Here is a 72089-nt window from a genome sequence, read left to right on the forward strand (position 1 = left end):
AGCTCGGCATTCAATACCATAGTACCCTCCAAGCTCGTCATCAAGCTCGAGACCCTGGGTCTCGACCCGCCCTGTGCAACTGGGTACTGACTTCCTGACGGCCGCCCACAGGTGGTGAGGGTAGGCAACAACATCTCCTCCCGCTGATCCTCAACACGGGGGCCCCACAAGGGTGCGTTCTGAGCCCTCTCCTGTACTCCCTGTTCACCCACGACTGCGTGGCCATGCACGCCTCCAACTCAATCATCAAGTTTGCGGACGACACAACAGTGGTAGGCTTGATTACCAACAACGACGAGACGGCCTACAGGGAGGAGGTGAGGGCCCTCGGAGTGTGGTGTCAGGAAAATAACCTCACACTCAACGTCAACAAAACTAAGGAGATGATTGTGGACTTCAGGAAACAGCAGAGGGAACACCCCCTATCCACATCGATGGATCAGTAGTGGAGAGGGTAGCAAGTTTTAAGTTCCTCGGCATACACATCACAGACAAACTGAATTGGTCCACTCACACTGACAGCGTCGTGAAGAAGGCGCAGCAGCGCCTCTTCAACCTCAGGAGGCTGAAGAAATTCAGCTTGTCACCAAAAGCACTCACAAACTTCTACAGATGCACAATCGAGAGCATCCTGGCGGGCTGTATCACCGCCTGGTACGGCAACTGCTCCGCCCTCAACCGTAAGGCTCTCCAGAGGGTAGTGAGGTCTGCACAACGCATCACCGGGGGCAAACTACCTGCCCTCCAGGACACCTACACCACCCGATGTTACAGGAAGGCCATAAAGATCATCAAGGACATCAACCACCCGAACCACTGCCTGTTCACCCCGCTATCATCCAGAAGGCGAGGTCAGTACAGGTGCATCAAAGCTGGGACCGAGAGACTGAAAAACAGCTTCTATCTCAAGGCCATCAGACTGTTAAACAGCCACCACTAACATTGAGTGGCTGCTGCCAACACACTGTCATTGACACTGACCCAACTCCAGCCACTTTAATAATGGGAATTGATGGGAAATGATGTAAATATATCACTAGCCACTTTAAACAATGCTACCTTATATAATGTTACCCTACATTATTCATCTCATATGCATATGTATATACTGTACTCTAGATCATCGACTGCATTCTTATGTCACTAGCCACTTTAACTATGCCACTTTGTTTACTTTGTCTACATACTCATCTCATATGTATATACTGTACTCGATACCATCTACTGTATGCTGCTCTGTACCATCACTCATTCATATATCCTTATGTACATATTCCTTATCCCCTTACACTGTGTATAAGACAGTAGTTTTGGAATTGTTAGTTAGATTACTTGTTGGTTATCACTGCATTGTCGGAACTAGAAGCACAAGCATTTCGCTACACTCGCATTAACATCTGCTAACCATGTGTATGTGACAAATAAAATTTGATTTGATTTGATTTGACCCCTTCAAATTGGTGGATTCGGCTATTTCAGCCACATCCATTTCTGACAGATGTATAAAATCGAACACACAGCCATGCAATGTCCATAGACAAACATTGGCAGTAGAATGGCCTTCCTGAAGAGCTCAGTGACTTTCAACGTGGCACCGTCATAGGATGCCACCTTTCCAACAAGTCAGTTGGTCAAATGTCTGCCTTGCTAGAGCTGCCCCAGTCAACTGTAAGTGCTGTTATTGTGAAGTGGAAATGTCTAGGAGCCACAACGGCTCAGCCACGAAGTGGTAGGCCACACAAGCTCACAGGACAGGAGTGCTGAACGCATAGCGCATAAAAATCATCTTTCCTCGGTTGTAACACTCACTACTGAGTTCTAAACTGCCTCTAGAAGCATCATCAGCAAAAGAGCTGTTCGTCAGGAGCTTCATGAAATGGGTTTCCACGGCCGAGCAGCCACACACAAGCCTAAGATCACCATGCTCAATGCCAAGCATCGGCTGGAGTGGTGTAAATCTCGCGCCATGGGATTGTGGAAATGCATTCTCTGGAGTTATGAATCACGCTTCACCATCTGGCAGTCCGACGGACGAATCTGGGTTTGGCGGATGCCAGGAGAACGCTGCCTGCCCCAATGCATAATGCCCGAATGCAAAAATTGGCAAAAGTTTGGGGAAGGTCCTTTCCTGTTTCAGCATGACAATGCCCCCGTGCACAAAGCGAGGTCCATACAGAAATGGTTTATCGAGATCGTTATGGAAGAACTTCGGGGCGGCAGCGTGTTGGACTAGTAACCGAAATCCCCGAGCTGACAAGGTACAAATCTGTCGTTCTGCCCCTGAACAAGGCTCTTAACCCACTGTTCGTAGGCCATCATTGAAAATAAGAATTTGTTCTTAACTGACTTGCCTAGTTAAATAAAGGTTAAAAAATATATAAAAAAATAAAAACCTTAACTGGCCTGCACAGAGCCCTGACCTCAACCCCATCGAATACCTTTGGGATGAATTGGAACGCCTACTGCGAACCAGGCCTAAGTGCCCAACCACACTAATGCTCTTGTGGCTGAATGGATGCAAGTCCACACAGAAATGTTCCAATATCTAGTGGAAAGCCCTCCCAAAAGAGTGGAGGCTGTTATAGGGGACCAACTCCATATTAATGCCCATGATTTTTGAATGAGATGTTCGACAAGCAAGTGTCCACATACTCCACAGACTCCACAGACAACCTTCGTCTCTCCCGAGCCCGTACGGGAGTTGTAGCGATGAGACAAGATAGTAGCTACTAACAATTGGATACCACGAAATTGGGGAGAAAAAGGGGTACAAATTTTAAAAGGAGAAAAAAATTAAAAAAGAAATGTAAGCCTCCAAACACTTTGTCATATCTCTCTAACCCACCACTATGAATGTGCTCCCCCATTCCAATGCTCACCTATTGATACCTTCCTCTGTCTCCCTGTGTCTGACCCAGTCAAAGTGGGCAATGAGGGTAATAAAACAGCCATCAGCGGGAAGCTGGCCACCATGTCCTGCTGGTACGGCCTCCCAGACAGGGTACGCCAGGTCCTGTGGAGAAAGACTGCAGAGCAGGGCGACACCACCACGTTGGCCTCCTTTGCCAAGCGAGGCCAACCCAGCATTGAGGAACCTTATCGGGACGCATGACCCTGAACCCCTCCCTGGGAGACACCCAGCTCTCCATCAGGCCGGTGAAGACGGAGGACGAGGGCTGCTACACCTGCGAGTTCCACACTTACCCAGAAGGCACCAGGAGCGCCACGGCCTGCCTCTTTGTATATGGTGTGTATGGATGGGGGTTATTAGGGGTCATTTGGAAGGTTGTATTGTTGTATTATATCTCAGGGAGTATATCCACTCAGGCTATTGCTGTAAGGAAGGTTTTAATTGATTATGGTTTTTGCTGGAATTTCCTGCTGATAAAGATGTGGCTCAAAACCAGTAGCAGTCATCTACTGCCCAGCCATTCTAGTATATTTTATATTTAGTTTGTTGGAAAACGTATCCATGTGCCCCAAGGTAGTCAGTTGTTGTGCTCATTGAAGGCCAAACAGTCCCATTGAGACTGGATGAGAGGATGTCTGTTTATGTCTATACACTCCAGGTCATTAAAGGGCCATGTGTAAATCACACTGTAATCACACTGTAATCACACTGTAATCACACGGTAAACATGTGGTGATTTCCCGGATGATGTTGTCATAGTAGACATTCTAATAGTAGATTGGAAGGAATAGTAGATAGGAAGGAAGTCGTATTATAAGATGATACACTTCTCCCTGTGTGTGTGTGTGTGTGTGTGTGTGTGTGTGTGTGTGTGTGTGTGTGTGTGTGTGTGTGTGTGTGTGTGTGTGTGTGTGTGTGTGTGTGTGTGTGTGTGTGTGTGTGTGTGTGTTTCCCAGATATAGCACAGGAAAGGGAAGAGCTTTATGTAGCCGATGGGAGGAGCCAGAATGGGTCACAATGCTACTGTTTAGACCTGCTGTGGAGACACTCTATTGTACAGTTACTAAACCCAGGGCCCTTTAGGGTGGAAGGCTACCCTTTAGTTCAGGACTGCCCAACCCTGTTCCTGGAAAGCGACCCTCCTGTAGGTTTATACTCCAACCCTGTTCCTGGAGAGATACCCTCCTGTAGGTTTATACTCCAACCCTGTTCCTGGAGAGAGACCCTCCTGTAGGTGTATACTCCAATCCTGGAGGATGGAGTATCTCTCCAATCTCTCCAGGAACAGGTATAAACCTACAGGAGGGTATCTCTCCAGGAACAGGGTTGGAGTATAAACCTACAGGAGGGTATCTCTCCAGGAACAGGGTTGGAGTATAAACCTACAGGAGGGTATCTCTCCAGGAACAGGGTTGGAGTATAAACCTACAGGAGGGTATCTCTCCAGGAACAGGGTTGGAGTATAAACCTACAGGAGGTATCTCTCCAGGAACAGGGTTGGAGTATAAACCTACAGGAGGGTCTCTCCAGGAACAGGGTTGGAGTATAAACCTACAGGAGGGTATCTCTCCAGGAACAGGGTTGGAGTATAAACCTACAGGAGGGTATCTCTCCAGGAACAGGGTTGGAGTTTAAACCTACAGGAGGGTCTCTCCAGGAACAGGGTTGAGCTGTTTTAGTGCATTCTGCCCACTGAAATATAAGAACCACAAATGTTATGCCCCTTTGTGGCATACTGAGATAGATACGAGTATTTCACACTGGAGACTCAACATGGCCTATTGTAATTTCACACTGGAGACTCAACATGGCCTATTGTAATTTCACACTGGAGACTCAACATGGCCTATTGTAATTTCACACTGGAGACTCAACATGGCCTATTGTAATTTCACAGTTATGGAATGGAAGTTATAGAATTTGACTTTGACAGAATGCCTCTTAGATGCTGTGTGGCTGACTATGGACTGATTACAGTCCTCGTAGATGCTGTGTGGCTGTCTATGGACTGATTACAGTCCTCTTAGATGCTGTGTGGCTGTCTATGGATTGATTACAGTCCTCTTAGATGCTGTGTGGCTGTCTATGGACTGATTACAGTCCTCTTAGATGCTGTGTGGCTGTCTATGGTCTGATTACAGTCCTCTTAGATGCTGTGTGGCTGTCTATGGACTGTCCTCTTAGATGCTGTGTGGCTGTCTTACAGTCCTCTTAGATGCTGTGTGGCTGTCTATGGATTGATTACAGTCCTCTTAGATGCTGTGTGGCTGTCTATGGATTGATGCTTAGATGCTGTGTGGCTGTCTATGGACTGATTACAGTCCTCTTAGATGCTGTGTGGCTGTCTATGGACTGATTACAGTCCTCTTAGATGCTGTGTGGCTGTCTATGGACTGATTACAGTCCTCTTAGATGCTGTGTGGCTGTCTATGGACTGATTACAGTCCTCTTAGATGCTGTGTGGCTGTCTATGGACTGATTACAGTCCTCTTAGATGCTGTGTGGCTGTCTATGGACTGATTACAGTCCTCTTAGATGCTGTGTGGCTGTCTATGGTCTGATTACAGTCCTCTTAGATGCTGTGTGGCTGTCTATGGACTGATTACAGTCCTCTTAGATGCTGTGGCTGTCTATGGACTGATTACAGTCCTCTTAGATGCTGTGTGGCTGTCTATGGACTGATTACAGTCCTCTTAGATGCTGTGTGGCTGTCTATGGACTGATTACAGTCCTCTTAGATGCTGTGTGGCTGTCTATGGACTGATTACAGTCCTCTTAGATGCTGTGTGGCTGTCTATGGACTGATTACAGTCCTCTTAGATGCTGTGTGGCTGTCTATGGACTGATTACAGTCCTCTTAGATGCTGTGTGGCTGTCTATGGACTGATTACAGTCCTCTTAGATTACAGTCCTCTTAGATGTTGTGTGGCTGTCTATGGACTGATTACAGTCCTCTTAGATGCTGTGTGGCTGTCTATGGACTGATTACAGTCCTCTTAGATGCTGTGTGGCTGTCTATGGACTGATTACAGTCCTCTTAGAGGCTGTGTGGCTGTCCTCTTAGATGTTGTGTGGCTGTCTATGGACTGATTACAGTCCTCTTAGATGCTGTGTGGCTGTCTATGGACTGATTACAGAATGTGAGTGTTGGGACTTGGGAGTGATAAAGTTGTTAGACGGGTGATGATTCTGGAGACAGGAAAGAGGTGATTTAAATGGGCTGAGACCCAAGGAATGACTGGGTCACTGTTTTCCCTAGACACAGGCCCTCTGTGTGTGTGTATGGTACTCTAATCAGTATGTCTCTGTGTGAGTCCCTCTGCTCCAATCTCATCCGGACAGCCCTGCTTTTGTCCACTGTAAAAACATCAGTAAACCCAGGCACCGATGCCCATCTGTCGATCCGTCTTGTTTCCATGTTGTGCAGTCTGATATAGTGAGGTCTCATTGTGTCAGATGGAGACTGGTTGGAGGCCATGTTCTGTGCAGTCTGATATAGTGAGGTCTCATTGTGTCAGATGGGACTGGAGGGGTTGGAGGCCATGTTCTGTTTCCATGTTGTGCAGTCTGATATAGTGAGGTCTCATTGTGTCAGATGGAGACTGGAGGGTTGGAGGCCATGTCCTGTTTCCATGTTGTGCAGTCTGATATAGTGAGGTCTCATTGTGTCAGATGGAGACTGGAGGGTTGGAGGCCATGTCCTGTTTCCATGTTGTGCAGTCTAGTGAGGTCTCATTGTGTCAGATGGAGTGAGGTCTGTTTCATTGTGTCAGTCTGATGGAGTCTCACAGATGGAGACTGGAGGGTTGGAGGCCATGTCCTGTTTCCATGTTGTGCAGTCTGATATAGTGAGGTCTCATTGTGTCAGATGGAGACTGGAGGGTTGGAGGCCATGTCCTGTTTCCATGTTGTGCAGTCTGATATAGTGAGGTCTCATTGTGTCAGATGGAGACTGGAGGGTTGGAGGCCATGTCCTGTTTCCATGTCAGTCTGATATAGTGAGGTCTCATTGTGTCAGATGGAGACTGGAGGGTTGGAGGCCATGTCCTGTTTCCATGTTGTGCAGTCTGATATAGTGAGGTCTCATTGTGTCAGATGGAGACTGGAGGGTTGGAGGCCATGTCCTGTTTCCATGTTGTGCAGTCTGATATAGTGAGGTCTCATTGTGTCAGATGGAGACTGGAGGGTTGGAGGCCATGTCCTGTTTCCATGTTGTGCAGACAAGATACACCAGACAAGATAACACCAGATGGATAACAGGTTGGAGGCCATGTCCTGTTTCCATGTTGTGCACCAGACAAGACCAGACAAGATAACACCAGACAGGATAACATCAGTCAAGACCACACCAGACAGGATAACACCAGACAAGACCACACCAGACAGGATAACACCAGGCAAGACCACACCAGACAAGATAACATCAGTCAGACCACACCAGACAGGATAACATCATCAGACCACACCAGACAAGATAACATCAGTCAGACCACACCAGACAGGATAACAGGATAACACCAGACAGGTCAGACCACACCAGACAAGATAACACCAGACAGGATAACATCAGTCAGACCACACCAGACAAGATAACACCAGACAGGATAACATCAGTCAGACCACACCAGACAAGATAACATCAGTCAGACCACACCAGACAGACAAGATAACACCAGACAAGATAACATCAGTCAGACCACACCAGACAGGATAACACCAGACAGGATAACATCCGTCAGACCACACCAGACAGGATAACATCAGTCAGACCACACCAGACAAGATAACATCAAGACCACACCAGACAGAAGGATAACATCAGTCAGACCACACCAGATAACACAGGATAACATCAGTCAGACCACACCAACATAACACCAGACAGATAACATCAGTCAGACCACACAGACAAGACCAGACAAGATAACACATCAGATCAGACCACACAGACAAGATAACACCAGACAGGATAACATCAGTCAGACCACACCAGACAAGATAACACCAGACAGGATAACATCAGTCAGACAACACCAGACAAGATCAGACCACACCAGACAAGATAACATCATCAGAACACCAGACAAGATAACATCAGTCAGACAGACAAGATAACACCAGACAAGATAACATCAGACCACACCAGACAAGTCAGACCACACCAGACAGGATAACATCAGTCAGACAAGATAACATCAGTCAGACCACACCAGACAAGATAACACCAGACAGACAGGATAACATCATCAGTCAGACCACACCAGACAAGATAACACCAGACAAGATAACATCAGTCAGACCCACCAGACAAGATAACACCAGACAGGATAACATCATTCAGACCACACAGACAGACAAGATAACACCAGACAAGATAACATCAGTCAGACCACACCAGACAAGACCACACCAGACAAGATAACACCAGACAAGATAACATCAGTCAGACCACACCAGACAAGATAACACCAGAAGATAACATCAGTCAGACCACACAGACAAGATAACACCAGACAAGATAACATCAGACCACACCAGACAAGATAACATCAGTCAGACCACATCAGACAAGATAACACCAGACAAGATAACATCAGTCAGACCACACCAGACAGATAACACCAGACAAGATAACATCAGTCAGACCACACCAGACAAGATAACATCAGTCAGAACACCAGACAAGATAACATCAGTCAGACCACACCAGACAAGATAACACCAGACAAGATAACATCAGTCAGACCACATCAGATAACACCAGACCACATCAGATAACACAAGATAACACCAGACAGACAAGATAACATCAGTCAGACCACACCAGACAAGATAACACCAGACAGGATAACATCATTCAGACCACACCAGACAAGATAACACCAGACAGAATAACATCAGTCAGACCACACCAGACAAGACCACACCAGACAAGATAACACCAGACAGGATAACATCAGTCAGACCACACCAGACAAGACCACACCAGACAAGATAACATCAGTCAGACCACACCAGACAGGATAACATCAGTCAGACCACATCAGACAAGATAACACCAGACAGGATAACATCAGTCAGACCACATCAGACAAGATAACACCAGACAAGATAACATCAGTCAGACAACACCAGACAAGATAACAGACCAGACAGGATAACACCAGACCAGACAAGATAACATCAGTCAGACCACACCAGACAAGATAACACCAGACAGGATAACATCAGTCAGACCACACCAGACAAGATAACATCAGTCAGACCACACCAGACAGACCAGATAACACCAGTCAGATAACACCAGACAAGATAACATCAGTCAGACCACACCAGACAGACAGATAACATCAGTCAGACCACACCAGACAAGACCAAGATAACATCAAGATAACACCAGACAGATAACATCAGTCAGACCACACCAGACAAGATAACACACCAGACAGGATAACATCAGTCAGACCACATCAGACAAGATAACACCAGACAAGATAACATCAGTCAGACCACACCAGACAAGATAACACCAGACAGGATAACATCATTCAGACCACACCAGACAAGATAACACCAGACAGGATAACATAACATCAGATAACATCAGTCAGACCACACCAGACAAGATAACACCAGACAGATAACATCATCAGACCACACCAGACAAGACCACACCAGACAAGATACACACCAGACAAGATAACACCAGACAGGATAACATCAGTCAGACCACACCAGCACCAAGATAACACCAGACAAGATAACATCAGTCAGACCACACAGACAAGACAAGACCACACCAGACAAGATAACATCAGTCAGACCACACCAGACAGGAGTAACACCAGACAAGATAACACCAGACAGGATAACATCAGTCAGACCACATCAGACAAGATAACACCAGACAAGATAACATCAGTCAGACAACACCAGACAAGATAACATCAGTCAGACCACACAGACAGATAACACCAGGATAACATCAGATAACACCAGACAGATAACATCACACAGACAAGACAAGATAACATCAGTCAGACCACACCAGACAAGATAACACCAACATCAGTACACCAGACAAGATAACAATAACACCAGACAAGATAACATCAGTCAGACCACACCAGACAAGATAACATCAGTCAGACCACACCAGACAAGATAACACCAGACAGGATAACATCAGTCAGACCACATCAGACAAGATAACACCAGACAAGATAACATCAGTCAGACCACACCAGACAAGATAACACCAGACAGGATAACATCATTCAGACCACACCAGACAAGATAACACCAGACAGGATAACATCAGTCAGACCACACCAGACAAGATAACACCAGACAAGATAACATCAGTCAGACCACACCAGACAAGATAACACCAGACAAGATAACATCAGTCAGACCACACCAGACAGGATAACATCAGTCAGACCACATCAGACAAGATAACACCAGACAGGATAACATCAGTCAGACCACATCAGACAAGATAACACCAGACAAGATAACATCAGTCAGACCACACCAGACAGGATAACATCAGTCAGACCACACCAGACAAGATAACACCAGACAAGATAACACCAGACAAGATAACCACAGATAACCAGACAAGATAACACCAGACAAGATAACATCAGTCAGACCACACCAGACAGGATAACATCAGTCAGACCACACCAGACAAGATAACACCAGACAGGATAAACATCAGATCAGACCACACCAGACAAGATAACACCAGACAGGATAACATCAGTCAGACCACACCAGACAAGATAACACCAGACAGGATAACATCATTCAGACCACACCAGACAAGATACCATCAGTCAGACCACACCAGACTAGATAACACCAGACAAGATAACATCAGTCAGACTACATCAGACAGGATAGCATCAGTCAGACCACACCAGACAGGATAACATCAGTCAGACCACACCAGACAAGATAACACCAGACAGGATAACATCAGTCAGACCACACCAGACAAGATAACACCAGACAAGATAACATCAGACAAGACCACACCAGACAAGATAACATCAGTCAGACCACACCAGACAAGATAACATCAGTCAGACCACACACCAGACAAGATAACACCAGACAGGATAACATCAGTCAGACCACACCAGACAAGACCACACCAGACAAGATAACACCAGACAAGATAACATCATTCAGACCACACCAGACAAGATACCATCAGTCAGACCACACCAGACAAGATAACACCAGACAAGATAACATCAGTCAGACCACATCAGACAGGATAACATCAGTCAGACCACACCAGACAGGATAACATCAGTCAGACCACACCAGACAAGATAACACCAGACAAGATAACATCAGTCAGACCACACCAGACAAGACCACACCAGACAAGATAACATCAGTCAGACCACACCAGACAAGACCACACCAGACAAGATAACACCAGACAGGATAACATCATTCAGACCACACCAGACAAGATAACACCAGACAAGATAACATCAGTCAGACCACACCTGACAAGATAACATCAGTCAGACCACACCAGACAAGATAACATCAGTCAGACACCACTGGAGGACTGGAGTTGAGAACCACAGTCTTACACTGTATATATATACTGTCATTCACCATAAACATGATCTCTCATCCATTGTGTGTGATGTCTCCCTCAGTGCTGCCCAACCCAGAGATCACCCACGTGACCTCCAGCGGGGTCATCGAGGCCAACTGCACGGCCGCAGCCCGTCCTGCAGCCCAGATGGTATGGAATGTGGAGGGGCACAACCGGACGCTGGGGCCGTCCGTGTCCTCGTCCTACGACCAGGGGGACGGCACCACCCTGGTAACCAGCACCCTCCTCCTCCAGGAGGCCCTGCCCCACGACCAATCCGTCAAATGCATGGTGCACCACCGAGGCCTGGACTCGCCCATGTCCGTCAACCTCAATGGTGAGCATCTCAGAGAATCACATTGGCTCAATAAAGATGTATATATTAGCAGTAAAAAATTAACACATGTCTTATAAAAGATCTAATAAAGGTGTGTTAGTTATACTTTTTTTTAAAATAAAGTGTCACCCAGATTCTTTCTGCTTATGAAGACAAGTCTGCTTTAACAGCCCTCGCAATGTGACAGTGCTGGGTTTAAATAGTTTTTTTTTTCAAATGCCATACATGGAGTTGCTATTCTAGTTATGTACAATTATGGCTCGTTTGATAGACCATTAAGTGCTCCAGTTTCCAGGAAGTGGAAAACCAAAATAAGCGTCAAGCCTTTTCCACAGTACATCTATCTCTCTTGTTGTGGAGCTCATATCATGAGTTATGGTCAAAATGAAGCATAGTTTAATGTCCTTGAAGTCAATATTGTGGTCCTGTCTGGCTCAGTTGGTCATGACGCTAGCAACGCCAGGGTCCTGGCTTCGATTCCCAGGGGGTCAGATTTGTTTACCAAAATGTATGCGCTCACTGTACTGTGAGTCATTTTGGATAAAAGCGCCTGCTAAATGGTATATGCTATCAAATTTTATTTGTCACATGTGCTGAATACAACAGCTGTAGACCTTACAGTGAAATGCTGAATACAACAGCTGTAGACCTTACAGTGAAATGCTGAATACAACAGCTGTAGACCTTACAGTGAAATGCTGAATACAACAGCTGTAGACCTTACAGTGAAATGCTGAATACAACAGCTGTAGACCTTACAGTGAAATGCTGAATACAACAGCTGTAGACCTTACAGTGAAATGCTGAATACAACAGCAACAGTGAAATGCTGAATACAACAGCTGTAGACCTTACAGTGAAATGCTGAATACAACAGCTGTAGACCTTACAGTGAAATGCTGAATACAACAGCTGTAGACCTGAATACAACAGTGAAATGCTGAATAGCTGTAGAACAGTGAAAGAATACAACTGTAGACCTTACAGTGAAATGCTGAATACAAATGACCTTACAGTGAAATGCTGAATACAACAGCTGTAGACCTTACAGTGAAATGCTGAATACAACAGCTGTAGACCTTACAGTGAAATGCTGAATACAACAGCTGTAGACCTTACAGTGAAATGCTGAATGCTGTAGACCTTACAGTGAAATGCTGAATACAACAGCTGTAGAACAGTGAAATGCTGAATACAACAGTTTTACAGTGAAATGCTGAATACAACAGCTGTAGACCTTACAGTGAAATGCTGAAAAAAAGTAAGTGAAATGCTGAATAAGAATAAGTGAAATAATTGTAGACCTTACAGTGAAATGCTGAATACAACAGCTGTAATACAGTGAAATGCTGAATACAACAGCTGTAGACCTTACAGTGAAATGCTGAATACAGCTGTAGACCTTACAGGGCTGAATACAACAGCTAGACCTTACAGTGAAATGCTGAATACAACATGACCTTACAGTGAAATGCTGAATACAACAGCTGTAGATATACAGTGAAAGGGAATACAACAGCTGTAGACAGTGAAAGAATCCATGTGGAGTGAAATGCTGAATACAACAGCTGTAGACCTTACAGTGAAATGCTGAATACAACAGCTGTAGACCTTACAGTGAAAGTCTGAATACAACAGCTGTAGAGAAATGCTGAATACAACAGCTGTAGACCTTACAGTGAAATGCTGAATACAACAGCTGTAGACCTTACAGTGAAATGCTGAATACAACAGCTGTAGACCTTACAGTGAAATGCTGAATACAACAGCTGTAGACCTTACAGTGAAACCTGAATACAACAGCTGAGTCAAGTGAAATGCTGAATACAACAGCTGTAGATACAGTGAAATGCTGAATACACAGCAGCTGAAATACTGAAACAACAGCTGTAGACCTTACAGAGTCCATGTGGCTGAATACAACAGCTGTAGACCTTACAGTGAAATGCTGAATACAACAGCTGTAGACCTTACAGTGAAATGCTGGCTATATACAGTGAAATGCTGAATACAACAGCTGTAGACCTTACAGTGAAATGCTGAATACAACAGCTGTAGACCTTACAGTGAAATGCTGTAGACCTTACAGTGAAACCAATGCAGTTTTAAGAAAATACAAAAAAAAACAAAAAAAAGTAAGAGATAAGAATAACAAATAATTATAGAGCATAAGTAAATAACAATAGAGGGGCTTTATATACAGGGGGTACCTGTACAGAGTCAATGTGGAGGCTATATACAGGGGGTACCTGTACAGAGTCCATGTGGAGGCTATATACAGGGGGTACCTGTACAGAGTCAATGTGGAGGCTATATACAGGGGGTACCTGTACAGAGTCAATGTGGAGGCTATATACAGGGGGTACCTGTACAGAGTCAATGTGGAGGCTATATACAGGGGGTACCTGTACAGAGTCAATGTGGAGGCTATATACAGGGGGTACCTGTACAGAGTCCATGTGGAGGCTATATACAGAGAGTACCTGTACAGAGTCAATGTGGAGGCTATATACAGGGGGTACCGGTACAGAGTCAATGTGGAGGCTATATACAGGGGGTACCGGTACAGAGTCAATGTGGAGGCTATATAGAGGGGGTACCGGTACAGAGTCAATGTGGAGGCTATATAGAGGGGGTACCGGTACAGAGTCAATGTGGAGGCTATATACAGGGGGCACCGGTGTCGAGATAATTGAGGTAATATGTACATGTAGGTAGAGTTATTAAAGTGACTATGCATAGATAATAACAGAGTAGCAGCAGCGTAGAAGGGGGGGGGACGGGGGGTTGACAATGCAAATAGTCTGGGTAGCCATTTGATTAGCTGTTCAGGAGTCTTGTGGCTTGAGGGTAGAAGCTGTTTAGAAGCCTCTTGGACCTAGACTTGGTGCTCCGGTACCGCTTGCCGTGCAGTAGCAGAGAGAACAGTCTATGTCTAGGGTGGCTGGAGTCTCTGACAATTTTTAGGGCCTTTCTCTGATACCGGCTGGTATAGAGGCACTGGATGCTAGGACGCTTGGCCCCAGTGATGGACTGGGCCGTACACACTACCCTCTGTAGTGCCTTGCGGTCGGAGGTCGAACAGTTGCCATACCAGGCAGTAATGCAACCCGTCAGGATGCTCTCGATGGTGCAGCTGTAAAACTTTTTGAGGATCTGAAGACCCATGCCAAATCTTTTCAGTTTCCTGGGGGGGAATAGGTTGATGTGAGCCATGACCAGCCTTTCAAAGCATTTCATGGCTACAGACGTGAGTGCTACGGTTCGGTAGTCATTTAGGCAGGTTACCTTAGTGTTCTTGGCCAATGGGACTATGGTGGCCTGCTTGAAACATGTTGGTATTACAGACTCGGACAGGGAGAGGTTGAAAATGTCAGTGAAGTCACCTGCCAGTTGGTCAGCGCATGCTCGCAGTACACATCCTGGTAGTCCGTCTGGGCCTGCGGCCTTGTGAATGTTGACCTGTTTAAAGGTCTTACTCACATCGGCTGCGGAGAGCGTGATCACACAGTCGTCCGGAACAGCTGATGCTCTCATGCATGTTTCAGTGTTACTTGCCTCGAAGCGAGCATAGAAGTTGTTTAGTTCGTCTGGTAGGCTCGTGTCACTGGGAAGCTCTGTGCTTTCCTTTGTTGTCTGTAATGGTTTGCAAGCCCTGCCACATCCAAAGAGCGCCGAAGCCGGTGTAGTACGATTCGTTCCAAGTCCTGTATTAACGCTTTGCCTGTTTGATGGTTCGTCGGAGGGCATAGCGGGATTTCTTAGAAGCTTCCGGGTTAGAGTCCCGCTCCTTGAAAGCGGCAGCTCTACCCTTTAGCCCAGTGCGAATGTTGCCTGTAATCCATGACTTCTGGTTGGGCTATGTACGTACAGTCACTGCGGGGACGACGTCCTCGATGCACTTATTGATAAAGCCAGTGACTGTGGTGTATTCCTCAATGCCATCGGAAGAATCGTGGAACATATTTCAGTCTGTGCTAGCAAAACAGTCCTGTAGTTTAGCATCTGCTTCATCTGACCACTTTCTTTATAGACTGAGTCACTGGTGCTATCTGCAGATTGTAAGTAGGAATCAGGAGGATAGAAATACGGTCAGATTTGCCAAATTGAGGGCAAGGGAGAGCTTTGTACGCATCTCTGTGTGTGGAGTAAAGGTGGTCTAGAATCTCTAGGTAGACAGTGTGGGCTACAGCTTATCATGAGATACCTCAGGTGAGCAAAACCTCAAGACTTCCTTAGATATCGTGCACCAGCTGTTGTTTACATATATGCATAGGCCCCCGTCCCGTGTCATACCAGAGGCTGCTGTTCTATCCCAACAATAGTGTATAACCCGCCAGCTGTATGTTCTTAATGTCGTCGTTCAGCCATGACTCTGTGAAACATAAGATATTACAGTTTTTAATGTCCCTTTGGTAGGATATACATGCTTTCAGTTCGTCTCATTTATTTTCCAGCGATTGAACGTTAGCTAGCAGGCAAAGGCAGAAGGCGAAGGCAGATTAGCCACTCGTCGCCTGATCTTTTTCCGTGAAATCTCAGTTTTCTTTTCCAGCCAATGACGGGGATCTGGGCATGTTTGCATGTCTGTATTATATCCCTCCCGTCCGACTCATTGAAGAAAAACTCTTCTGATGTGAGTAATCGCAGTTCTGATGTCCAGAAGCTCTTTTAGGTCATAAGAGACGGTAGCAGCAACATTATGTACAAAATAAGTTATGAACAACACGAAAAAAGAAAAACAAATTGCATGGTTGGTTGAGAGCCGATAAGACGGCAGCCATCCCTCCAGCGCCAGTCACATCTCATGGGTTGTCATATATCTGTTGGTAAACATCGTGTGTGTGTGTTGCAGTTGGTTCGGCCCTCACTGCTATCATCTCAGTATCCTGTGTGGCAGCCCTGCTCCTGTGCTGTCTGTGTGTGTGCCTCTGCAAGTGCTTCCTGTGTCGAGACGGTGAGTAGCCAATCAGCTTCTGATCCTTCTTGAGTCCATTTTCCTGGTCGAAGAGGTGACACTCCATGGGCTTATTTAGTGGGAAGCAACATTGTCATGTAACCTGAACATATAGAGTGGACACGATTCTCTCATTCAGAATAGAGGACCCTGTCCATTCAATATACATTGTAATGATATCTGCAATGTTTCAAATGTTGTGTCCTACTCAATACACTCCCTAGGTGTTTTGTAAACAGTCACAAAAAGGGCATTACTGCTATTTTTGTGTCGTCTCCAACACCATGGATGTGTTGTTGCCATGATATCAGTGTCCTTCTGAATCCTGGGAACAAGCCTCTTCAGAGCTGACACAGCAGACACAGTTTGACCGGGTTATGTTTGCCAAGTTATGAGTGCTTCTCATAACCCGGGTCATCTGTCTTCTACTGTGGTTGTTTCATGTGTTCAAGATATAGAGGAGACATTTCGTTGGCATCGGAATGTGACGTCACTTTCCCTGAGATCTACGATCTCTAAAAGCCAATTGTCAATCTCAGAGTGAAAAGTTAACATCTTGCTCCATGAGTTTGCACGGTTGGACCATGTCATATAAACACAATGTAGAAGGCAGCTCAAATGTTTCATTGATTGCGACTCCATCTTGATTGCAACTCCCACTGGTTAGCATGGGAGGGGTGGTTTTGGGCCAATCAAAAAACAGAACCTTAATTGAACAAATTTCCCCTCTGAGATGAATAAAGTATTTATGATATGGGGTCAAGGCCTTGTCATCATATCTCTCTGTGACTTCAGTGGACTCTCAGGATCTCCACTAGGGCTTAGTAGAGAGTAGTAATAACAGTTGATAAAACTCATTGTTTTATCTCTTTGGTAATAAGTATCTCAAACTTCTGCAACTACCAGTGTTGTTAAAGAACACTCAGTAACAGCTGGCACAAAGCTTGATACAAAAACACAACAGTATGACCTTCAAAATGTTCACTGATGGAAAGTTACCATTCCCCTAAATCACAAAACCAACATCACAAAGGTCAGGAAACATGACTCAAAAGGATAACTCTTTGAGACCGATGACATATTTTAACATGGAGGTGGGAGGTCCACAGGAAAGTGAAGGGGGATACGCCAGTCCTCTGTCATCGTCGCTCCCTTGACCCTTGACCTCTGATACCTTTTCCCATGACCTCTTCAGGGTAGGGTGAAATGGCGATAATAATAGGACTTCCCAGTTCCCAGGTAGATGCAGGAAACAGAACAGATCACGCTACCGACAACAGTTGCCGTCAAAGAGATTTCAGGAAAGGTCCATTTTCTTTGTTCCATTTCCGATTGTGAAATCCTGTGGGCACAGTTTCTGGCAGCACTAGTTTACATTGGTATTTACCTGGCATTAAAAATGAAATTGTATGAGTACTTTCAGGTAGTTCCTTCAAGGAATTCAACACAACAGTATTACTCAAGTTTCCTACTGAGAAATCCTCCTGCCACTTCAACATGTTTACGTCTCAACATGTTCAAACTGAAGAGGCTCATTACGCTAAACATATCATTAGTGATAATAATATGATTTAGCCAATGAGAGGGACGTGGCTCTGGGGTTAGTGTGGTCTATGATAAGCAGTGATGGGAGGGGTGAGCGGTACGTCAACTTATTCTGAAAGAGGTGTAGTCTGCAAAACACTACTGCTGAGTCTGGCACTGAGGTGTCAATATAAGCCAGGCAGGGTTGTGGAGGAATTATAATCACAGTCCAGTAGAGTTGACTCTGTTGACTCATGGCTATATCTTAGAAGTGGTGTAGCATTTAGCAATAGGGACAATTTGATTTCTCAATTCTTACAGAAAGGCCAAGACGTTTTAGAAGTTGATCGTGTTCGTCGGATCTCTTTTGTACTCTTGTAAAGTTCAAGGGTCATTGAACAGACCGTCCATGGTTTGCGTACTGCGTAGGTTTAGTAATTATTTTAGTTTCCATAGCTGATGAAAGTGTCCGACTTGACTCACTGGCCCACTGGTCGGTCAGAGCTTTCATCACGATGTTGCTCTTCCTCATTGCTGTGTTCTTGCGTGATAAGAAAGGCTGGAACTGATGAGGAAGACCTCTGCCATGTGGGTAGATGTGTTGAGGAGACAGATTCACGGGTACTCATCTACTCCAAAATACTCCAAACTCTTTCCTGTTGAGTTACTTTTCTCAGACTTTCAGCAAAGGCTCCAAAATCAACATCCTGGAGGGCAGACATAGACATGTCCTTGTTGGTTCACCCCCTCAATCATGATGTGGATTCAAGACCACAGATGCGTCCCAAATGGCACCCAATTCCCTATGGGTCCTGGTCTAAAGTAGTGCCCTATGGGTCCTGGTCTAAAGTAGTGCACTATGCCCTATGGGTCCTGGTCTAAAGTAGTGCCCTATGGGTCCTGGTCTAAAGTAGTGCACTATGCCCTATGGGTCCTGGTCTAAAGTAGTACACTATGGGTCCTGGTCTAAAGTAGTGCCCTATGGGTCCTGGTCTGAAGTAGTGCCCTATGGGTCCTGGTCTGAAGTAGTGCCCTATGGGTCCTGGTCTGAAGTAGTGCCCTATGGGTCCTGGTCTAAAGTAGTGCCCTATGGGTCCTGGTCTGAAGTAGTGCCCTATGGGTCCTGGTCTGAAGTAGTGCCCTATGGGTCCTGTTCTGAAGTAGTGCCCTATGGGTCCTGGTCTGAAGTAGTGCCCTATGGGTCCTGGTCTAAAGTAGTGCCCTATGGGTCCTGGTCTGAAGTAGTGCCCTATGGGTCCTGGTCTGAAGTAGTGCCCTATGGGTCCTGGTCTGAAGTAGTGCCCTATGGGTCCTGGTCTGAAGTAGTGCCCTATGGGTCCTGGTCTGAAGTAGTGCCCTATGGGTCCTGGTCTAAAGTAGTACACTATGGGTCCTGGTCTAAAGTAGTGCCCTATGGGTCCTGGTCTAAAGTAGTGCCCTATGGGTCCTGTTATGAAGTAGTGCCCTATGGGTCCTGGTCTGAAGTAGTGCACTACCTTCAATTACCTGTGGAGGTAATAATTTACTTGCATAGCTGTTTCTCATAAAGTCATTATGATAAATATTCCGATTGGTAAATAGAATATGTGTGATTAAATGTAACTTGCTATGATTTAATGTGTGTAACTTAGAGGTGACAGACACACTGTCACCGCTGCCAAAAAACACCACAGAGGTAATTTAGATATGTTTACTAATTCAGTTTGTTTTAAGTGTTGTCTCTGGTTTGTGCTCCTCTCCTCTCCCCCCAGAATAACAAGTGATTGTGCTGGCTGTCCAGTGCTAGTTTCTCAGTAGAAAGGACTTTCTCTAATCTGCTACTTGGAGCCAGATTCACACAAGGGGCCAGGAGGAGGGAAGAGGGGGCAGAAAGAACCCAAAAATCTGACAAACTGCCCAGTGGCTAACAACGCCTCTCTTTTTCTCAAACTGTTCCTGCCGCATGCTAGCCCGGCCCTCACTCATTGCTGTGCCCTCAGTGACATCAAACTGTTCCTGCCGCATGCTAGCCCGGCCCTCACTCATTGCTGTGCCCTCAGTGACATCAAACTGTTCCTGCCGCATGCTAGCCCGGCCCTCACTCATTGCTGTGCCCTCAATGACATTGTGCAGAGTGCCGTGATTAATTACTTGATGGGGTCAGAAGATGGTTTTGATTATGACGTTGCTGTGAGGTTGTTGTATCAAGAGAGGCACCTGCATCTCTGATTTCAGATGTATCTCCCACTGTGTTGTATTATAGGTCAAACAACTATATGTCAGCAGCTGAAATTACACCAACACTTGCGATGGAATGAGAGATGGCTTCTCTAATTGATCTAATATAATCTCATATTTGACAATTACCTTTGTGCATTTTGAAAATATGATATTTGTGTGTCTAACTTTCTCACTCATCATTATTCACGATTCGTTCAGGATGATCTGTAACCATGGTAACATCCACATGAATGTAGAAGTGTTAGGAAACATTCTATCCTTATTTCCAATAAAAGTGACTCAATCTATTATTTACCATTCATTTCTATTGGGCGCAAAATAATCTGAAACACAACCAAAACAAACAGCAAGTGCATCCAAACCAGTTTGACTACTTTAATACAAATACAAGTCAATTTGTCCCAGTACTTTTGGTCCCCTAAAATAGGTGGACTATGTACAAAAAAGTGCTGTAATTTCTAACGGTTCAAAAGAAATAGATAAATACCCTGAAATGAAAGCTGACATTCTGCACTTTAACCTCATAGTCATTGTATCATTTCAAATCCCAAACAACAAAACATTTGGAGCTCAGAGATGTGGCTAGTCTGGATGGTGGAGTAGATTATTGACGTGTGGGGAGAGACTGGGAGCAGCATGGAACCACAAGTGGGTTTCTGTGGTTCTACTGTGGTTCTACTAAATCAATGGGCCATAGTGGTGTCTGTCTGCTTCAATGACAGCTGGGAAATGGAACCCAACCCAGAACTGAAGGTATTCCAGTCAAATTCAGCAGTTGTATTTATGTCTACACAGAGTTAGCGTTTGTATGATAACATAGTCGTGGCACACAGGAGACCCAGTCGTCAGACATACTGTTAAAAAGCTTCATGTGTATCTTGTAGGATATGAGCTTCAGCCAGTCATGCAGAAAGTCAAGTCCAGATAAGAACTTCTGTTATTTGATGAAAGGGGATGTTTGCATGGGGCACTTTTAATCTGCAACACAGGAGGAAGTGCGGGGAGTAACCATATCCTGTCCGGCACACAAACATGCTCAACCGACCTTACCTCGCCATGAGTGTGGCACTGTTGGCAAAACTCTGATTGGTTGTGGGGAAGTAGGGAAGACAGTTTCAGAAACAGTCTAAGAGAAGAAGGGAAATAACAGTTTCAGTTTTATCACCTTTACGTTATCTTGACCGTTAAGCATGGTCATCTATCACCAATCTGGCAACCTGGTTAGAGATCCTCTGATTGGATGGTTAGGAGACACCTGCTGGTGGTTGCCTGTACATGTTCATTTACTTTTCAAGGCAAAGAAAGTTTTTTTTAAAGTTGATGCCTATTTTTACTGATAAACCACCACTGACTATCCCAAACTCACAAACGCACACTACTATGGAATATCAGCCATGCTTTACTTAAAAAAAAAATATATATTTAACCTTTATTTAACCAGGTAGGCTAGTTGAGAACAAGTTCGCATTTGCAACAGCGACTTGGCCAAGATAAAGCAAAGCAGTTCGACACATACAACACAACAGAGTTACACATGGAATAAACAAACATACAATCAATAATACAGTAGAAAAATATATATACCGTATGTGCAAATGAGGTAGGATAAGAGAGGTAAGGCAATAAATAGACCGTGGTGGCGAAGTAATTACAATATAGCAATTAAACACTGGAATGGTAGAATGTGCAGAAGATGAATGTGCAAGTAGAGATACTGGGGTGCAAAGGAGCAAAATAAATCAAATAAATAACAGTATGGGGGATGAGGTAGTTGGATGGGCTATTTACAGATGGGCTATGTACAGGTGCCGTGATCTGTGAGCTACTCTGACAGCTCGTGCTTAAAGTTAGTGAGGGAGATATGAGTCTCCCGTTTCAGTGATTTTTGCAGTTCGTTCCTGTCATTGGCAGCAGAGAACTGGAAGGAGAGGCGGACGAAGGAAGAATTGGCTTTGGGGGTGACCAGAGAGATATACCTGCTGGAGCGCGTGCTACGGGTGGGTGCTGCTATGGTGACCAGTGAGCTGAAATAAAGTGGGGCTTTACCTAGCAGAGACTTGTAGATGACCTGGAGCCAGTGGGTTTGGCGATGAGTATGAAGCGAGGGCCAGCCAACGAAAGCATACAGGTCGCAGTGGTGGGTAGTATATGAGGCTTTGGTGACAAAATAGATGGCACTGTGGTAGACTGCATCCAATTTGTTGAGTAGAGTGTTGGAGGCTATTTTGTAAATGACATCGCCGAAGTCGAGGATCAGTAGGCTAGTCAGTTTTACGAGGGTCTGTTTGGCAGCATGAGTGAAAGATGCTTTGTTGCGGAATAGGAAGCCGATTCTAGATTTAATTTTGGATTGGAGATGTTTAATGTGAGCCTGGAAGGAGAGTTTGCAGTCTAACCAGACACCTAGGTATTTGTAGTTGTCCACATATTCTAAGTCCGAACCGTCCAGAGTAGTGATGCTGGACGGGCAGGCAGGTGCGGGCAGCGATCGGTTGAAGAGCATGCATTTAGTTTTACTTGCATTTAAGAGAAGTTGGAGGCCACGGAAGGAGAGTTGTATGGCATTGAAGCTCATCTGGAGGTTAGTTAACACAGTGTCCAAAGAAGGGCCAGAGGTATACAGAATGGTGTCATCTGTGTAGAGGTGGATCAAAGAATCACCAGCAGCAAGAGTGACATCATTGATGTATACAGGAAAAGAGTCGGCCCGAGAATTGAACCCTGTGGCACCCCCATAGAGACTGCCAGAGGTCCGGACAACAGGCGCTCCGATTTGACACACTGAACCCTATCAGAGAAGTAGTTGGTGAGTTCTAAGTGTGCATGTGGCCTTTCAGGGCTGGTTGTGTGTTAAGGGGTTTCCTCTGTTCCTGGAAACGGGTGGAATGCATGTACTGTAGACACCCTCTATAACACAGGAGGTTGGTGGCACCTTAATTGGGGAGGACGGACTCGGGGTAATGATTGGAGCGAAATGAGTGTAATGATATCGATACATCAAACACGTGGTTGCCAGGTGTTTGTTGCTATCCCAGCCTCCACTGTTTGATTCCATCCCAGCCTCCACTGTTTGATTCCATTCCAGCCTCCACTGTTTGATTCCATTCCAGCCTCCACTGTTTGATTCCATTCCAACCTCCACTGTTTGATTCCATTCCAGCCTCCACTGTTTGATTCCATCCCAGCCTCCACTGTTTGATTCCATTCCAGCCTCCACTGTTTGATTCCATTCCAGCCTCCACTGTTTGATTCCATTCCAGCCTCCACTGTTTGATTCCATTCCAGCCTCCACTGCTCTATAATGTGTCTGGATGAGTGTAACGCTTGGCCAGGATGTTATGATGTTTTTGGCAGGGAACATTGCATGATTGAATCACTTTCAGGAAGAGGAATAAGACAAGGTTTGGTCCTGCTCCTTAAGCAAACCAGAGGAAGTCTCTACTCCGATGTAGGCCTTTGTTCTTTCAAAGACAAAGGTGTTGATATCTCGCCCTGCACCAGACTTCTCGCCCTGCGGCAGACTGATCTGTCTCCACATGATGCTGGCTGCCTGTTTGTGTAATGAGGACATTAGAGGGTCAGGAAGAGGGAGTGACTGACTGACAGGGGACTGTTGTTTTGAGTTGAAACTGTGGAGTAGATGATGGTACAACTAACACAATAACACCTCGTTTTTGGATATGATGAGGAATTAAATATCTCTCTCTCTGCCCCCCCTACTCTCTCACACTCTCACTCTCACTCACTCACTCACTCACTCACTCACTCACTCACTCACTCACTCACTCACTCACTCACTCACTCACTCACTCACCACACACTCTCTCTCTCTCTCTCTCTCTCTCTCTCTCTCTCTCTCTCTCTCTCACTCACTCACTCACTCACTCACTCACTCACTCACTCACTCACTCTGTCTCTCTCACTCTGTCTCTCTCACTCTGTCTCTCTCACTCTGTCTCTCTCACCCTGTCTCTCTCACTCTCTGTCTCTCTCACTCTCTGTCTCTCTCACTCTCTGTCTCTCTCACTCTCTGTCTCTCTCACTCTCTGTCTCTCTCTCTCTCTGTCTGTCTCTCTCTCACTGTCTCTCTCCCGCCTCTCTCAATTAAATTCAATTCAAGGAGCTTTATTGGCATGGGAAACATATGTTAACATTGCCAGTGCAAGTGAGGTAGATAATATACAAAAGTGAAATAAACAATAAAAATGAACAGTAAACATTACACTCACAGAAGTTCCAAAAGAATAAAGACATTTCAAATGTCATATTATGTCTATATACAGTGTTGTAACGATGTGCAAATAGTTAGTACAAAAGGGAAAATAAATAAACATAAATATGGGTTGTATTTACAATGGTGTTTGTTCTTCACTGGTTGCCCTTTTCTTGTGGCAACAGGTTACAAATCTTGCTGATGTGATGTCACACTATGGTATTTCACCCAATAGATATGGGAGTTTATCAAAATCGGGTTTGTTTTTTAATTATTTGTGGATCTGTGTAATCTGAGGGAAATATGTCTCTCTAATATGGTCATACATTGGGCAGGAGGTTAGGAAGTGCAGCTCAGTTTCCACCTCATTTTGTGGGCAGTGAGCACATAGCCTGTCTTCTCTTGAGAGCCAGGTCTGCCTACAGCAGCCTTTCTCAATAGCAAGGCTATGCTCAATGAGTCTGTACATAGTCAATGCTTTCCTTAGGTTTGGGTCAGTCACAGTGGTCAGGTATTCTGCCACTGTGTACTCTCTGTTTAGGACCAAATAGCATTCTAGTTTTTTCAGTTTTTGTTAATTCTTTCCAATGTGTAAAGTAATTATCTTTTTGTTTTCTCATGATTTGGTTTGGTCTAATTGTCTCTCTCTATCTCGCTGTGTCTCTCCCCCCTCCTCTCTCTCGCTGTGCCTCTCGCTGTGTCTCTCCCCCTCTCTCTGCCCCCCTCCTCCCACCCTCTCTCTCTCCCACCATCCAGATTGAGATTTGACCTGGAATGGTAGAAGAAGGACTGTTTTGATGAGAAGCCAGAGTTCTGGTCATCCAGCTAGACCTATCAGCTCCTCAGCTCCATACGCCCCATGTCTGTTTAGAAGGAACAACTCACTACAGTACTACACATCACCAACAGCTGTTTCCCCAGGCCCCACTGGGTGAACTGGACATAAACCTTCATCCCACCAGTGACAACAACAACACTAAAGCCATGTTTCTATTAACAGTAGATATAAAGACACTTATCAAAATGTGGCTTTGAAGTTTAGTTTGTCTGGTCCCAGATCAGTTTGTAATGACTTGCCAACTCCTATAGTCATTGTTACGTCAATGGCTCAACAGATCTGGGATCAGGCTATAACCGGTCCACTTGATGAAGATAGGACAAAGGCCCTTAATAGAAAGTGCTTTAAAAGTAGGTTTTAAATTATACGTTTGCAAAAACGTTCTAATTACACACTGTGATGTTTAACAGTAACAGTGTGTTTAAGGACCAGGCTGCTTTTTTGTGTAGGAGTTCCTGTTATTTGTTTGTGTGATTTTGCTGCTGTTATAAGGGGGGGGCGAGGGGGGGGGGGGGGTTACACATATCTTTATTTTATGACTCAAAAACACAAACACACAAGTTGACTTCATGGGAGTTCCAGTATTAAAATGCAATTTGCCATGTATTAGTTAGCTATATGACATTTAGAATACAAACAATATCATATATATTTCTCATGCTCAATATTTAACTGACATATTTACAACAGGGAATGACAAAATGTCTGTTGGCCTTTCCTGTTGAAGTGTATTCCTACCATCTGACCATTTGAACTGAAGGTATAATTACAGCAGGAAAATGGCCTCCAACTTTTCAGCCTGTTTAAACCTCACAACAGATGTATGTATACAAATGAACTACTACTGTTTATTAGCAATAAACTCTTCAGCATCTTCCTATAGTTTAACATCACACCAAATCAGCCTACCCAAAATAGTCTAGACAACGATTGAAGTTGACGTGATTGTGTCAATGAAATATACTTATGACATTGGATGTCAGATTGTGTATATCAGGATAGCTTTTTAGGCTACTGTCCCTTACGTCACTGTGAATATTCCTGTTGCAATGTCAAACAGCACTAATAGTGAGCTTAGCTGTGTGTTTCTAAGTGCTGCCTGAGGATTACTGGTGAACAGATCTACAGCGGCTTCAGAAACTATTCACCCGTTGTCTTTCTCCACATGTTGTGTTACAGTCGGAATTTTAAATGGATTCAATTGAGATTTTGTGTCACTGGCCTATTACAAAGTAATTAAAAATGAAACTCTGAAATGTCTTGAGTCAATTTAGTATTCAACCCCTTTGTTATGGCAAGTCAAAATAAGTTCAGGAGTAAAAATGTGCTTAACAAGTCGCGTAATAAGTTGCATGGATTTTTGAATGACTACCTCATCTCTGTACCTCACACATACAATTATCTCCACTAATCCAGCACCATTTCAACATCTAATCACCTACATTTACTGTGATCCTGTGACTACCGTAAAGTATTATGTTTATCCTTAACCACTGATTCCTGGTCTGGTCTCTTCTCTGCACCTGGGTCCAACCTCACCACGTCACAAAGACTTGAAAATGGCTGTCTAGCAATGATCAACCACCAACTTGACAAAGCTTGAATAAAGCTCAGGCGGGTAGCAGGGAACCAGGAACTGAGGCTGAGGCAAGGGGAGTAGGGGCAGGGTAAGCAGGACTGACGAGGGACTGGAGACAGGGACCAGAGTCAGAGCGGACGGAACTGTAGCGGAAAGCAGAGTCAGGCTAGGGAAAACCAGGCACAAGAGGATAACACGATCTATGCAGGAACAAACAGCTTAAACCGCAGACTGACTGAGCAGAGGCTACGAACTAGCAGTGTGGAAGTGGCAGGGCTGATTATTTGTAAAGGCCTTGATTATGGAACATGTTGCAGCTGGTGGGGATCTGCTCCGCCTCCAGCACACCTGTCTCCACCACACACACACACACACACACACACACACACAGACAGAGGGAGAGCGCACTGGGGAAGTGGCAGCAGGTTAGGGAGACACAGGATGAGAAGTAGATGGCAGGAGCAGATGTAGCAGAGAGAAATAATCTATTCAATACCTTTTTGAATTCAGGCTGTAACACAACAAAATGTGGATTAAGTCAAGGGGTGTGAATCCTTCCTGAAGGCGCTCTATGTACAGTATGTAATGCACTATTACAGGACCTACATGGACAATTAAACCACCCAGAGAGGCTCTTTATTTCACTCTGTTGATCTTCATTATCAAATGAATTGTTGCAGATGACTCTGTTGATCTTCATTATCAAATGAATTGTTGCAGATGACTCTGTTGATCTTCATTATCAAATGAATTGTTGCAGATGACTCTGTTGATCTTCATTATCAAATGAATTGTTGCAGATGACTCTGTTGATCTTCATTATCAAATGAATTGTTGCAGATGACTCTGTTGCCTTTAGAAACTATGCTTTTTAAAGTATGTGTTCTGTGTTCATGATAATTAGTGGACCTCACCATTGGAAGTGCTCCTCCTTGTACCAGGATCGGAAAGTCTTGCTTTGACTCCAGAGATGTTTGTGTGCCCCTTGCATCCTGCAGACGATACAAGCGTGGCACCAAGCGTGGCACCAGCCAGGCTTATTTCATTAGGTGACAGATTTATCAGACCTATGCTTTTTGAAGATGCTTCAACTTTGAAGGGCTTTGTGAGCCACAACATACTTTTTGAGTGTGGGTGTGTTTATGGGTGTGTGTACCTGTATGAATTAGTGTGTGTTGTTCTTGAAGATTATTCATCAGGGTTTAACCACAAGAGTCCCGTTGGAAACAGATGGTCAGAATAGATTGTGGGAGGTAAGCTAACAGAAAGCCCATTCAGTCTCTTGTGCCCAGTTTGGACTCAATGCTGTTTCTCTTGGACCGTCTGACTGGCACTGCTTTTTAAACATATCTACTCTTAAATGTTCTGTGACTATTGTGGCACAGTGAAAGTTCTGAAATAGCCTCAAAACAAATACACACCCAGTCTCACACCAGTTTCAGGTAGTCATATGAGTCAGGGAAACTGGGCCTACACATAAAACACACACACACACTCATCCTGCCTACAATTGTGATTATCTTCAGCATGTCTGTCATGTCTTGACTTGACCTGTCTTGGTCTATCTTGTCCATTTGCTGTCTTGGTCTGTCTTGTCCTGTCTTGTCTTTGCCTGTCCAGCCTTGTCTGTCTTGTCTTGTTTTGGTCTGTCTTGTCCGGGTCTGTCTTAATAGAACAGTGTCTAAACAGTGTGATCCTAAACAGTGTGATCCTAACAGAACAGTGTTTAAACAGTGTGATCCTAACAGAACAGTGTTTAAACAGTGTGTTCCTAACAGAACAGTGTTTAAACAGTGTGATCCTAACAGAACAGTGTTTAAACAGTGTGATCCTAACAGAACAGTGTCTAAACAGTGTGATCCTAACAGAACAGTGTCTAAACAGTGTGATCCTAACAGAACAGTGTTTAAACAGTGTGATCCTAACAGAACAGTGTTTAAACAGTGTGATCAGAACAGTGTATAAACAGTGTGATCCTAACAGAACAGTGTTTAAACAGTGTGATCCTAACAGAACAGTGTTTAAACAGTGTGATCCTAACAGAACAGTGTCTAAACAGTGTGATCAGAACAGTGTTTAAACAGTGTGTTCCTAACAGAACAGTGTTTAAACAGTGTGTTCCTAACAGAACAGTGTTTAAACAGTGTGATCCTAACAGAACAGTGTTTAAACAGTGTGATCCTAACAGAACAGTGTTTAAACAGTGTGATCCTAACAGAACAGTGTATAAACAGTGTGATCCTAACAGAACAGTGTTTAGTGTGTTCCTAACAGAACAGTGTTTAAACAGTGTGATCCTAACAGAACAGTGTGATCCTAACAGAACAGTGTTTAAACAGTGTGTTCCTAACAGAACAGTGTTTAAACAGTGTTCCTAACAGAACAGTGTTTAAACAGTGTGTTCCTAACAGAACAGTGTTTAAACAGTGTGTTCCTAACAGAACAGTGTTTAAACAGTCCTAACAGTGTTCCTAACAGAACAGTGTTTAAACAGTGTGATCCTAACAGAACAGTGTTTAAACAGTGTGATCCTAACAGAACAGTGTTTAGTGTGTTCCTAACAGAACAGTGTATAAACAGTGTGATCCTAACAGAACAGTGTTTAGTGTGTTCCTAACAGAACAGTGTTTAAACAGTGTGATCCTAACAGAACAGTGTTTAAACAGTGTGATCCTAACAGAACAGTGTTTAAACAGTGTGTTCCTAACAGAACAGTGTTTAAACAGTGTGATCCTAACAGAACAGTGTTTAAACAGTGTGATCCTAACAGAACAGTGTTTAAACAGTGTGATCCTAACAGAACAGTGTTTAAACAGTGTGTTCCTAACAGAACAGTGTTTAAACAGTGTGTTCCTAACAGAACAGTGTTTAAACAGTGTGTTCCTAACAGAACAGTGTTTAAACAGTGTGATCCTAACAGAACAGTGTTTAAACAGTGTGATCCTAACAGAACAGTGTTTAAACAGTGTGATCCTAACAGAACAGTGTTTAAACAGTGTGATCTAGTCACAGCTCTACTGGCCTCAGTTGGAATGTCTGCTTTAGTTGTATAGGATATTTTCTCCATTTATGGTTAAAATGCAAATGCCAATACATCTATGAATGGTTATAATGCAACTAATGCAGTTTTGGGTGGCCAGCTCTTCCTAGAGCTGCCCAGCCAAACTGAGCAATCAGGGGAGAAGGGCCTTAGTCAGCGAGGTGACCAAGAACCCGATGGTCACTCTGACAGAGCTCTAGAGTTCCTCTGTGGAGATGGGAGAACCTTCCAGAAGGACAACCATCTCTACAGCACTTCACCAATCAGGCCTTTATGGTAGAGTGGCCAGACAGAAGCCACTTCTCAGTAAAAGGCACATGATGGTCCGCTTGGAGTTTACCAAAAGGAACCTGAAGAGTCTCAGACCATGAGAAACAAGATTCTCTGGTCTGATGAAACCAAGTTTAAACTCTTTGGCCTGAATGCCAAGTGTCACGTCTGGAGGAAACCTGGCACCATCTCTAAGGTGAAACATGGTGGTGGCAGCACCATGCTGCGGGGATGTTTTTCAACGGTAGGGACTGGGAGACTAGTCAGGATCGAGGCAAAGATGAACGGAGCAAAGTTCAGAGAGATCCTTGATGAAACCTGCTCCAGAGCGCTCAGTTACCTCAGACTGGGGCGAAGCTTTATCTTCCAACAGGACAACGACCCTAAGCACACAGCCAAGAGAATGCAGGAGTGGATTCGGGACAAGTCTCTGAATGTCCTTGAGTGGCACAGCCAGAGCCCGGATTTGAACCTGATCGAACAACTCTGGAGAGACCTGAAAATAGCTGTGTAGCAACGCTCCCCATCAAACCTGACAGAGCTGGAGAGGATCTGTAGAGAAGAATGGGAGAAACTTCCCAAATACAGGTGTGCCAAGCATGTAGCGTCATACCCAAGAAGACTTGATCCTCTCATCGCTGCCAAAAGTGCTTCACCAAAGTACTGAGTAAAGGGTCTGAATACTTATGTTAATGTGATATTTAAGTTTTTTTATTTGTAAAACATTTGCAAAAAATTCTAAATATCTATTTTTGCTTTGTCGTTATGGGTTATTATGTGTAGATGGATGAGAAAAAACAAATATTTAATTAATTTTAGGACTAAGCTGTAATGTAATATAAAGTGGAAAAAGTCAAGGGGTCTGAATACTTTCTGAAGGAACCCTAACCCCCCCAGAGTCCACACATGGTAATACTAGATATGTATGTTAGTTCTGTTGACTGCATGGTGAAACTGGAGCACTTCACAATGACAGGAAAGTGAACACAATCCGTTCCGTACAAACAAACGTTTATTATTGAGAATGTTCTGAATATTATTAAAGTTCTAAAAGCAAATTATTAATGTGTGTAAAATCAAAGGCTTATCTGGAGGAAACCCTCTGTTACATATGAATGAACCTCTTGACTCTGGAACTTGGCATCACTGATTTTTCTTTGTCCCCCTGACTCCACAACTCTGTCAGACCAAAGACATGTATCATTATGTCCAACTCTGTCAGACCAAAGACATGTATCATTATGTCCAACTCTGTCAGACCAAAGACATGTATCATTATATCCAACTCTGTCAGACCAAAGACATTTATCATTATGTCCAACTCTGTGAGAACAAAGACATTTATCATTATGTCCAACTCTGTCAGACCAAAGACATTTATCATTATGTCCAACTCTGTGAGAACAAAGACATTTATCATTATGTCCAACTCTGTCAGACCAAAGACATTTATCATTATGTCCAACTCTCAGACCAAAGACAGAACAAAGACATTTATCATTATGTCCAACTCTGTCAGACCAAAGACATGTATCATTATGATCCACTCTATCAACTCTGTTCATTAGTCCAACTCTGTCAGACCAAAGACATTTATCATTATGTCCAACTCTGTGAGAACAAAGACATTTATCATTATGTCCAACTCTGTCAGACCAAAGACATTTATCATTATATCCAACTCTGTCAGACCAAAGACATGTATCATTATATCCAACTCTGTCAGACCAAAGACATGTATCATTATATCCAACTCTGTCAGACCAAAGACATGTATCATTATATCCAACTCTGTCAGACCAAAGACATGTATCATTATATCCAACTCTGTCAGACCAACTCTGTCAGACCAAAGACATGTATCATTATATCCAACTCTGTCAGACCAAAGACATTTATCATTATATCCAACTCTGTCAGACCAAAGACATGTATCATTATGTCCAACTCTGTCAGACCAAAGACATGTATCATTATATCCAACTCTGTCAGACCAAAGACATTTATCATTATATTGAATGTGTTTTTTCTTCATTTGAGTTGACGTAACATGACATAAATTCGTAAAGTCTTCATAAGCACCACAAAGGGTCATGTGACAGGTCTGACTGTACGTCTGGTTCTTTACCAAATGTGGCATAACCTTTTTTCTACCCGTTTATATAGCATCACATTGACTTATGAAGCATTTATAGGGCTTCATTATGCCTTAAAGGTTATGCCAGGTTTTATGTGGGACCTACATATTTCAGAGGTCATACCCTGCCTCTTAACCTGAGACAGAGCAGCAGATCATGGTCTCATGTTGAAACTAGATGAATACATTTGGATTGAACCCGTTCATAACAATATTATCAGTCTGAAACAAGATAACAGCAGTGGGAGGTTTAGCTAATTGTGCGCTATATACTATATATCCACTAGAGGGCACTCTAGATCATCTTCTGGTAATTAACCCTTTAAGTACCCCCTACAGCGGTTAACTCTGTAGTGGTGGTTCTAATATAAGCAACTTTAAGTTGGTCCACCTGTAGTTATATAGTTTTCAGATCTCTAATCTTGGTCCTCTGATGCACATTCTTCAGACACATACTCGTTTACCTGTAGAAGTATGTGAAATATGTCCCCCCTGACACCCCTACCCCTGTCATGGTGCTTGTATAGTACGAACACACACACACACGCACACACACCCCTGCTAGACTTTATTGATTGCCTTATGATGAGGGGGATTAAAAATAAATGTTAATGGCAAGTTTTCTGCTCAAAATCTTTTCAGGTATTGTTTTTCTCACTTCTACACATCCTCCTCAGTGTCAGAGGTCAGGGGTCAGACACACAGTCTACTGTCGGTGTAAGTCTACACATCCTCCTCAGTGTCAGGGGTCAGCCACACAGTCTGCTGTAGGTGTAGCTCTACACATCCTCCCCTCCTCAGTGTCAGGGGTCAGAGGTCAGCCACACAGTCTGGGTGTTGCTGTAGGTGTAGCACTTGGTGGGTGCTTCTACACCTGCACTGCTTGCTGTTTGGGTTTTTAGGCTGGGTTTCTGTACAGCACTTTGAGATATCAGCTGATGTATGAAGGGCTATATAAATACATTTGATTTGATTTGATTTGCATATATCAATCACATGTATTTATAAAGCCCTTTTTACATCAGCAGATGTCACAAAGTTCTTCTACAGAAACCCAGCCTAAAACCCCATCCCACGTGTCTGTCTGTGTGTGGGGGGGAGCGTGCTATCACAGAGTCAGGCTTCAACAGTTAGTTCCCCTCACAGACCACAGAGAGGTGGCGGGAACAACCTACGTCCACCTCACACCACGGGACTGAAGTGGTTGAGACCAGAGAAGCACCACGTGGTCTAAGTTTTGGATCACTGTTTTGAACTGAAATGTCTCATTTCCTGGATTCAGTGGGACGTTGAGACGTTGAGCATGGGGGAGCATGGTCTTGTAGGGGAACAGGTGCTTCCCTCTCTGAGTGTCTTAAATGTCACTGATGTTTTGGTTAAAACATATAGGCTTAATAATCAGGTTAACTGTATATGCAGTTCAGACACAGTTAAACAAAACATAATACATAGCTTCATCCTAATTCACGGACAGTTCATCATTCGCCGTTCAGAAAATATACATTTATTGAATAATACATGTAAAGCAACAACACATATTTTATAAAAAGTCTAATTTTAAAGAGCCAGTCAACGGCAATCATCATTGCTGTTCTGTTCCAGTACATTCAGTGAGAGAACAGTGTCTTATAGAAGCAGCACCATGGAAGGATTAACACTTATTTAACCTTTATTTAACCAGGTTACTCTCGTTGATATAAAACATATCTATTTTTTCAAGAGAGACCTGGAGACCATGCAGATTGTCAGGTTGCTATAAGAGAAAAAAAGAACAGAAATGAAACAAGTCTTGTCAGAGTATGAGGCCTTGTGGGGTTAACTGTGTTCACAATACAGTCTTTATGGTGCAAGTGACCTCACAACATTATCATGTATGTGTTCTGTGCAGCTCAGTTGGTAGAGCGGGGCACAAAAAACATTTTTAAAAGAGTGTCTACGTAAATGTGCATGTTGGTATTGAGAGATAAAGTCCCATTACCGGCCTAAACATGTTGGTATTGAGAGATAAAGTCCCATTACCGGCCTAAACATGTTGGTATTGAGAGATAAAGTCCCATTACCGGCCTAAACATGTTGGTATTGAGAGATAAAGTCCCATTACCGGCCTAAACATGCCAGTCAGCTAAGTGGTTCCTGTTTTTTAAATCATGTTGTCAGATGACCAGTGCAACTAGGGTTCCCCTCATCTACAATACTGTGCTGCAGGAGTGTCAAACTCATGGTGTCAGATGACCAGTGCACCTGGGGTTCCCCTCATCTACAATACTGTGCTGCAGGAGTGTCAAACTCATGGTGTCAGATGACCAGTGCACCTGGGGTTCCCCTCATCTACAATACTGTGCTGCAGGAGTGTCAAACTCATGGTGTCAGATGACCAGTGCACCTGGGGTTCCCCTCATCTACAATACTGTGCTGCAGGAGTGTCAAACTCATGGTGTCAGATGACCAGTGCACCTGGGGTTCCCCTCATCTACAATACTGTGCTGCAGGAGTGTCAAACTCATGTCTGCAAGTTTTTGGTTTTTCCTTTCAATTAAGCCATAGACAAGCAGGTGAGGGGAATTCCTTACTAATTAGTGACCTTAATTTATCAATCAACACTGTTAAAATGAAGTACTTTGTAATGCCAAAACTTGTGGTAACTGAGCTGCCACCAAATTGAAGGAGACGAAACCTTAACTTAGCTGGAGTGTTGAAACACATCATCCTGAGATATTTTGAAACATGACACGGTGTGTTGTAACACCACTTAATCAAGTGCTGTGCAACACCTTGCCAGAGACTGGGAGCCCTCACAGAAAAGGTTGAAAACACTAGGTTGGTGTTTCGAGTCCTGTTTAGTACAGAATTAGATCCCTTCTCTTTTGGTGCTGTTTCCTCTATTTAAAGCTTCTAAACTCCATTCTGATGTTTTGAATCCTGTCTAGTACAGAATTAGATCCCTTTGTCTGAAGTGCCTTAATGTTTAACATTGTTATGTATTTGATCATTTGCCTTTTATACACCGTTTTGGGCAGGCATTGTCAAGCACAGTGTCCAAATCACCAGCAGTAACTGGAGGTTGAACTGCAAAAATGTGGGATTCTACACTTGCCTCCACCATTAATAATCTCCACCATTAATCATCTCCACCATTAATAATCTCCACCATTAATCATCTCCACCATTAATCATCTCCACCATTAATAATCTCCACCATTAATAATATGTGGGAATGGGTGCTGTCCTCATTGAACGTCCATTTGCCTGACGGTTTAGATATCATGATCCATTACACTTCATGGCACAAGCTCAATACTAATATAGAAATATACTGGGATTTCATCAAACATGCATAAATCATTGTGTGAAAAAATCATAAAGTCAAAAAAAGAAACATGATAGAAAATGCAACTTCTACTGAGTTCAATCACTCATTTTCTCTCTTTGGTTTTAGTCATGAAAGATACTGACATTTTGAGCAACATGTTAGGTTGGATTTATTCTTACATTAATTTGTTAAAATGAAATGAACAAATCATTGATATGATTGCATACATTAAAAAATATATATATATTTTGAGCTATTTACACTTTTTATTGAGACAGTTCTGAAATGACAGAGAGGATACAGATAGGTGGGAGAAACAGATTGAAGGGTTGGAGTGGGGATTTGAACCCCTTTCTTCGGGCTCTGCACAACTTGCATACATTTTTATTAAGTATATGTATTTGGGGGGGGTCAATTTCTATTCCCCCCCGAATAATTTCTTAGTGTGGCTGTGTGGGTGAGTGGCTGTGTGGGTGAGTGGGTGAGTGGGTGTGTGAGTGGGTGAGTGAGTGAGTGGGTGAGTGGCTGTGTGGGTGAGTGGCTGTGTGGGTGAGTGGGTGAGTGGGTGAGTGGCTGTGTGGGTGAGTGGTGGGCTGTGTGGCTGTGTGGGTGAGTGGGTGTGTGGGTGAGTGGGTGAGTGGGTGTGTGGGTGAGTGGGTGAGTGGCTGTGTGGGGTGGGTGAGTGGGTGTGTGGGTGAGTGGGTGAGTGGGTGTGTGGGTGAGTGGCTGTGTGGGTGAGTGTGTGTGGGTGAGTGGGTGTGTGGGTGAGTGGGTGTGTGGGTGTGTGGGTGTGTGGGTGAGTGGGTGTGTGGCTGTGTGGGTGAGTGGCTGTGTGGGTGAGTGGGTAAAGTTCCAACAAAATGTACCATCTGACTGCACCTCCGGATTCTAATCTGTTTAAATAAAGCATTGGAAAAAATAAAGGTATCAATATTATTCAAAAATATTCTCCATAGGTCCTTATCATCAATCAATATTTAGGATTATAAACCATTTGCATTTATAAACTATTAATTGCATGAGAAACACAGTTGTTGTGTTTTGATGCTGCCTTTTACATGCACTGAAACCACAAAAAGTGTTTTTACAACAATCTCTTAAAAAAAACACCAAGTCATGTTGATAAACCACTTTGTGTCTTTCAAAGTACTTCATTTCTGTTTTAAAACACACTCTGCGTATTAAAACACTTTCATTGGGTTTACATTCAAACACCTTCCAAACACCAGAGCTCAGTTTAGCTGCACTATTTTTCATGGTTTCGTTACACAATCATGCAGTGTTGAGGCTTTCTATTTTTACAGTGAAGTAGAATGGAGGAACCAAAACCCGCAGACACTCGGCCCTCCATGGAATGAGTTTGACACCTGAGCTGTACTGTAAAACAACAGTCTCAATCCCACCATGTGGGGTGTTCTTCACGACACTGTGGTCAGCCCTGTGTTTCCTGTTCAAGGCCCTGCGTCTTTGTGATGGTTAGGAGATCACAATCACATATAGTAAAGCACACACTCATGCAAGCATATAAACCCTCACATCTACTAAATGTGGTTACTTGGAAGTCGGGGGAATGTACGTTTTTGTTTCCCATTTCTTCTGCGAAGGAAGCCATACATTTCCTGACCAGTAAAACAGAAAACTTTCTGGGAATGTCCATTTTTAGTTTGCAGGGAGGTTCTGAGAACGTTTACTATGGTTCCCTGAATGTTTTGGAATTAGTCCACTGCGCCACCAAGATGGAGCTAGCGTTCACAAAACCGTTCATTTTGGTCTATTCAAACAAACCCCATTTCAAAGGAAACAAGTACCCATCACGGTCAACACACCTGAACACACTTAACAAGATAGAGTACAGAGAGAGTTTTGTTGATGTTGAGAATGGAATGTATATGTTTTTAAATAACATTCTTAGAATGTAACTAATGTTTGCTTGTGCTTTTTATGGAAAGTTTTCTTCATGTTCTGAGAACATGACTTTAAAGTAAAGATTCACCCATTTTCAATGTTCTATTGTTTTTGTGTATCTCTGAGTGATGCTCTATCATCTATCATTGAGTGATGCCCTGGGTCATTTCATGTGTATCTGAGTTATTGCCGTTCAAGCAGGCAGAACTTCTGCCAGTATGATGTAGCATTGTGTTAAAGGGCCTCTGGAAGTTAATAGGAATATGACTTTTAGATCGTGAAAACATCTGTCATACACGTCAGATTCTAATACTGGCCGATGTCATAACACGTCAGATTCTAATACTGGCCGATGTCATAACACGTCATATTCTAATACTGGCCGATGTCATAACACGTCAGATTCTAATACTGGCCGATGTCATAACACGTCAGATTCTAATACTGGCCGATGTCATAACACGTCAGATTCTAATACTGGCCGATGTCATAACACGTCAGATTCTAATACTGGCCGATGTCATAACACGTCAGATTCTAATACTGGCCGATGTCATACACGTCAGATTCTAATACTGGCCGATGTCATAACACGTCAGATTCTAATACTGGCCGATGTCATAACACGTCAGATTCTAATACTGGCCGATGTCATAATGTCATTCTAATACTGGCCGATGTCATACACGTCAGATTCTAATACTGGCCGATGTCATAACACGTCAGATTCTAATACTGGCCGATGTCATAACACGTCAGATTCTAATACTGGCCGATGTCATAACACGTCAGATTCTAATACTGGCCGATGTCATAACACGCGTCAGATTCTAATACTGGCCGATGTCATAACACGTCAGATTCTAATACTGGCGATGTCATAACACGTCAGATTCTAATACTGGCCGATGTCATAACACGTCAGATTCTAATACTGGCCGATGTCATAACACGTCAGATTCTAATACTGGCCGATGTCATAACACGTCAGATTCTAATACTGGCGATGTCATAACACGTCAGATTCTAATACTGGCCGATGTCATAACACGTCAGATTCTAATACTGGCCGATGTCAGATTCTAATACTGGCGATGTCGATGTCATTCTAATACGCCGATGTCATAACACGTCAGATTCTAATACTGGCCGATGTCATAACACGTCAGATTCTAATACTGGCCGATGTCATAACACGTCAGATTCTAATACTGGCCGATGTCATCGTCAGATTCTAATACTGGCCGATGTCATAACACGTCAGATTCTAATACTGATCGATGTCATATGTCTACCTTCAGATTCTAATACTGAACGATGTCATCACAGATTCTATTTGTCTGCCTCTTCAGTCCAGGTCAGATTCTAATACTGGCGATGTCATAACACGTCAGATTCTAATACTGGCGATGTCATAACACGTCAGATTCTAATACTGGCGATGTCATAACACGTCAGATTCTAATACTGGCGATGTCATAACATCAGATTCTAATACTGGCCGATGTCATAACATTGCGTGGGATTCTAATACTGCTGCAACAGATTTCAATGATTTTCACGTCAGATTCTAATACTGGACAAAATGTCATAACACAAAAATCAGATTCTAATACTGGCCGATGTCATAACACGTCAGATTCTAATACTGGAGATTTGTCATAGAAACGTCAGATTCTAATCAGATTCTAATCTAATATGCAACACTGGCGATGTCATGTGCTAGCGTCAGATTCTAATACTGGCCGTTGTCATAACACGACAGATTCTAATACTGGCCGATGTCATAACGCGTCAGATTCTAATACTGGCCGATGTCATAACACGACAGATTCTAATACTGGCCGATGTCATAACACGGAAGGTAGTCTTCTCTCCAATGAGCCATTGATCATATTTTCGCGATATTCCTACCTTGAGAATGTGTAATTGAACAGAGGGTCTTACACATTTCTCCTATTTGTCTGCCTCTTCAGTCCAGGGTGCATTGCATGGTGTCGTTGTGAATGTCAGACTCCACTCTGTGAGGCACATCAATCTGCAGGTTAAACATGGTGAGATTGTAGACTCCTAAATTGATAGTGCATTTTGTTTCGGCAATAATAAAGCTAACTACCTTTTTCACATGCTGATATTGACTTTGGTAGTATTGTGTGTAACTATGTTTGCTAGCTAGCTACTGGCCAGCAAGCCCATAGAGAGAGCATTGCATTGTGGGTTTTTTAGTCGTCTTGAGCTGCAACAGATTTCCACAATGATTTTCACGTTGCTACCAACCTTATTACAATGACAAAATTAAATTAAATTTCACCAAAAATATTGTTCTCACATATTAGTGTTATGCAACACTGTAAATTATAGGAATGAGTGGTTTTGGGGAGATTTTTCCCTTACATAGAAACGTGAGGAAACCTGCAGAAAACATTATGCTGAAGTTCTTAGAACATTATGTGCTAGCTGGGTATCCTGCACCATTCCCAGAACATTGGACAAACATACTCTCACCAAGGTCTAAGAAATATATGGTTCTCAGAACATGATGTGCTAGCTGGGATAACACATGCGCACACACAGGAACAGTAGATCAGGCATGAACACACACACACACACACTGAAAGCTTCTCACTGCATCACAGGATATGTAACCGTGTGCTGCAGCATGCGGGGGTTTTGGTTTGTGTAGCACAGGAAACCTCCTAATCACATCCCAGCACAAGAGGTAAACTGCAAAACACCCTGCACAACGACAGTAACACCTCAACTAAACCCAAGGCCAGGGGACTGTCAACACTCACAGTGATTTCACCTGAAACTGGTTGATTACAGTAAGGAATGGAGAAGAGTAATATTGCAGTGAAAATTATATTATAGTAAATCAAATCTGATTATTTGTTTAAATAGGAAACACGCAAATCACAGAAACCTGCATCAAACAAAACAATCAATCACAGTTACATTCACAGTCAACTGATTTCCACCTAATTACAGTGCAGTGGAATATTCCATGTAGGCCTCAAAAATCAACCTCTGTAAGAAAGTTGTACCCAAAGGGCCATAGTTAAAACTGACATTATCATTGGTGGAAGTTCAAAGTTCGATGCAGCCAGCTGATCTATTTCTGTAATACCAAAGAAGGGGTGTCTGCAGCCCAATATGGCGACCGAAGTATGGGAGAGTGGGTGTATGGATTATTAGCTAATTGGGCAGATTTGTTGCTACTGAATACCGTTTTACGTGGCTGATTGGGCTACAAGAAGAGTGGATAAGCCGGACCAGTATCGACATGCCTGCCGAAGTCCTTCCTACTGGGTATCATGCAGTAGAGACTCCTCAGGAGGAGGAACATCTTCCTCAGTGAATTTCATAAAAATTTAAATAGCAAAATATTAAGAAGTAAGCCTTTTTAGATAAAACTAGACTAAATGTATTCAAGTCACCAAATAATTGATTAAAACACACTGTTTTGCAGTGTTGGTCTACAGTAGCCTAAACAGCACCATGGTGTAGCTTTCATTCATAGTCTAGGTTGAGGAAACCTCATGATGGGTATAGGGAAAATTTGACTATCATGTAGTAGCCTAAACCTATCGATGTTACATTGAACTGGGTGAATGGAATATGAATGACAGTCATCCAATAAGCTGTAACAGAAATAAGGCCATGCTCATCCCTCATCCCTCCCGAGTGGCGCAGCGGTCTAAGGCACTGCATCTCCGTGCTTGAGGCGTCACCACAGACACCCTGGTTCAATTCCAGGCTGTATCACAACTGGAGGTGATTGGGAGTCCCATAGCGAGGTGCACAATAGGCCCAGCGTCGTCCGGTTTTGGCCGGTGCAGGCCATCATTGTAAATAAGATCTTGTTCTTAACTGACTTGCCAGGTTAAATAAAGGTTTAAATAATAATAATCTTAAATGGCACCGATTGCCACTGGTATCGTGGTCATGTTGCAGGCGGCAGCTAACGTGGCAATAACCCTTTTTGGTTGATGATAGCACCTAGTTGTGTGTCACAGTCTGGTTGAGTGGCAAGAAACGGAAGAGAAAAAAATACAGCTCAATCAAAACCGTCTAACCTATAGCAGACGATTTGACACACACCCACTACTTCCCTTTTGACACACCCATTCGCCCATACTCCGGTCGCCATTTTGGGATGCAGCGACCCCCTTCTCGTAATCAGGGAGAAACAAAGACCAGTAGGACTGTGGCCCTCTGGGAAGAGGAGTTTTACTTCCTGGTTCCAGGGCTCAGGACACTCGTATGGCTGCGTACTCTGAGCCCTCTACCCGAGGCTGTGCAGGGCGCGCAGCGGCTCGAGGCTTTACCTGATGGTTTAGCGCTGCGTACATGATATCACTCTCTTCCTCTTTCTCCTTCCCGTTGCTATAGGTATTGTCCGTGTCCACCGGGACAGCTACCTGATTGGCTGCAGCTTGGCCGGGTGCCGGATGAGTGCGACGTGGGCCCCTGGCAGGTGCGTTGTCATAGATACAGTCCGGCTGTGGGGTGGGCTGGGCTTGTGCCTGGGCTTGGGGCCGGGGCTGGGCTTGGAGCCGGTCCTGGGATTGGTGGGATCGGATGCTTCCTCTGTGATGTGATTGTGGGTTGGGTCGTGGGAATGCTTGCTGGGTCATTGGTATAGCCATATACTGCAACAACAAGTAAGTTACTTTAATACTCTGTGTATTTGCAACCCCCACCCTTGATTATAGTGGGCCACACCTGTGTCAGGATGTTGCCCTGTTGGGTGAGGTTTATGACCCCCCATAAATACCTTTCCCCCTTTTCTCTCCCCTCTACAGAATGGACTCTTGGAAAGCCCTTTGTTAACGTAGAGGAGTATGGTAACATCAAAAGGTTGGGGAATTTAACAATATTTATGTAATCCAACCAGTTGAAAGTACTTAAAGAACATGATGTCAGATCAGTTGTTGTCTGGGACATTATTACTGATGACAGGACAACATAAATTGTATCTTGAAAGTCTACACATTCTAGTCTACACATTCTAGTCTACACATTCTAGTCTAGACATTAGATTCACATGGAATTGTTGTGCAATTTAAATGTTTAAATATGAAACTGTGTGTGAGAATATTAAATGTAATTTTAGCCTTCTAAATGAGAGAATTGTTTTCAAGTAATTTTATTCTCACTCAGTGGCCACGCCCAAGTGAACAGACATTGGTTGGAGAGGGATGAAACACGCCAGTATAAAGCCCCCGTGACCTAATTCATGTCAGACTAAGCAAACCCCAGTGTGAGCTGTGGTTGCGAATGGCTGAATATTCACTCTACATAACGAAATTTACATGAGACAAGATCATGTGGAGGTGACGATCACCACGCTGGAAGGAGGAATTTCGACTAGACCAGCCAGAATACAGCACGAGCTGATTATGGCAACTTGGTATGAACTTTGAACTCCTATTCACTATAGAATAAGTGAGAAATTCTATACGTCAACTTATCAGCTGCAGCTGTAAACGTACGCGGCCTAGGAAAGGACAGACGATCTCCTGAGAACGACAGGCTACTTCAACGTATCCGCTCTACAACACTACGACCAGAAAGATTCTTCAAAGGACAATGGCGATATCTGCTGGGCAAACCAGTCTTCCATCTTCAAACCATCTATCGAAGCACAGCTCAGTGTAAATATATATCTTGCATTTTCAATTTCCAAATGGATGATTATTAGAATGCATAAGATTCTATATTTACGGTAGCATAGCTTCTCAAGGTCCGATAGAGACCCAATCCCCTTTGTCCCTCAGTTATCCCGCTCTTTCATTCAAACCCAACCCCCTTTCTTTGGGTAACCAGCCGTCATATCGGTTTCATCCGCTAGGGACTTTTGCTTTTATGACATGATTAGTAATCAATGTATGATCTATCCTGTGTATATGTAATTCTGTGTGATTATTTAGGTATTTAGTAAATAAATAATTAAGCCAAATTTTGTATTGCTGATTCAACTTGTTAGCCAGGGTTCGTGCAGATAACCAAGAATTTTACGACATTCAGATGAGACTAAATAAGGTGATGATTAATAATTGACTGCTATTGATTATAAAAGATCTTCAGATCTTTAAGAGTTTATTCGGAAAAGAGCAACTCTATAAAAACTCTTCCGTGGTGCCCCAGGTTATTAACGAGTTAATTGTTGCATGGTTTAATTCAATCACGTAATCAAACGTTCGGTAATCGATTTGATAAAATAGCCTGTCATATAATTGAATCAGTCAGAGACACAACACCTGGGACTGACAGACAAGGAGCGCACCAAAAGACTCCACCATGTTACATACTGTAAACACATTAAAGACCATCCAGAATCTGTACTAATAGTACTAATACAGGACTAAATGAAAGGAAGATGTGTAGTGTATATCTGTTTGACCTGGTTCTCTGTTTGGTCCTCTTTCCTTGACTTCCTGGCCGGACAGGCACCTGCAATTTCAAGGGAATCATGAACAAAACATTGAAATTAGATGTCATGTCCCAGATATAAATGTCTGTATGAATGTACTATGGTCCTCATTAGTCTGTATTAATGTACTATGGTCATCATTAGTCTGTATTAATGTACTATGGTCATCATTAGTCTGTATTAATGTGCTATGGTCATCATTAGTCTGTGTTAATGCATTAGTCTGTATTAATGTGCTATGGTCATCATTAGTCTGTATTAATGTGCTATGTTCATCATTAGTCTGTATTAATGTGCTATGGTCATCATTAGTCTGTGTTAATGTACTATGGTCATTATTAGTCTGTGTTAATGTGCTATGGTCATTATTAGTCTGTATTAATGTGCTATGGTCATCATTAGTCTGTATTAATGTGCTATGGTCATCATTAGTCTGTATTAAATGCATTGTCTGTATTAATGTGCTATGGTCATCATTAGTCTGTATTAATGTGCTATGGTCATCATTAGTCTGTATTAATGTGCTATGGTCATCATTAGTCTGTATTAATGTGCTATAGTCATCATTAGTCTGTATTAATGTGCTATGGTCATCATTAGTCTGTATTTATTTATTTTATTTTACCTTTATTTAACTAGGCAAGTCAGTTAAGAACAAATTCTTATTTTCAATGACGGCCTAGGAACAGTGGGTTAACTGCCTGTTCAGGGGCAGAATGACATATTTCTACCTTGTCAGCTCGGGGGTATGAACTTGCAACCTTCCGGTTACTAGTCCAACGCTCTAACCACTAGGCTACCCTGCCGCCCCATGTGCTATGGTCATCATTAGTCTGTATTAATGTGCTATGGTCATCATTAGTCTGTATTAATGTGCTATAGTCATCATTAGTCTGTGTTAATGTACTATGTTAGTCTGTATTAATGTACTATGGTCATCATTAGTCTGTATTAATGTGCTATGGTCATCATTAGTCTGTGTTAATGTGCTATGGTCATTATTAGTCTGTATTAATGTGCTATGGTCATCATTAGTCTGTGTTAATGTACTATGGTCATTATTAGTCTGTGTTAATGTGCTATGGTCATCATTAGTCTGTATTAATGTGCTATAGTCATCATTAGTCTGTATTAATGTGGTCTCATTAGTCTGTATTTATTTATTTTATTTTACCTTTATTTTAGTCAGTTAAGAACAAATTCTTATTTTCAATGACGGCCTAGGAACAGTGGGTTAACTGCCTGTTCAGGGGCAGAATGACATATTTCTACCTTGTCAGCTCGGGGTATGAATTGCAACCTTCCGGTTACTAGTCCAATTACCATAGGCTACCCTGCCGCCCCATGTGCTATGGTCATCATTAGTCTGTGTTAATTAATGTCATCATTAATCTGTATTAATGTGCTATAGTCATCATTAGTCTGTGTTAATGTACTATGGTCATCATTAGTCTGTATTAATGTGCTATAGTCATCATTAGTCTGTATTAATGTGCTATAGTCATCATTAGTCTGTATTAATGTGCTATGGTCATCATTAGTCTGTATTAATGTGCTATAGTCATTATTAGTCTGTGTTAATGCATTAGTCTGTATTAATGTGCTATAGTCATCATTAGTCTGTATTAATGTGCTATAGTCATCATTAGTCTGTATTAATGTACTATGGTAATTGTGAGCATCTTACCTTTACAACCACGCAATGAGAGCATGGATATGGTTATCACCACGATGACAAACACCATAATCCCAGCCGAGGAGTAAACATAAGGCCACACCCACTCCAGGAAGCTGTCACTCTGACTCACTGTACTGTCTATAAGAGAAAGAGGCCTGATTTCCACTATGAACAAGGAGGAAATGTCCTCCCACCCCACATTTGAATTCATAAAAGCTATAGGCATATACAAATGCAGGAAATTAGTTTAACAGCAAAATAATTCTGGCTAATTACACACATGCAGACACACACATATTTTAAATCAAAATGACGCTCCTGAATAGGAGGTTTGACTCAACATGGATACTAGGTTACTAGTTTTAACTGGCTGTTAGGGTGTTACTGGTTACCACAGTGTTTCAGAGCTAGGTGTGACATAGCATTGTGTTGTGGTGTGCCTTGATGTACATTCATACTGCAGCACCTTTATGCCCTGTGTGCAATGCATGCTAAGCTATGAAGAGTCAAAATCTCCTCTTACTGGTTGTTTCATTCTTCTGATGCACATATGTGGTGTCCTCAACACTCTCTGAAATGTATACAAATTGGGACCCGGTCAGGGAGGCTATTGCTAATGTAATATTGTTATTGTTTGACGTGTATTTCAAACTAAAGAAATTGCTTACCTGAGAAAGTAACATTGATAGAATGACTCACAGAGGTGTTATTTAATGCACACCTGTACAGACCTACATCGTATATGGAAATGCTGGTGAAGACCAGAAATGAGATCCCTGTAGTGTTTTTCAAACTGGTCCACTGTGTTTGAATTAGAGTTGTTGTGTTGACAGTATTGCAGTTGTTTGATTCATCAACCTTACACCATAGTGATGGTGGTGGTGGTGAGTTGGAACAGAAAGCAATAGAACAGTTAATCTTCAATTGTTTCCCAAGTGAAGCTCTCCATACTGTGTTCCGTGCCACTCTAATCTCTGGGAAACAATCAGAATCATGACCTGCAAAGAATTCAAATAAAGTAAGTCACTGCCTGACCAATAGGTCCCCATAAGATCACCCATCACCTCTATATCAAGTCATTCACACGCACACACACACACACACACACACACGCACACACACGCACGCACGCACACGCACACGCACACACACACACAAAGATTGCAATAATGGTTACATGGATAGGCCTTAAACTTTCTTTAGCTGGATCCTAGGTGGTGGAAAAAAATATGTTTTACTAAGATGAGAGGTGATTAAAGATTGCAGACAGGTGAAGGAGATTTTCCCCTTCATCAGAATTTCCCCTTGGTATCAGTGACAGTGACATGTTCATGACTAATAGAAGGGGGATACACACAGAGAGATAAAAAAAAGGACAAAACACATTTCACGTCCTGAAGAGTTGGAACTCAATTAGCATAAAACAATGGGACTACAGGTTCTAGGGAACTGAGATTCAACCCCACCTGCACTTATTCAGTGCTGCATCCTGTCTCAGACCAAATAGGACCACCTCATCATTCCATGGGGGAACTTAGACTTTCAGACTTCATAATCGTCACTAAGGAACTGAGTATATCCAAAATGGTCTCAATTTAACTCAGTATAACTGACATCAATGACATTCTGAATGTCAATTAGTGGCAAGGAGTGTCAGACTTCCCAGTATCAATGAGAGGACAGTAGAAGTGACAAAACGATAGCATCATATACAACTTTACTGTAGGCCTACCACACAATGGCACACAACTCGATTATACCTTCCAACCACACAGGAAAACCACAGTAGGGCTATAATAAAGATCCACTATGCACAAATCGTTCCGCCATTTTCTGGTTGCTAAAAATCGAATAGTTTGTCTAATTTCAGTTTATGTGACAAAAAAAGCAAGTATAGTGTAGAGAATTATCGTACCATCTAAACCGCTATGAAATATATTTTCCATAACCAAAATTATAGTATTTTCAGCTGTTTGAAACTGGCGTACAAAACCGAAAGTACAAGACTCAAAAAACTAAACTTAAAAATGGGGAGCATAGAAATACCACACAGAGAACAAATCTATCGCTTATTAGACTTGCTTTCAATGAGAGTGACAGATCTATAACTCACATTTCTATGTGAATTTTGTTGGGTCGCCCAAAAAGTGACATATCACAGCTTTAAAAGAGACCACAGGTATGTTCACACAGAGAGATCTGACAGATATAGTATGACTCATTGTGGTTAATAATAAGCTACTGAGGAAAAATAAAGCCTGTATTTTCATAATTATTAATATAACAGTGGACAGCAGGTAATCTATGTCTTGTTTTGCACACTTTGTACAAAATAATAAAATGCAGTACTACAGGATCAACTGACCATCACCTAACCAACTGGGTGGTCTTAACCAATCATAGCACAGTATGATACGGCGGTAAAATGCATCCAATTATAATTCAGTATGTTTACACATACGAATATTACAGTCTAGCAGCTAAGAGCGTTGGGCCAGTAACTGAAAGGTTGCTAGTTCAAATCCCCGAGCCGACTAGGTAAAATAATTTGGCGATGTGTCCTTGAGCAAGGCACCTATCCCTAATTGCTCCTGTTAGTAGCTCTGGATAAGAGTGTCTGCTAAATCACCAAAAAAAGTATAATATAAATTAACTCATGATTGTTGTTGTTGAAATCATATAAATTAAAATACATGACACTAGTATTGGTATAACTGAGATGTGCCAAAAAAAACAATTCCAGCTGGGTATCAGTAAGAAATAATATTGATGTTGTTGATGGATTCAAAATGCCATTGTGAAATGTGGAGTATTTGCTATTCAGCGGAAACAAAATGGAAGCCAGAAGAGCGATTTGTTTCAACAACAACAACTGGAAAACAGGGAGAAGAACATGAACAACATAAATTATTAATCTTTAGGGAGGAAGATCGGGAAGAAATTAAGATGACTTTGAACAAATTTTCCTACCCCGCTAATCTATTATTTTAAGTCCCTTTATCTTTTTCTACAACAGGATATATTTTTTTCTGTCATCGAGCTCTCACACACAAATTTGTAAAAGTGTTTTTTTTGCCAGGATGACAAAAACTGGAAGTCTTGAATGTGAGGGTGACATTTCAGATATTTACAAAAATGTTCACTCAAAGAGAGTTGTTCTTTTATTTACCAGCAACACTTCTCTTACTGTGTGTTGAAACCGAACCAACCACGATACGCTGTAGTTTAATCACATACAAACAGTTTTTTTCCCCCTGGGTCTAACTTACCATTGGCATCCCGGTGGAAGAGAAGCACAGCCAGGATGGTGAGAGGTAGGCTGGTCCAGGACCAGCAGTCACAGGGCCCCATGGTGACTTGTAGCCCACCGACCTTTTACAATCAACAGGTTACACCAGAGGTGGTTTAGGAAGACAGCCACAGCATTGGTAGATGATCATCTCTCTGTGTGTTTGTAAGAGTGAGTGAAATACACTGTCTGCTCTCTCTCTCTCTCTCTCTCTCTCTTCCTCAATTTTAAATGTCTCTCACATCAGTCTTAACACACCCCAGCATCATAGTGTCTCCGTCACTGCACAAGTGTTTGTGGTAACATTTCTTCCGTTTTACTTCCTTCACCTACTCTCTCTTTCACTCTTTCTCTCCCTCCCCATGTGCTTCATCCTCTCTCATCTACATAAAGTTGGCTGTGGTGATCACTATAGATGAGATTAGGTTTATTAGTCACATGCACAAGGTTGCAGATGTAATAGCAGGGTATAGTGACATTCTTCAGCTCTGAGCTCCAACAGTGCTGGTCAAAGAGAAGTGGGTGAAACAATAATAATAATAATATATACATATTTACAACTGTAACAATTATAAATGTCCATTGGGGGGTGGGGGCAGGGTAAACGTCCGTTGGGGGGGACACAGGGGTAGCAGGTAGCTGACTAGTGGTGGCTATTCATCAGCCTGATGGTCTGGTGGTAGAAGTCTGACAGTTTTTGACATGATGTACCTATACTGCCCACGTCTGAGTGATGGAAGCAGGGAGAACAGGCCGTGGCTCGGGTGGCTAAGGTCTTCTTATCACATACGACACCTGGTGTTGTAGGTGTCCTGGAGGGCAGGCAGCGTACACCCAATGGTGCATTCGGCTGAGCGTACCACCTTCTGTAGAGCCTTGCAGGCTGTGATCTATCCGACAGTATGCTCTCGATGGTGCTCCTGTAGAACACTGTGAGGGCCCTCGGGAACAGGCAGGATTTCTTCAGCCTCCTGTCAGTGTGGTTTGAAGAGTCGCTGTCGTGATTTCACCACGGTGTCAGTGTGGGTTGAAGAGTCACTGTCGTACTTTCATCACCAGGGTGTCAGTGTGAGTTGAAGAGTCTCTGTTGTGATTTCACCACGTGTCAGTGTGGGTTGAAGAGTCTCTGTTGTGATTTCACCACGGTGTCAGTGTGGGTTGAAGAGTCTCTGTTGTGATTTCACCACGTGTCAGTGTGAGTTGAAGAGTCTCTGTTGTGATTTCACCACGGTGTCAGTGTGGGTTGAAGAGTCTCTGTTGTGATTTCACCACGGTGTCAGTGTGGGTTGAAGAGTCTCTGTTGTGATTTCACCACGTGTCAGTGTGGGTTGAAGAGTCTCTGTTGTGATTTCACCACGGTGTCAGTGTGGGTTGAAGAGTCACTGTCGTACTTTCATCACCAGGGTGTCAGTGTGGGTTGAAGAGTCTCTGTTGTGATTTCACCACGGTGTCAGTGTGGGTTGACGAGTCTCTGTTGTGCCTTCTTTACCAAGGTGTCTGTGTGGGTTGAAGAGTCTCTGTTGTGTCTTCTTTACCAAGGTGTCTGTGTGGGTTGAAGAGTCTCTGTTGTGCCTTCTTTACCAATATGTCTGTGTGGGTTGAAGAGTCTCTGTTGTACTTTCATCACCAGGGTGTCCATGTGGGTTGAAGAGTCTCTGTCGTGTCTTCTTTACCAAGGTGTCTGTGTGGGTTGAAGAGTCTCTGTTGTGCCTTCTTCACCAGGGTGTCCATGTGGGTTGAAGAGTCTCTGTCGTGGCTTCTTCACCAGGGTGTCCATGTGGGTTGAAGAGTCTCTGTCGTGCCTACATCACCAGGGTGTCCGTGTGGGTTGAAGAGTCTCTGTCGTGCCTTCTTCACCAGGGTGTCCGTGTGGGTTGAAGAGTCTCTGTCGTGCCTTCTTCACCAGGGTGTCCGTGTGGGTTGAAGGGTCTCTGTCGTGCCTTCTTCACCAGGGTGTCCGTGTGGGTTGAAGAGTCTCTGTCGTGCCTTCTTCACCAGGGTGTCCGTGTGGGTTGAAGAGTCTCTGTTGTGTCTTCTTCACCAGTGTCCATGTGGGTTGAAGAGTCTCTGTCGTGCCTTCTTGATCACCAGGGTGTCCGTGTGGGTTGAAGAGTCTCTGTCGTGCCTTCTTCATCACCAGGGTGTCCGTGTGGGTTGAAGAGGAACTTAAATCTTTTTGACCCCCTTCACGGTGGCCCTGTTACTATAAATCCGCTATGATCATGAACAGATCGATGCAGGATGTGTGACTGGTTATACAGTAAATGAAACAAATGTACATTACAGTAGGCTAAAGTGGTACATATTAGAGTAGGCTAAATTGATACACATGACAGTAGGCTAAAGTTATACACATTAGAGTAGGCTAAAGTGATACACATTAGAGTAGGCTAAAGTGATACACATTAGAGTAGGCTAAAGTGATACACATTATAGTAGGTTAAAGTGATACACATTATAGTAGGCTAAAGTTAAGCACATTAGAGTAGGCTAAAGTGATACACATTATAGTAGGCTAAAGTTAAGCACATTAGAGTAGGCTAAAGTGATACACATTATAGTAGGCTAAAGTGATACTTTGGAGCGAGCGGTCGCATCTGCACTCGGTCCGCAGGTAGTATTACATTTCATTACATTTCATTATAGTACAACGGTTTGATTTGTCTAATCTTAGCAATTTTTCTTCTTAGCTAGCTACATAGCCGTCTTTGTATCATAGATAATTGCGTAATTATCGTATTTCGTCGTCCTAACAAAGTCCTAACGCAGTCTACACCGCCCTGCAGCTAGCTAGCTAACGTCTACCGTTAGCTAGTCCACCGTCTACCGATTAGCAGCACAACTTACACTCAACTGAACGACTTGATTAGTGTAGTGTTAGCTAGCTACATAGTTGTCTTTGCTGTCTTCGTATCCAAGATAATTGTGTAGTTTAGGGTGTGTAGTTTTAGAGTGATTATCTTAATTTACCGAGGTTAGCTAGCCAGCTATTCGTCGTCCTTAACGTAACAGAACTTCCGCACTCAACAATCCGGTCGCATTTCGCTTCGCTCCACAGGTAGTATCACATTTTTCATTTCATTACAGTACAACGGCTTGATTTGTTTGATCGTAGCTAGCTACATAGCTAGCTACATAGCCGTCTTTGTATCAAAGATAATTGTGTAGTCTTGAGCGATTTCCTAGGTTAGCTAGCCAGCTATTGTCGTTCTTTTAACGCAACGTAACGTAAATCAACACTGCTAGCTAGCCAGCTAGCCCCGAAATAGCAGCACAGTAGCACAGTAGAAACCATTACACTCAACGGAACGACTTGATTAGTGTAGTGTCAACAACGCAGACACTGCCAGCTAGCCTACATAGTCAACAACGCAGCCTATGCCAGCTAGCCTACTTCAGCAGTACTGTATCATTTTAATCATTTTAGTCAATAAGATTCTTGCTACGTAAGCTTAACTTTCTGAACACTTGAGACGTGTAGTCCACTTGTCATTCCAATCTCCTTTGCATTAGCGTAGCCTCTTGTGTAGCCTGTCAACTATGTGTCTGTCTATCCCTGTTCTCTCCTCTCTGCACAGACCATACAAACGCTCCACACCGCGTGGCCGCGGCCACCCTAATCTGGTGGTCCCAGCGCGCACGACCCACGTGGAGTTCCAGGTCTCCGGTAGCCTCTGGAACTGCCGATCTGCGGCCAACAAGGCAGAGTTCATCTCAGCCTATGCCTCCCTCCAGTCCCTCGACTTCTTGGCACTGACGGAAACATGGATCACCACAGACAACACTGCTACTCCTACTGCTCTCTCTTCGTCTGCCCACGTGTTCTCGCACACCCCGAGAGCTTCTGGTCAGCGGGGTGGTGGCACCGGGATCCTCATCTCTCCCAAGTGGTCATTCTCTCTTTCTCCCCTTACCCATCTGTCTATCGCCTCCTTTGAATTCCATGCTGTCACAGTTACCAGCCCTTTCAAGCTTAACATCCTTATCATTTATCGCCCTCCAGGTTCCCTCGGAGAGTTCATCAATGAGCTTGATGCCTTGATAAGCTCCTTTCCTGAGGACGGCTCACCTCTCACAGTTCTGGGCGACTTTAACCTCCCCACGTCTACCTTTGACTCATTCCTCTCTGCCTCCTTCTTTCCACTCCTCTTCTCTTTTGACCTCACCCTCTCACCTTCCCCCCCTACTCACAAGGCAGGAAATACGCTCGACCTCATCTTTACTAGATGTTGTTCTTCCACTAACCTCATTGCAACTCCCCTCCAAGTCTCCGACCACTACCTTGTATCCTTCTCCCTCTCGCTCTCATCCAACACTTCCCACACTGCCCCTACTCGGATGGTATCGCGCCGTCCCAACCTTCGCTCTCTCTCCCCCGCTACTCTCTCCTCTTCCATCCTATCATCTCTTCCCTCTGCTCAAACCTTCTCCAACCTATCTCCTGATTCTGCCTCCTCAACCCTCCTCTCCTCCCTTTCTGCATCCTTTGACTCTCTATGTCCCCTATCCTCCAGGCCGGCTCGGTCCTCCCCTCCCGCTCCGTGGCTCAACGACTCATTGCGAGCTCACAGAACAGGGCTCCGGGCAGCCGAGCGGAAATGGAGGAAAACTCGCCTCCCTGCGGACCTGACATCCTTTCACTCCCTCCTCTCTACATTTTCCTCTTCTCTCTCTGCTGCTAAAGCCACTTTCTACCACTCTAAATTCCAAGCATCTGCCTCTAACCCTAGGAAGCTCTTTGCAACCTTCTCCTCCCTCCTGAATCCTCCTCCCCTCCCCCCTCCTCCCTCTCTGCAGATGACGTCGTCAACCATTTTGAAAAGAAGGTCGACGACATCCGATCCTCGTTTGCTAAGTCAAACGACACCGCTGGTTCTGCTCACACTGCCCTACCCTGTGCTCTGACCTCTTTCTCCCCCTCTCTCCAGATGAAATCTCGCGTCTTGTGACGGCCGGCCGCCCAACAACCTGCCCGCTTGACCCTATCCCCTCCTCTCTTCTCCAGACCATTTCCGGAGACCTTCTCCCTTACCTCACCTCGCTCATCAACTCATCCCTGACCGCTGGCTACGTCCCTTCCGTCTTCAAGAGAGCGAGAGTTGCACCCCTTCTGAAAAAACCTACACTCGATCCCTCCGATGTCAACAACTACAGACCAGTATCCCTTCTTTCTTTTCTCTCCAAAACTCTTGAACGTGCCGTCCTTGGCCAGCTCTCCCGCTATCTCTCTCAGAATGACCTTCTTGATCCAAATCAGTCAGGTTTCAAGACTAGTCATTCAACTGAGACTGCTCTTCTCTGTATCACGGAGGCGCTCCGCACTGCTAAAGCTAACTCTCTCTCCTCTGCTCTCATCCTTCTAGACCTATCGGCTGCCTTCGATACTGTGAACCATCAGATCCTCCTCTCCACCCTCTCCGAGTTGGGCATCTCCGGCGCGGCCCACGCTTGGATTGCGTCCTACCAGGTGGCGTGGCGAGAATCCGTCTCCACACCACGTGCTCTCACCACTGGTGTCCCCCAGGGCTCTGTTCTAGGCCCTCTCCTATTCTCGCTATACACCAAGTCACTTGGCTCTGTCATAACCTCACATGGTCTCTCCTATCATTGCTATGCAGACGACACACAATTAATCTTCTCCTTTCCCCCTTCTGATGATCAGGTGGCGAATCGCATCTCTGCATGTCTGGCAGACATATCAGTGTGGATGACGGATCACCACCTCAAGCTGAACCTCGGCAAGACGGAGCTGCTCTTCCTCCCGGGGACGGACTGCCCGTTCCATGATCTCGCCATCACGGTTGACAACTCCATTGTGTCCTCCTCCCAGAGCGCTAAGAACCTTGGCGTGATCCTGGACAACACCCTGTCGTTCTCAACTAACATCAAGGCGGTGGCCCGTTCCTGTAGGTTCATGCTCTACAACATCCGCAGAGTACGACCCTGCCTCACACAGGAAGCGGCGCAGGTCCTAATCCAGGCACTCGTCATCTCTCGTCTGGATTACTGCAACTCGCTGTTGGCTGGGCTCCCTGCCTGTGCCATTAAACCCCTACAACTCATCCAGAACGCCGCAGCCCGTCTGGTGTTCAACCTTCCCAAGTTCTCTCACGTCACCCCGCTCCTCCGCTCTCTCCACTGGCTTCCAGTTGAAGCTCGCATCCGCTACAAGACCATGGTGCTTGCCTACGGAGCTGTGAGGGGAACGGCACCTCAGTACCTCCAGGCTCTGATCAGGCCCTACACCCAAACAAGGGCACTGCGTTCATCCACCTCTGGCCTGCTCGCCTCCCTACCACTGAGGAAGTACAGTTCCCGCTCAGCCCAGTCAAAACTGTTCGCTGGTCTGGCCCCCAATGGTGGAACAAACTCCCTCACGACGCCAGGACAGCGGAGTCAATCACCACCTTCCGGAGACACCTGAAACCCCACCTCTTTAAGGAATACCTAGGATAGGATAAAGTAATCCCTCCCACTACTGTTCCACTGGATGTCATAAGGTGAATGCACCAATTTGTAAGTCGCTCTGGATAAGAGCGTCTGCTAAATGACTTAAATGTAAATGTAATGTATGTAAATGTACAGTAGGCTAAAGTTAAGCACATTAGAGTAGGCTAAAGTTATACACATTACAGTAGGCTAAAGTTAAGCACATTATAGTAGGCTAAAGTTATACACATTACAGTAGACTAATGTGATACACATTACAGTAGGCTAAAGTGATACACATTACAGTAGGCTTAATATCTCATACAATATCTGTCAGATCTCTCTGTGTGAACATACACATAGTCTCTAATATAACCCTGCTGTGGCTTTTCTGTGTGGTTGAGGGATTGGGTGCCAAATATTGAGTCATGTGCCAACATTGTGTCTGCCCACGTGTCGCACACCCCGAGAGCTTCTGGTTGGTGGCACCGGATCCTCATCTAGTGGTCATTCTCTCTTTCTCCCCTTACCCATCTGTCTATCGTTGAATTCCATTGTCAACTCTATCCTTATCATTTATCTCTCAGGTTTCGGAGAGTTCATCAATGAGCTTGATGCCTTGATAAGCTCCTTTCCTGAGGAACTCACAGTTCTGGGCGACTTTAACCTCCCCACGCCTACCTTGACTCATTCCTCTCTGCCTCCTTCTTTCCACTCCTCTCCTCTTTTGACCTCACCCTCTCACCTTCCCCCTACTCACAAGGCAGGAAATACGCTCGACCTCATCTTTACTAGATGCTGTTCTTCCACTAACCTCGTTGCAACTCCCTCCAAGTCTCCGACCACTACCTTGTATCCTTTTCCCTCTCGCTCTCATCCAACACTTCCCACACTGCCCCTACTCGGATGGTATCGCGCCGTCCCAATGCCACTCTCTCCTCTTCCATCCTATCCACATTGTGTCAACTCTGCATCCTTTGACTGCCCCTCTATGTCCCCATCCTCCAGGCCTCTCTTCCCTCGTTATACTATGATCCTCCAGGCCGGCTCCGGTCCTCCCTCCAGCCGTGGCTCGGCGGATTGCGAGCTCACAGGAGGTAATCTTGACATCCTTTCACTCCCTCCTCTCTACATTTTCCTCTCTCTCTCTTAAAGCCACTTTCTACCACTCTAAATTCCAAATCTGCCTCTAACCCTAGGAAGCTCTTTGCAACCTTCTCCTCCCTCCTGAATCCTCCTCCCCTCCCCCCCTCCTCCTCTCTGCAGATGACTTCGTCAACCATTTTGAAAAGAAGGTCGACGACATCCGCTAAGTCAAACGACACTGCTGGTTCTGCTCACACTGCCCTACCCTGTGCTCTGACCTCTTTCTCCCCTCTCTCCAGATGAAATCTCGCGTCTTGTGACGGCCGGCCGCCCCTACAACCTGCCCGCTTGACCCTATCCCCTCCTTCTTCTCCAGACCATTTCCGGAGACCTCCTCCCTTACCTCACCTCGCTCATCAACTCATCCCTGACCGCTGGCTACGTCCCTTCCGTCTTCAAGAGAGCGAGAGTTGCACCCCTTCTGAAAAAAAACCTACACTCGATCCCTCCGATGTCAACAACTACAGACCAGTATCCCTTCTTTCTTTTCTCTCCAAAACTCTTGAACGTGCCGTCCTTGGCCAGCTCTCCCGCTATCTCTCTCAGAATGACCTTCTTGATCCAAATCAGTCAGGTTTCAAGACTAGTCATTCAACTGAGACTGCTTCTCTGTATCACGGAGGCGCTCCGCACTGCTAAAGCTAACTCTCCCTCCTCTGCTCTCATTCTAGACCTATCGGCTGCCTTCGATACTGTGAACCATCAGATCCTCCTCTCCAAGTTGGGCATCAGCGCGGCCCACGCTTGATTGCGTCCTACCTGACAGGTCGCTCCTACCAGGTGGCGTGGCGAGAATGTCTCCACACCACGTGCTCTCACCACTGGTGTCCCCCAGGGCTCTGTTCTAGGCCCTCTCCTATTCTCGCTATACACCAAGTCACTTGGCTCTGTCATAACCTCACATGGTCTCTCCTATCATTGCTATGCAGACGACACACAATTAATCTTCTCCTTTCCCCTTCTGATGACCAATCGCATCTCTGCATGTCTGGCAGACATATCCGTGTGGATGACGGATCACCACCTCAAGCTGAACCTCGGCAAGACGGAGCTGCTCTTCCTCCCGGGGAAGGACCATTCCATGATCTCGCCATCACGGTTGACAACTCCATTGTGTCCTCCTCCCAGAGCGCTAAGAACCTTGGCGTGATCCTGGACAACACCCTGTCGTTCTCAACTAACATCAAGGCGGTGGCACGTTCCTGTAGGTTCATGCTCTACAACATCCCAGAGTACGACCCTGCCTCACACAGGAACGGCGCAGGTCCTAATCCAGGCACTTGTCATCTCTCGTCTGGATTACTGCAACTCGCTTTGGCTGGGCTCCCTGCCTGTGCCATTAAACCCCTACAACTCATCCAGAAATCTGGTGTTCAACCTTCCCAAGTTCTCTCACGTCACCCCGCTCCTCCGCTCCCTCCACTGGCTTCCAGTTGAAGCTCGCATCCGCTACAAGACCATGGTGCTTGCCTACGGAGCTGTGAGGGGAACGGCACCTCAGTACCTCCAGGCTCTGATCAGGCCCTACACCCAAACAAGGGCACTGCGTTCATCCACCTCTGGCCTGCTCGCCTCCCTACCACTGAGGAAGTACAGTTCCCGCTCAGCCCAGTCAAAACTGTTCGCTGCTCTGGCCCCCCAATGGTGGAACAAACTCCCTCACGACGCCAGGACAGCGGAGTCAATCACCACCTTCCGGAGACACCTGAAACCCCACCTCTTTAAGGAATACCTAGGATAGGATAAAGTAATCCCTCTCACCCCCCCTCCCCCTGAAAAGATTTAGATGCACTACTGTTCCACTGGAGGTCATAAGGTGAATGCACCAATTTGTAAGTCGCTCTGGATAAGAGCGTCTGCTAAATGACTTAAATGTAAATGTAATGTAAATGTAATTTACATTATGAATGGTCGTTATACAATAAAGTAATCTTCTTAAAGTAAAACTTCTTTCCTTCTTCTTCTTCATTCAGCGTAGCATACAGGCAGAGATTTTCTACAGGGACCTAAAACAGATGAAAGGGCTTTAGTTATTATAATCTTTGGCCCTATTCATGAAATCAAAATGGATGCAATTGCGCCCCCATGAGAGTATTAAGGGGAAAAAACAGACAAGATTAGAGCGTATGCAAACGACAATGACGAAGAGCACAGCTTTTGCCTCTGTCAAAAAAGCGGCAAGTGTCGAATACATGACGTAGAGCACCATTTAGTTGACAAACCGAAGATGGCGGAGTACCTGGCCTCCATTTTCGGAACAGAGAAAGACAAGTAGGTTATTTCGTCTTTTTGTGAAACTGCTGAAATAATAATGCTAATAAAATGGCTATTCTGTAGAACGTGCACGTTTTAACCCAAAAAAGCTACCAGGTTACTTACAAATACGACTGCTGCTGCACCCGTTGCTTTTCATTCAGACTTGTGTGGCTAGCTAGCGTAGCTTCCTGACTATACTGTAGAAGGCTAGTTAACTTGCTTGAATGGAGGAGGCGGCGGCTTGGTTTGAAAATGCGGCATGTGCTGCGTCGCGTCAGTATCCCTCCAAATCGGCCAGACTAAGCTAAATCAGTCTTTATTTTCTAGATCAATTTAGTAGCAAATGTTTTACGAGTCAGTAGCTAAATGGTTTGCTAGTTAGTATAACCTCAAAGTTTGGTTTGCTAAGCTAATCTGCAGCTAACTAGCGTGCTACTGTAGCTAGCTAACTCGTTAGCATTGTCTCGAGACTACTCCAGTGGCTAGGTTGGCTACTGCACAAGTATACACCGAATCATGTTTTTGTTTTCCATTGTAGCTAGCTAGATGCAGCAACAAACCTATACAAAGTGAACACCCTACCTAGCCATTTATCAACATCTAATTTGTTTACTTTCTTGTCCATGTTCAAGGGTCAATTGTTCATTCTACTTTAAAATTGGAGCGTGCAGACATGGGGACCGCTGCTCTAGGTTGCACAACAAGCCAACTTTCAGCCAGGTAAGCGTACTTCTATGTCTTGAATATGCTTAGCTAGCTAGGGGTTTATGGCAAGCAATTGCCCGATGCTTGTGATATAGCCCACTAGAACGTATCAGGACTTCCTTAGGTTTCTTTGTTAGCTAGCTCGCGTTACTGATTATACTCACATTTGATTGTTTACTTGTTTGTGTGGAGATTGGACTTAACCTTGTGTAGGATGAAATAATCATTCATGAAGTACTGAAACATGCAGTGTTGTCAATTAGCCCTAATTCCATTCACGTGTGCAATGTTGCTTCCATGTTCCAATGGGCCTAGGTACATACTGCAATAGCATCATGTGGAAGAACAGGTTGCTGAGCAGATGTAAAGTAGACCTAAATGTTTGCCGATCTGTTTCCACTAACCCTGTGCACGTTTGCATTTCAGATTCCACGATTGGCTTACCTACAGAAGTGTGTGTATATAACATTGTGTTTTGTTGCCTTTCAGAGAACCTGCATTATGATTGATGAGGATAGGCTTGGCAGCATGTCAATGCTTCTCAGTCAATATTTATCAGAAGAGAAGCAACTGCTGTTGGTAGGGTGACCACATTTTTAAAATACCCAAATGCGGGAAACAGGATGATTTTGCGAGACTTAGGCTATACTGTCCCACGAACGTGAATACATTTATTTTGCAGCTGCACCACGGTAATCGAAGCGCATGAAGCCTACTCTTTTTCCGGGCTCGCACAAAATTTGGTGACGCAAAAGAGACCACATGTGTGGCTGTTATGAAAATCAGGGAATATTTGGCCAAGGAACCATTTCTGGTTTGTCAGAGAATTTAATACAGTTAGGAAGGAAGATTTAAAACGGGATTGAGTGAAGTAGCAGCAATTACGTTGAATGAGCAACTGAGTATGGAGTGCCTTACAAAATTACCTTGTGTCAGTCTAATATTTACTCTTGTAGCTATTCATCAGAAGCACACTTTTTGTAAGTAGTTTACTCACTGTCAGCAGCAAATCCCGAAAGGATTTGACATGTGATTTTGGTTGACAATATGACATTGGCCTTAGTCTCGTCTTGCGCTGTGCAGAATATCAGAGATCCTCAACGATTGGAGAAGTGTTCAACGTTACCAGGACCACGGCCTTATAATATATCTTGTCAAAAGTGCAACAGGACTACAAAAGAGACGGTTAAAAATGTCAATTCTCATCAAATGAATAGGAAATCTGACTTAAATACAGACGTCTAACTTTTTTGTAAATTAGTGGTGTTTTAATTTAATTTAAATGTGGGAGTGTCCTGCACAATCCGGGATATGTGGTCACCCTAGCCACTGGTAGGCTAACGCTGATTATGGTATGCATGATGCAATGGCAGATGGCACAACCTTGATGAAATGAAGTAGTGTTATCCTGAATGGTTTATATTTTCCTCCAACCTGGGTCTTTTGACTATGCTCACATGGACATGAGGCCAACCTGCTCCCCTCCTATAGACGGCTTGCCTGACTCTTTGGTAGACATTTGATAGATACGGTGGCAGCTCAATTCTCCCGTCCTTGTGCTTCATTAAACAGCTCAGCCACTTCATATCGAAAGACTCAATCTGACCTAACCCTAGGTCTCCCAACTCAGGATAGTTGTGCTTGGCCCTATGCGAACCATGAGAAACAAAACAAAGCTTTCTATCAGTAGACTGATTGGATGATCCTCCTCTACCAGAGCATGTGGGCGGAGTTGAGCCGGTCAGAAATCCCGCTCATGGAGTGGTGCTTGCGCGGAGATCCACGTCCTTTCCGATTGCTCCGCTAAAAAAAACGCTCTGCAGACACAGAAGGGAAAAAACAGCCGCTCCATTCGTTTAAATCACAATTTAACAAATAATCCTATAAAAATTGAAAGCTCCTTGAAAGAGGTCATATGCCAGACCTATTGAGCCCAAATCAATTATGGCATATTGTATAGATAATAGAACCAAAATTAACAAAACTTAGTTTATAAATACTTTGCTACAATAACACTCTTAGCTAGCTGCCCACCTCGTTCCTTTCTGTTAGCATGTGCACGTAGTAAGTTCCCCGTCATGCTTTCGGGATTTCTTTCAGATTCCAAAATGATTATTTTTTTGGGTGTAATTTTTTTTGCCCCCTTTTTGTCCCTGATTTCGTGTTCTCTATTTTGTCTCGTTGCTGCCACTCCCCAACGAGCTCGGGAGAGGTGAAGGTCGAGTCGTGCATCCTCCGAAACATGACCCGCCAAGCCATGCTTTTTCACACCCGCTCGCTTAACACGGAAGCCAGGCGCACCAATTTGTTGGAGGAACCCCCGTTCAACTGATGACCGAAGTCAGCCTGCAGGCGCCTGGCCTGCCACGAGTCACGAGCACGATGAGCCAAGTAAAGCCCCCCCGGCCAAACCCTCCCCTAACCCAGATGACGCTGGGCCAATTGTACGCCACCATATGGGACTCCCAGATACGGCCGGTTCTGACACAGCCTGAGATCGAACCCCAGGCTGTAGTGACTCCACATCACAGCGATGCAGTGCCTTAGACCCGGGAAGCCACCAAAATTATTATTTAGTTGTGGACACTACATCACTGCAGTCTCTCTTGGTCCTTCTCGTCTTTGTAAGTCACCTTGATTATTATAAAAAAAATTATTATGCAAATAAGTAGCATACTTGATGGCAGTAGCTAAAGCAAGGGGCTATAGCAGCACACAGGTAAACTACAAATGCATGCTGGGCTGGGCATGCCCTGAGCTCGGGAAGTGAGCGCTATTGGAATCGGGCAAGAAGGCTGACGCTCCAGCTTTTGGAAACTCGCTGCACGCTCCAGTCAAATTGAGCTCGCTCCGTTCACATTCTGTCCTCTACCCCAACTTCTCTGAAATACAGCCCATAGATTCTAAGGAGAGATTCGACTCAGTAAACACAATGGCGTATTCACGTCAGTAATCAGGGACCTAGACTCATTTGGAATTTACACAAATTTAATGATTTATCTCTTGTATTCTTGTCATCCCGGCAGACCATCTTGATTCAAAACATCTACCGTAACCCCCAAAACAGTGCACAGACGGCCGACGCCTCTCGCTGTAAGTCCAAAGATCTGTTAGCCTCAGGGGTTCAGAACCCCCCCCCTCCTCCTCCTTCTCCCCATATGTAGGTCACATAGCAGCCGAGCTGTGAGGGACTGCCTCACCTCTGTTAGCAGGGAACCCAACATTACAGTACCTCTCACACTTCGGCTACTGTAACTGCTCCTCCCAGTCCCCATCCCGAATGGCAAACCACTATCAGATCAATAAACAGGATGCTCCTCAATCTCTTTTGTATCGTCAAATATTTCTGTTTCCTCTGCCTTAGTCTTTGCCCTCTTATACACAATCTCTCAGCCACTCAAAAAATAACATATTCCATAATGCTATAGGCTATATTGACCCATTTATATCCCAAACTACCTTGAGTACAAGTCTTATAATTTGGTAGACCTAGTTGCAACCATCCACTGTGTGAGCAGTACCCAGTGTTGAGCCCTGTCTTACTAGAGCTGACGCCTTTCCTCTCACACCGGTAGGTATGGCTGTGGACTCTCTCAGGAGACTGTCTGGGCTACGGTTCTGTTCTCTTCTGATGACTGACTTTCCAAACAAGGACCTCAGAACTAGCCAAACACCTCCCTCCCGCCATAGCCCAGAGATGGCTTCACATGTGCTTGCTTAGATGACTTTTGTACTGTGGCCTATTCACAAACAGCTATTTCCTTTGGGAAAATGTGTTGGATTGAATGATCAACACATGAATATACCAGAGTCCTACTTTTCCAGTAACACTTGTCAGTAATGTCTCTTTTTAACTGGCATTACTTTGATTCGTTCTGAGTTCCTTGTGATTGCAGCCTCCTGTGAAGTCCTGGCAGAGACGTCTGTGGTCAGGAGACACACCGTTACCTTCTCTTTCAGCATTTCAGATCACACCATGCACTCTATGGTTCAGAGCAGAGTTTCATAGAGGGGACTAATGAAGCTAGTTATGGCTTCAAATGTGTCCATTGAGGAAGTATTAGCTGACCCAGTGTGTTCTCTTCAGGGCCTGTTGTAAGGAGCATGATACTTTATCTAATTGAACTTTCTTCCCCCAAAACCTCATTACTGCTTGACATGTATCACAAAAATGTACGTTTTGTATTTCAGACCATTGCCCTGTTGAACATTTACCGTAACCCTCAAAACACTGCCCAGTCTGCCGATGGTATACGCTGTAAGTTCCCCCTACATTTGCAAGGCCCTGCGGCATGGACTGCTCATTATATTATAGTTATCTGGTGTACACCTACCTACACTACAACAACACCTCCATTATATTATACTGTTATCTGGTGTACACCTACCTACCTACACTACAACAACACCTCCATTATATTATACTGTTATCTGGTGTACACCTACCTACCTACACTACAACAACACCTCCATTATATTATACTGTTATCTGGTGTACAACAACACCTCCATTATATTATACTGTTATCTACCTACCTACACTACAACAACACCTCCATTATATTATACTGTTATCTGGTGTACACCTACCTACCTACACTACAACAACACCTCCATTATATTATACTGTTATCTGGTGTACACCTACCTACACTACAACAACACCTCCATTATATTATACTGTTATCTGGTGTACACCTACCTACCTACACTACAACACCTCCATTATATTATAGTTATCTGGTGTACACCTACCTACACTGAAACACCCCCATTTGCCAGGAAACAGTAACAATACTTTCGATTTTTTTTTTCCTGGGAAACATTTAGTTTGTTTTTAGTAGCCTGGACCTGAATTCAATGTGCCCAGACAACACCCAGACGCTATTATATTCCTATTCGCTGAATCCAGACATGTACACTGTCATCCCTGGAGGCATCACTGATGTGAGCCTGGTGTGATGGGCTCAGTGTGGATAGCTTTCCCCATGGCACACAATAATGCTGTTGCTTATGCGAAATATAAATGATGAAGTAGTGTTTGCGTCATGGAGAAGGCCAGACATGTCACTTGATCAATAGCTCTGAAAAGCATACCATTCTCACAGACCCCCTCTTGACTGGCAAGATATCAGCTACATATTTACCTAGCCATTATATTGCTTCTTGCATGAGGGTCATTCAGTTTAATACCAAGACCACAGGCAAGGGAGAAATGGGGAGCCGTCTGTCCTGTCCTTCAGGTTGAACGTTATGAGTAAAATACTCCTGAAATGCAGTGAATGTTTCTGTATATTTCTAGACTTTCAACTTTTAAAATTGACTAGTTTGCATGCATTTCTTGCTCATACTAGCTTCGTTCGGACTCGTTTTCAGCACCAGCCAGCTCCACTTTCATACTAGCTTCGTTGGGACTCGTTTTCAGCACCAGCCAGCTCCACTTTCATACTAGCTTCGTTGGGACTCGTTTTCAGCACCAGCCAGCTCCACTTTCATACTAGCTTCGTTGGGACTTGTTTTCAGCACCAGCCAGCTCCACTTTCATACTAGCTTCGTTGGGACTCATTTTCAGCACCAGCCAGCTCCACTTTCATACTAGCTTCGTTGGGACTCATTTTCAGCACCAGCCAGCTCCACTGCCAGTGTTCTCAAACGCTGTCATTGGAGCTGGCTGGTGCTGAGACACTGTCATTAAGGTTGTTGTTCCAAAGTGGTGTCATCTTAACGTATACATGAAATTGGCTTAATTGATACAAATCTTTTTTTCTTTTTTTTTTTGATACAAATCTAATAGATCACTGGCCTGATTTACTAAGCTGTTGCACCATTGTAATGTTTATCTGGGGATTTCCAAGGGGGATGAATTAACAGGGAGTTAAAATGGTGGCTATGGGACATGTGTGAAACGTACACAAAGTTAACTTGTATGTTAGTTTCATGGTTCAGCTTGGTATGTTGTCTATATATTCTCGTAAGTCGTTGGATGTGATATTGCACGGATGCAGATGCTTAGTGACTCTGCCTCCGCCTAGCTGCTTTCTGACTGGTTATTTGTTCATGGTTTTAGGTGCCGTCAGCGATGTGGAAATGCAAGAGCACTATGACGAGTTCTTTGAGGTGAGTGACCTCGGCACGAGATACTTGTGATGTTTCCCCTCATCTCTGCCAAACCTGCCCGTTGTGCACCGTATCAACCTCCCATGTACTTTTCACAACAGGATCAATACTGCTGTGCCAATATTGTCCCTGTTCACTGATGTGAAAGGGGCAGTATTTGTACAGTAGATGATATGTAGTTGGGTAATGGAGAAGACCCTCAGTGAGTCTTGTCAGCCATGTAGAAACCATGAGTATGTTCCACATTGCAGCTGACTTTGAAGGCGAGACGTAACTGATGTACAAATCGCCTTCATAAATAACTACTCAATAATATTTGTAGATTACTCGGTCACAATTTACCCATATGCTCTCAAACAGGGCCTGTCAGTGCATTGTGTCATTGGTTTGACCTGCGGTGATGACCTGTCCTAGAGTATTAATAGATTCATGTTGGTGTCGTTTCCAAGAGCAGACTGTTGTTTACTACCGCTACTTAGAACGCACTTAAAGAAAAGAGTCTAGACTAGTGGGTCTCTAGATAAAGGCTAATGATACAAGGATCTAGTTATTCATTGGGTCTCTAGATAAAGGCTAATGATAAAAGGATCTAGTTATTCATTGGATCTCTAAATGGGGTGGCAGGGTAGCCTAGTGGTTAGAGCGTTGGACTAGTAACCGGAAGGTTGCAAGTTCAAACCCCCGAGCTGACAAGGTACAAATCTGTCGTTCTCTCCTTTGCCAAGATAATGCATCCGCCTGACTGGTGTGGCATATCAACAAGCTGATTAAACAGCACGATCATTACACAGGTGCACCTTGTGCTGGTGACAAAAGGCCACTCTAAAATGTGCAGTTTTGTCACTCAACACAATGCCACAGATGTCTCAAGTTGAGGGAGTGTGCAGTTGGCATGCTGACTGCAGAAGATGTCCACCAGAGCTGTTGCCATATAATTGAATGTTAATCTCTCATTAGCCACCACTAATATCGTTTTAGAGAATTTGGCAGTACGTCCAATCGCAGACCGCGTGTATGAGGTCATGTGGGCGAGCGGTTTGCTGATGTCAGCGTTGTGAAAAGTGTTCCCTATGGTATGGGCAGACATAAGCTACAGACTACTAACACAATTGCATTTTATCCATGGCAATTTGAATACACAGCGATACGTGATAAGATCCTGAGGCCCATTGTCGTGCCATTCATCCACCGCCATCACCTCGTGTTTCAGCATAATGCACTACCCAATGTCACAAGAAGCTGTACACAATTCCTGGAAACTGACAGTGTCCCAGTTCTTCCATGGTTTGCATACTCACCAGACATGTCACCCGTTCAGCATGTTTGGGATGCTCTGGATCGACGTGTACGACAGCGTGTTCCAGTTCCCGCCAATATCCAGAAACTTTGCACAGTCATTGACGAGGAGTGGATCAACATTCCTCAGGCCATAATTAACAGCGTGATCAACTATATGCGAAGGAGATGTGTCGCGCTGCATGAGGCAAATGGTGTTCACACCAGATACTGACTGGTTTTCTGATCCACGCCCTACTTTTCTTTTTAAGGTATCTGTGACCAACAGATGCATATCTGTATTCCCAGTCATGTGAAATCCATAGATTAGGGCCTAATGAATTTATTTCAATGACTGATTTCCTTATGTGAACTGTATCTCAGTAAAATCTTTGAAATTGTTGCATGTTGCATTTCTATATTTTTGTTCAGTGTAGTTCTTAGTGGATCTTTTAAAGTGGGTCTCCATGGTGCTGCTTTACTTATCAATCAGTGATTGTTTTGTCACACATGACCCTAACCCCATCTTCTGACCCTAACCCCTACAGGAAGTCTTCACAGAGATGGAGGAGAAGTACGGAGAGGTGGAGGAGATGAACGTGTGTGACAACCTTGGCGACCACCTGGTCGGCAACGTCTATGTGAAGGTGAGGGTCAGAGATCCCATGTCAGCCATGTTAAATTCTCCCTGCATCCATCTTCAGTGTGATTGCGTTAATCTGTCTGGAGAAACAGGAGAAAGTCCTGTTTTTATAGTAGCTCGTCTTTGGGTTCATCGACCTTCATCGGAGCATAAATCTGTCTAAAACATGGCCTCTCCTCTCTCTCTCTGTGTGTATAGTTCCGTCGGGAAGAGGATGCGGAGAAAGCGGTGATGGACCTGAACAACCGCTGGTTCAACGGTCAGCCTGTCCACTCAGAGCTCTCCCCCGTCACTGACTTCAGGGAAGCCTGCTGTCGGCAGTATGAGATGGGGTCAGTGTCGATCTCTCTTTCTGATGAATGTCTATACATTGCTGTGTGTGACAGTCGGTGTACCTGCAACAGTAACCAGACGCCTTGTTTCACCACTGCATTCCACCATATTTTTACAGTTCCACCATGTAATCAGTAGTCCTAAAACTATTTTCAACGTAAACCATTTTACACCAAATGGAAAACGTTTTACACCCGAAAACTAGAGTTTCTATTGGACAAATTCAGAATCCTCCCTGTTCCATTTTCTTCCAAATGAATACACCCTTGGCTTGAGGCTTAAGTTGCCACCTCTTATCCGACAGGAAGAATGTAGTCTTGTTTCCCTGCAGCATATAACTATATTAACTCAGGCTGTGTTGGGAAATGGCATCCTATTCCCTATGGGCCCTGGTCAAAGTAGTGCACTATATAGGGTGTCATTTGGGATGGTGCTTAAAGGCTACAGTTGAACTGTTTGGCTAACTCCAGCAGGAGAGATACATGTAGCTAGCTAGGCCTCTGCTTTGGCATGTATGGTGGTAAAAGTGAGTCAGTGGATACAGGTGGAGATTGGAAAAGCTTTTCTCACACGCGGTAACAGTATTAACCCTCTGCTTGCCTACCATCCATAGAGAGTGCACCAGAGGAGGCTTCTGCAACTTCATGCACCTGAAACCAATCTCCAGGGAACTCCGTCGGGACCTGTATGGACGCCGCAGAAAAGGGTAGGACACATTCTAAGGAATGTTTATATTCCAGGAAGACCTTGTTCTGTGTCACGGTCAACTTTTGACTGTTTCATGGGATTGAATGGTGAAGCATCCAATACTGTACTTGGCAGTGGTGTAAAGTACTTAAGTAAAAAATACTTTAAAGTACTACTTAAGTCGTTTTTTGGGGGTATCTGTACTTTACTATTTGTGTATTTGATTGCTTTATCTTTTACTACACCACATTCCTAAAGAAAATTATGTACTATTTTTCTCATGATATTTTCCTTGACACCGAAAGGTACTCGTTCCGTTTTTAATGCTTAACAGGACGGGAAAGTTGTCTAAATCACGCAAAGAGAACATCCCAGGTCATTCCTACTGCATGTGATCTGGCGGACTCACTAAACACAAATGCTTTGTTTGTAAATGATGCCCGAGTGTTGGTGTGCCCCTGTCTATTTGTAAATGTAAAAAAAATTTTTTTAAAACGTGCAGTCTGGTTTGCTTAATATAAGGAATTTGAAATGATTTATACGTTTACTTTTGATACTTATGTATATTTTAGCAATTTACATTTACTTTTGATAATTATATTTAAAACCAAATACTTTTAGACTCTTACTCAAGTAGGATTTTGCTGTGTGGCTTTCACTTTTACTTGAGTCATTTTCTATTAAGGTATCTTTTACTTTAACTCAAGTATGACAATTGGGTACTTTTCCCCACCACTGGTACTTGTGTAGTTGACTAAAGTAAAAGCCTCATTTTTAGTTGAGGTTTTTGAGTATTCTCTAGGCTGGTTAAGTTGTGTGCTGTGGTTCAAGCATTTTATTTCTCCCTTTCTAGCAAAGGAGGAGGAGGAGGAGGACACCGCTCTCGCTCGCGATCCCGGGAAAGGCGTTCTCGCTCCCGAGACCGTGGCCGTGGTGGCGATGGTGGAAGAGGTGGCGGACGAGACCGCGAGAAACGGAGGTCCAGGGACCGGGAACGTTCTGGAAGGTTTTAAGATGAGCCAAGACCTAATTATCCCCCTCTTCCAACCCCTTGTCCCCCTCCTCCTACCTCTCTCTCCCGTGATGAGAAATGTGTGTAACATGTTGGAATCCTCGTTAATTTCATTTCTTTTATCCCTTTTTTTAAAGACACAAATACAAGCTTCCGTTGCTTTCTCAATAAAACAGACTTTGTAGTGATTCTCTGCTGTGTCCTCATTCAGTCTTCATTGCTGCAGTTGGTTGGAGTTACAATCTATCAGGGATAAGACTGGGTGAAAGGGTTTACTGCATGGTCCAGGGCTCTCGAACCATGTTCCTGGAGCGATACCCTCCTGTAAGGTTTTCGCTCCAACTCCAGTTCTAACTAACAGCTTATCAACCCAGAGGATGGTAGCGCTCCAGGAACAGTGTTAGAGAGCCCTGGTATAGGAAATGAGCTTAAGAAATCCCTCTGCATTTATCACACGTTTGAATGTAATGTATGCAAGTGTGGCCGATGTGAAATGGCTGGCTAGTTAGCGGTGGTGCGCGCTAACAGTGTTTCAGTCGGTGATGTCACTCGCTCTGAGACCTAGATGTATAGCTTCCTTCCGTCCCTCTCTCCTCGCCCCAACCTGGGCTCGAACCAGGGACCCTCTGCACACATCAACCACAGTCACTCACAAACTTGTTGTTCCCCTTGCTCTGCATGGGCCGCGGCTTTTGTGGCGCGATGGGTAACGATGCTTCGTGAGTGACTGTGGTTGATGTGTGCAGAGGGTCCCTGGTTCGAGCCCAGGTTGGGGCGAGGAGAGGGACGGAGGCTATACTGTTACACAGGGTTTCCCCGAACTCTGTCCTGGGGCCCCATCTGGGTGCATGTTTTGGTTTTTATCCTAGCACTACACAGCTGGACAGAGTTTGTGTCTGTTGGTTTTGGGGTTTTCCTTTCAATTAAGACTGAGACAACCAGGTGAGGGGTGTTCCTAATTAGTGACTTAATTGATCAAGTACAAGAGAGGAGGGAAAACCCGCAGACACTTGGCCCTCTGGAATGAGTTTGACAGGTAGAGTAAAGCTACTGTCACTGGGCATTTAAGAGCTGAACTTAAGCTCTTTGACTTCTTATTTTTCGGAGTTCCCAATTTTGAATGGAGCATTTGAACTTGGAAAAATACGAGGTGAAATCATGACGTCTTTTGGAGCTCTAGAAAACAGCCTGAGATCCGGGGTCCCACCCCCCCAAGTTCCCAGTTATTTGAACGAGCCATCGGTTGTCTTGAATGCACCAATAGTTAAGTGTGTCGTGAGTTGTACAGTTGCCCCGTTCAAAACAACTGGGAACTCGGTTGGGGGGAAAACGAACTCCCACTGGGAAACATCTTGTGAACGGTCACCCAACTCGAACTCCAGCCTCTTTCTAGCCTCCGACCTGAAGGTCACTGACGTCATGATTGAACCTATTTTTCCGAGTACCCAGTTGTTTTTAACTCAGCAAATGTTATGACCGTGTGCCCAAATGTATCCATCCGTATTATGTCTAATGATTACGCATGGAAATGACCTTGGACAACCAAGATCAACAGTTGGAAAAATACAGTCCTCACAAAGAATAGTGACCTAAAAAAAACATTTACGACCATAAACCATGCGTGAAAGTCACGTTAACGCATTGAATGGCACAATGGGATGCGCGAGTTGAGTATAGGCTCTGATGTTTCTGAAACTAACATTTGAAAAGGTTCTTTACTTTTTGGAAATTAATATAAATAGATCCCTGGTAAACTTCCATACTTTTTCGTCATGTACTACTTGTTTCACCAAATCTGCATCTCTTATTGGAGGAGGGGCAGAAATAGACTCCCTCGCTGCAGCCAATCAAAGTGCGCCCTAAACATGCATTCTTCCCCAACGATTGGCTAACCTCCTCGCGCTGATAGTCATCTTTATTATCCAACTGTTGTAAGTCTCTTTCTATCACCGGAGGAAGATTCTTTACCTCTCCAGATTCCCAGACCATCAGATACATAGGTAAGTTGAAACTGATCGACCACTTGCATGATGATGTTAGTGCAACTTTTTTTAATGCACATTTATTTTATGATGCCATGTTCCATTCATCGAAATAAGGTTCTGTGTCCTTGTAAAGTTGTATAATTATGCTGTACCTACCTACTGAGTCATGGCAATCAAAATAATAGTAAGAGGTGGGTACTACAATGACCGTTCGTGTTTTAAACAAGC

General features: G+C 44.1%; 1 protein-coding gene and 1 pseudogene across 1 annotated transcript; both read left to right on the forward strand.

Annotated features, from left to right (window-relative positions):
* Positions 1-2894: 2894 nt before the first annotated feature.
* LOC135559548 (OX-2 membrane glycoprotein-like) lies at positions 2895-43832 on the forward strand (annotated as a pseudogene).
* Positions 43833-59013: 15181 nt separating this feature from the next.
* LOC115117696 (splicing factor U2AF 35 kDa subunit) lies at positions 59014-70065 on the forward strand. The gene is made up of 8 exons (XM_065015337.1): positions 59014-59119; positions 59737-59824; positions 64001-64067; positions 65877-65926; positions 67750-67848; positions 68043-68176; positions 68791-68883; positions 69718-70065. The coding sequence occupies exons 1-8, from the start codon at positions 59076-59078 to the stop codon at positions 69875-69877; spliced, it is 735 nt and encodes a 244-aa protein (XP_064871409.1). The 5' UTR covers positions 59014-59075; the 3' UTR covers positions 69878-70065.
* The last annotated feature ends 2024 nt before the right edge of the window (positions 70066-72089 follow it).

Source organism: Oncorhynchus nerka, unplaced genomic scaffold (genome assembly GCF_034236695.1).
Source record: "Oncorhynchus nerka isolate Pitt River unplaced genomic scaffold, Oner_Uvic_2.0 unplaced_scaffold_1511, whole genome shotgun sequence".
Classification (NCBI taxonomy): Eukaryota; Metazoa; Chordata; class Actinopteri; order Salmoniformes; family Salmonidae; genus Oncorhynchus; species Oncorhynchus nerka.

Bases quoted from the DNA above. Each gene is read 5' to 3' on its own strand.
- LOC115117696 (XM_065015337.1), top strand. From the start codon at position 59,076: ATGGCGGAGTACCTGGCCTCCATTTTCGGAACAGAGAAAGACAA. The intron at 59,120-59,736 runs GTAGGTTATTTC...TCCATGTTCAAG, and splicing joins TTCGGAACAGAGAAAGACAA to GGTCAATTGTTCATTCTACT. The intron at 68,884-69,717 runs GTAGGACACATT...CTCCCTTTCTAG, and splicing joins TATGGACGCCGCAGAAAAGG to CAAAGGAGGAGGAGGAGGAG.